Here is a 72089-nt window from a genome sequence, read left to right as displayed (position 1 = left end):
TAGACACTTAGGTTGCCATAGACTAGCGCAGTCCCAGTGGTTCGACTTACCCGACCAATAGCCCTATTTTACAATGATTCGTGCTATTGCGAAGGTTGATGTTTAGTTGATCAACCGATCAAATTACAATAACAAGGGTTCACAAATCTCTATATCAAATATAACAAACTAATATTTTACAAAAAAATGTGGGACTTAAATATAAAAATAGCAAAACGATCTTCTAATCTAATTTAGGCCTGTGGTGGAACATCATCCGCCACTTCTTTCCCATTTCCTGAAAAAAAATGTTAAATAAAAGGGGTGAGCAAAATTGCTCAGTAAGTGGTGCCTAAGACATACCTCTTGTGTCCCCGTGAATCCAAATAAGGAATAGGACAATAGGAATCGGGGTCATACTATGTCGGGAAAGTATAATATTAAATCCAATCTCAGTATACACAATATGGTGCTATGATATGCAATGCATGTCGATGTCGCTCCCCATTTTCAAAATTCAAATCCATCACTTTCAAACTGTTAATATAACCCGCCCTTTGGTGACCCCGCAGCGACACGAGAGAAGGATTGGCTAGTGTTCTTGACCCTTGGTACCCCCGCGGCGTCATTTTGGGCCGAGCTAACTCAACCACGCTAGGACAATCTCCCTAATTCCCTCTAGGCTATATTAACACACCGGCCCTTTTCTCAAAACACTTTAAACAAAACTTCTTCCCAAAATTCCCCTTTTTCATTTTAAAACAATTTTGCCCATTTTCATGCCCAATGTTAGTGCATGGATGCGTCTATGCCATGTCCATGTTCATCATCCCACAACTAGTTCAATTTTAAATAACAAAGCAAGATTCACAAGAATTTCTAAGGAATTACAACATGCTTTCACACAATAAAAATCTAGCATCATAGGCATATGAAAATCACACTTAGGCATGCTCTTCACATAGATCATTTAATACACATAATTACACAATTAACATATATGCACAACAACCAAACAATTTACTAGATTCTATACAAATTAATCATGCTAAACAACAATTCAAGAGGAGTTAACTCACTAAAGCACAAGATTGTATGGATTAAGAACCCTACCTCAAATGTGATGCAAAACCCTTAAAATGGGTCAAGATTTTCGGACTCCCTAGGTTGCTCAAAACTAAAATTGTTGGTACACATGTGTAAAGCTCACCGTGCTCTCCGTTTTGCCGCAAACGGCACTTAAAAACACTAAAAAATGAGGGAGAAATCAAGAGTGGAAGCTTGTGTGAAAAAGAAAAAAAAAAAGGAAAACAGAGAAGGAAAGGAAGCTGCGAGAGAAATGAGAGATGAGAAAAATGGGTCTGCATCCCATTAACCACATGTGCCTTAAAGTTAAGTGGGACCCACAGCTAACAAAAAAAATCTTTTAACATATATATATAAAGTCAAAAACTTTACAGACAATTTCATACCATGTGGTGGAGTGGGCCATTACAAATGGTATTAGAGCCTCACCTAGCCGAAAGTGTGCTGACGGGGACGTCGGGTCTCTTAGGGGGGTGGATTGTGGCGGGTGCGAGTGAGGCATTGGCAGGCTACGGGTGCACGATCCCACATCACCTAGGTGTGGAAAGGGGAAGTGCTATTGTTAGTCACTAATTGACTCTAGAGGGGGGGGGTGAATAGAGTCAATGGCCAATGTTTGTAATTTAAAATTTTATTTCTAACTAAATAGAATGCAATACACAATAGAAATATTCAAGCAATATAAGCACAATTAAAGAGGATAGAGATAGGGAATTGCAAACAGTGACTCGACGATTTAGCGAGGTTCGGAAGCTCCTACTCCTTGGCTCAAGGTCCTCCCTTGAGACTTTCCAAAATCACTAAAGCTCCTCCTTAATGGTGGAGAGCAAACTGTTAATTGAAGCAAGACTTTGCTTCTCTTCCTTGCTTGGAGAACACCTTTCTCCTAAGCTTTGCTTTTGGGTCACACCAACCCTTACAAGATAGTAGAGATGTATAGATGAAGGTTACAAGATGGTTTCTCTCTCTCTTTCTCTAGAAGATATTACAAGAATAACTCTCACACTAGAGCAAGTGGATGAAGTAAATGAAGATCTAGTCTCTGAACTGATATAAGAGAGAAAAAGGAGAAGTAAATGCTCAGATCAGAATTTCAGGCTCTTTGAATGCTCTTGAATGATGTTCTTGAATGTTCTCACTTGTAAGGCACTTTGTTTGTAGACCAACCTTTTATATTTATAGATATTTTGAGTTAAATAGAGCTGTTGAAGGTAGTTGGGAGCATTAAATGAAGTTGTAGCCGTTACAAATTTGAATCTGCAGACCTGCGACCAAACCAGTCGACATGTGGAATAAACCGGTTGACATATGCTGTAAAGCGATCGACGTATGCTGCAAACCGGTCGACGTTTTCTTCATGAATCGGTTGATGTATGCTTTAAACCAGTCGACGTAAAATGAGCTTCACTTTGACATTTGCTACTGCCTAGATACCAGTCGACGTATGCATCAAACCGGTCGACGTATATGAGCTTCAACTTGGATTTTTGCCACTGCCTAGATACCGGTCGACGTGTGTATCAAACCAGTCGACGTATGTAGCTTCAACTTGGAATTTTATGCCCTTTTCTTTTGTAGATGATCAAGAACATATTTTGACCCTTTGAATTTCATTTAGAACACTTTGTATGTACATTTATAGTGAGATGAAGCTTTACTTAGATCCATCCATTACTCTAACACACCTCTTCATAACTACCCTTCTTCTTGAAATCTTTAGATGCTTATGAACATATTGAAGAACATTTGCAGCCTCTTGATGCTTTAGGTGACCATATGATGACTTGAAGTCCCTTCTATCCTTTCTATAACAAGGCATTCATTTCCTTGCATTTAAACTCAATTGAACGATTAGTAAAACACTTCATTATTGTTTTGTTATCATCAAAACTAATGGATTAGGGTATTTGATCAACAATCTCCCCCTTTTTGATAATGACAAATCAAATATGTGATCTTGAAAAAATATAGGGTTGTATAAAGATACTCCCCTTGTCAATTTGCCCATTGAATATATAATTGACATGCTTTGAAGAAATGAAATTTAAGTATTTGTGACAGAATATCTTTTGTAGGAATATGTTCAATTTTGGAGATGTTATCTTCCCTTGTTTTCATGCTTCAAGTAATTTTATACAGCATTGAGACTTAGTAAAGTAAGAGGACAGTCATTTTTATATAATACTTTTCATAAAGATCATAAATGACTAATTGTAACTGGCATGCAACATTTCAAACATTCATCTAAACTAAATGTCCATGACTCAACTAAGATCAATTGTTTAGATTATCATTAAACCATTTTGCAAGTGTCATAGCAAACTATCATAGAGGTCACAGCAAAATATAGTAGATTAGCATTAGCAAAAAGTCACAGCAAAATATCATAGTTTTGTTAAGTCAAAATATCCCACATAATTTCCCAAGTGCAAATCACATTCAAATATCCTAAGTGCAAAAAGTCTAGATTCTAAATTATAGACCTTAGATCACATCTTCTCCCCCTTTGTCACATCAAAAAGAGGGGAAGGACAAACAACTAGTGAGGTGGCTGATCGAGATTGGTGCGTAATTCTTGGAGATCATCCTTCATGCTCCTCAGCTCTTCCCGTAGCATCATTATTTCCTCTTAAGTTTGACGAGAAACAGCCAATTGTTGAAGAATTAGCTCGCGAATAGATAGTTTTGCGGATGAGCCAGCCTGTAAGGTGTCGAGAGAAATTTCAGTGTCCGTATTAGCTTGAGGGATTTCATTGACTGGAGGGTTTTCATTGGCACTCTGTTGCCCCCTAGTTCTTCCTCATCCAATTCTTCAGGTTCGCTTTTGGTTTGTGCACTACCTATAATTTTGGGATCAAACCAATTTCCATCATCATCTCTTTTTAATCTCATTCGAAGAAGTTCTGACTTGTCAAAGCGATGTTGAGATAGCAGCTTCATTTTAGGCTGTCCAGCAAATGATACCCCTTTCGCCCGGAAGATTTTAGTGAGAGGCATTGCGTAATACAGATGGCATTTCTCGTGGTTGATACAATCCATCATATGATGGTATATTAAGTGAGGCACATCAATTTTGCAACCCTTAAGCGCATACTAAGTCAAAAGAGCTTCCATGAAAGAAACATCGGAATAACCACCGGACTTGGGAATGATGGAATGAACAATGACTCGATAGATAAGGCGGGCTTCAATGGTAAGATCACTGGATTTTATGACATCAATTTCCTCAGTAGTTTTGTCGTGATAAATATCACGAACAACGGTGAGAGGATCAAAGTCATCACTCTCATACCAAGAATGTGTTTCATAGTGCCGGAGACCACCCTCGGGAAGATTTAGTACGATTCTTAGATCACTTTTGTGAAGGGAGATTTCAACACCCTGGACATATGACTGAAGGGTGTTTGTCGCATTAATTTTCTTGAGATGGGTGTAGAAAAGGCGAACTAACTTTGGATAAAATGGAATTTCCATTGACACGAAATCAACCAAGCCTACAGCTTCAAAAAGATCATAGGTATTTAGATTGTTTTCCCATAAGCGACTTTCTTTTGAAGAAAAATGGTTTCAAATCTCGCCTTGTATTTGGGAGATTGGAAGAGCATTAGGTTACGAGGAGGAGGTGGAACAGAAGCACTGGCTTCAAGATCATGAGAGGCTTTGGATCTCTTCTCTCGGGTTTAGGAAGAACGGGGTGGGTTTCTCTTATGACACATTGATGTGTATGGTTTGAGTCTAGGATGGCAAAGATAACAGGTTAATAGAGAATATATGGAACCAATATTGATTGGAAGGATTAGCACAACTAAACCCTAATTTGAAGCAATAGGAATCAATCCAGGGAGAACACAAAATTTTTTATGAACATATTTATCATGAATTAAGCAGGAATTGAGGATTTATGATTCGAAATATTAGAGAGAATTTATCTTTGAACCCTAAATTTAGTTTTACCAACAGGAATTGTGAGGGATTCTCTACAAAAGATGAACATATAAATCATGAGACAAGTGAAAAACAAAAAAAATTAACATGGGTATGGTTCAAAAATAACCCGGAAAAAAAAATTGACCTAACACAGGAACCGGTCAATGTAAGCATTCCAGGCGTCGACCGGTTCACTTAATTCGGTTGATGTAAGGTATGGAAACGTCAACCGATTTGAGCAAGTAAGCTGAACCAAGCCTGTTGTCAAGTTTGAACCACTTCATTTTCACAAGCCATTCCTAAGTTCCTTCTAAGTGAACAAAAATGATCTTCTTAAATAGGTTTAGTGAAAATATCCGCTAATTGCTTTTCAGTGCTTATATATGTGAGCACGATATCGCCTTTTGACACATGATCCCTTAGAAAATGATATCTAATTTCAATATGCTTTGTTCTTGAATGTTGAATGGGATTTTTGGAAATACATATGGCACTTGTGTTATCGCACATTATGGGGATATGATCTAGGAAAAGTCCAAAATCTTCAAGTTGTTGCTTAATATAAAGAGTTTGAGCATAACAATTTCCAGCTGCAATATATTCGGATTCGGCTGTTGATAAAGTTACGGAATTTTATTTCTTGCAAGACCAAGACACTAGGGATTGTCCAAGAAAGTGACATGTCCCCTTAAAACATTATTTAATAATCCCATACAACTTAAAAGTACACTAGACGAATAGATGAATGACAGTCTCCCAGCTGCGGATCCTCAACCTTGAGACTGGAACTTTTAATTACCTGAAAAATAAATCGCGGGTTAAACCTTACGAGCAAGTTCTCTCTACCAAACCTCTGAAAACTAATAAACAAATCATTTATACCAAAATCAACCCTAGTAAAGGTTTAACTTTAAAATACGATGCTATAATTATATAAAAGCTGATATATATAATACAACAATCCTATCTGTTAATAGGTTCATTAAATTACCAAAACCATTAATCAATGATTAATTACTAATCATACCTAAACTAATCTGTCAATACATATTTCTTTTAAAAGAAACACATCAATTCCTTAATTCCATCTTAGACAGTAATTTAATCGTTTAAGTAATAAATTACAATTAAAGGAAGACTGCATTAAATCCAAAACCCAATAGTGATTTTTAGTTATTTATATCACACAGTTAATATCTAGGCCTTGACAAATCATTCATGTCAGACCAACATTATTCTATTAATATATATAAAATAATGCACTAACCTGTAAGTACTAGATTATTTTAGTCATCTTCCAACCTATACATATAATAATCACAGATGAAATTTTAATCATCTAATACATAATAATTTAATTATAAAATGGCAATTCAACCATGCCATTAAAAATATATCTATTTATATATTAGCAATTCAACCATGCTTCCTTAAGTATATTTATTTATACTTTTAAATAGCAATTCATCCATGCTTCCCATTTATGAAAACTTATTCATAAATAATAAGCCTATCTATTTAAGCCTTCGGCAATTCATCCATGCCTATAATTCAACCATCAACCAAATTTTAAACTTAACCACACTAAATCATACATAGACATCTTGTGCATTTTATATGCATAACATTTATTTAATAACCAACCTAATATGATTCAATTAACCATATTACTATACCAAATAAGAATAATAATCTTAAATGATATATATACATACACATATATATTATATAATATATATATGTGTAATACCATCCATAACAATTATTGATTATTTAAATCAAAATTATATATATATATATATATATATATATGTATATATATAAATATATATATATATATATGTATACTTCTTTCCGTAATAAATTATTAATTAATTATATTACGCAACTAATTGCTACTAAATATAGTAGTAACACTCCACAGCTACCGTAAAGTCCTAGGAATATCTCTTCTAGTGTTCGCTTTCAACCCTAACGAGTTTAAAATCAATTTTGGGACATCACCGGACCCCACTGGAACTTTTCGAGGCACCACACGCATCCTCACGCGCTCTCACGCACCACCACACTCTCTTACACACATTGCACGCGCTTCCACGCACTCAGGTTCACTGGCAAGCTCGTCCACGCGCCCGCACGTGCCCTCACGCGCCTGTTACACTCTCGGCGCGTGTGTGGCTTGTTCCTATTGGTTACCCTTCTGCGTTCTGGTGCACTTGCTCGCACCAGATCATTTTTAGTTGACTGGACCATATCTATGGTCCAGATGCTAACGCGTACCAGACCTTAATGCACCGCGAAGCACTGAATCAACCGCCCCTCCATCAACTCTTCTCAGCCGCTGGATTAGTTTGCACACAACCTTATAATATGCCGTACACACTGGATTCATCTTCCTTAGATCAAGCAGCATCCATGGTGTTGATTCGCGGCTCACCATACTACCATAGACCGCGACACACTGGATTTTACACCATTGAAGATGCGTCGATTTGAAAATCCAGCCCCAGTATGTTGTTTAAAAACAAATATTTATATATATATATAACAGTATATAATAAAACAATTTCTAAAATAACATTAAAAATATAAATTAATTCCAGAAAATTTCCAGAAAATCCTAGAAAAATCCCAAAAGCTTTATTTATTATTTTGGGCATAATTAAACATATATAATTAAATTAAGATCTATTTAATTTAATTCATCATACCACACAAGGTTAAAGCAAACTATAAAAAATTTCACAAATAAAATTTAATTAACCTAACCTCACATACAATATTTAAATATTCAGAACAATTCATACATATATTCACATGTTTAAATTTTTAATTTTGTAAAGAATAAACATGCTGATCTACACTGATTAATGATTTAATTTAATAAGATAAAATTAAAATTTCGATAATTAAGGTGATAAGCTTATGAGTTCTAAGAGTAGAAGTAGAGAAGAACTCGTCTGTCTATTCCAAATCTGGCCTCCTATTTCTCTGAACCGGCCTCCTCTTCGTTAGCCCCTTTTCTTCTCTCTCTGACTCTCTCTTATTTTTTTCTAATGTGAAAACTTTTCACAATAAAATGTTATGTGTATATTTATACACATAACCCTAATCCTATTACTAGTATGACTGTTAAATAAATAATAATCATAATCCTCTTTAAAATAAAATCATATATATATACACATATATTATTTTATGTATATAAATAAATACATATATATCCTTAAATATATGTACATTCCTCCCTAATACTTATTAATTAATTATACTTATATAATTAATTAATTAGCTTCAAATAATAATAATTATTATATTTAACACAACAAAAATCCTTTAAATAACTTCATAACCATGGGCCTTTAATTAATTACCCATCAAGGCTTCATCCAAGCCCAAGACTATATCCTTAGGTCCAATTTTCCTTAAGCCCAGTCCAATTAATTTAAATAAATAAAATAATTATCCAACCACTTAAAATATTGAAAACTGACTACACGAAGCACATTAACAAACATAAAGTTACAACTAATTCACACTATATCAAGAAAATCAACACACCAATAATCAACATATATAATAACAAAATATAATTTAATTAAAACAAAATAATTTATCTACACACTTATTAAAATAAAACATATCATTTTTTTAAAAAATAAACATAAAAGCAATTAAATCAAACCAACCATTTTAAAATAAAATAATAGTAATTAATTCCAATTAATAAATCCTTTAAAATATCAGGGTATTACAATACCAAAGACCTAAATTATGGTATTGCTCAAGTAACGAAAAATCCGTTTAACAGCACTTAGGTGAGATTCTTTAAGACAAGATTGAAAACGGGCACATAAACAAACACTAAACGTGATGTCTGGTCTACTTGCGGTCAAATACAAAAGACTACCAATCATACCTCGATACTTTTTAATATCTACATTAACCCATTTTTCATCTTTATCAAGTTTCAAGGATGAGCTCATAGGAGAATGGGCATGTTTGACTTCCTCCAAGCCAAATTTCTTTAGCAAATCTTTAACATACTTTGATTGGCAAATGAAGATGCCATCAAATGTTTGTTTAATTTGCAATCCTAGAAAGAAAGTGAGTTCACCCATCATGCTCATTTCAAACTCACTTTGCATGCAAGAAGCAAATTCTTCACATAGCATTTCATTGGATGATCCAAAGATAATATCATCAACATAAATTTGAACAATTAATAGGCTGCAATCAATAGTTTTAGTAAATAGGGTATTGTCAATTTTTCCTCTAGAAAAACCATTTTCAAGTAAGAAACCACTTAGTCTTTCATACCAAGCTCTTGGAGCTTGTTTCAAACCGTACAAAGCTTTTGACAACTTAAAAACGTGGTTTGGACAATCATAACTTTCAAAGCTCGGTGGTTGTTCAACGAACACTTCTTCATCAATGAAGCCATTCAAGAAAGTACTTTTTACATCCATTTGATATAATTTAAAATTCTTATGGGATGCAAAAGCAAGGAGCATTCGTATAGCTTCAAGTCTAGCAACGGGAGCAAATGTTTCCTCATAATCAATTCCTTCTTCTTGATTATAACCTTGAGCGACAAGTCTTGCCTTGTTTCTTATAATTGATCCCGACTCATCCTTTTTGTTTCTAAATACCCACTTTATGCCAATGATGGTCTTGTTTCTAGGTCTTGGAACCAATTACCAAACCTCATTTCTTTCAAATTGATTGAGTTCTTCTTGTATTGCCAATAGCCAAGACTCATCATTTTCAGCTTCACGAATATTTTTCGGTTCAAGCTGTGAGACAAAGGCAACATAATTGCAAATATTGCTCATTTGAGATCTAGTGCTTACTCATTTAGATGGATCACCAATAATTTGATTGATTGGATGATGAGGTACTTGCTTCCAGGTATTAGGAAGTGTATCCTTATGAGAAAGGCTTTCTTTTGAATTGACTCTGGAGAGATCATCTAGAGACGAATCATTTAAGTCAAGATTTTCAAGGTTCTTTTCGATTTCAACCACATCCTCATTTTCATCCAAAAAGAATCTAAGAGGGGATAGTGGTGATTCATCAAATACAACATGTATAGATTTAACAACTACAAGTGTTCTTTTGTTAAATACTCTAAATGCTTTGCTACAAGATGAATACCCTAAGAAAATCCCTTCATCCGATTTAGGTTCAAATTTCCCTAAGGTATCTTTATCATTTAACACAAAGCATTTACACCCAAAAACCTTAAAATAACCAATGTTTGGCTTTCTTTTGTTCCAAAGTTTATAAGGAATATTGTTGAGAAGTTTTCTAATAATGACTCTATTTATGACATAGCATGAGGTACTAACGGCTTCGGCCCATAGAGTTCTAGGAGATTTATGTTCATTTAACATAGTCCTAGCCATTTCTTGGAGAGACCTATTTTTCCTTTCAACAACTCCATTTTGTTAAGGAGATCTAAGAGCCGAAAGATTATGATTGTATCCATTATTATCACAAAAACTTTCAACATCTTGGTTTTCAAACTCTCTTCCTCTATCACTCCTAATGGTTTTAATCTTACACTCTTGTTCGTTCTCAACGCTTTTACAAAATTTAGCAAAATTTGAATGAGCCTCATTTTTTGTGGGAAATGAAAAAGACCCAAGTGAACCTAGAGTAATCATCAACAATTACAAATACATAGAGTTTTCCACCAAGACTAGCAATTCTCTCCGGACCGAATAAGTCCATGTGAATTAATTCAAGTGGTCTTATAGTCGTTATGTCCTTTTTCCTTTTAAAATGATGATTTGATTTGCTTGCTTATTTGGCATGCATTACAAGTTTTATCTTTTGAAAAATCAGTCTTTGGGAGGCCTTTGACTAATTCATTTTTAGATAATCTTGAGATCAAATCCATGCTAGCATGACCTAACCTTCTATGCCATAGCCAACTATTTTTATTTGAAGATACAAAACACTTAACATCTTGATCATGTAATTCACACAAAAGCAAAATATACACATTACCATTTCTAAGAGCATGAAATACTTCGTTATTATCCTTTTTGACGATACATTTATCCGATTTAAACAACACATCATATCCTTTATCACATAATTGACTAATACTAAACAAATTATGTTTTAAGCCTTTAAAAAGTAAAACATCGTCAATAGATAAGGAAGAAGAGATACCAATAGTTCTGATGCCAATGACCTTGCCTTTTGAATTATCACCAAATGTAACGCTTCCTCCTTTGTGAGACTTGATAGAGAGAAATTTTGATAGATCTCCCGTCATATGTCTTGACCAACCATTATTAAGGAACCATTTGTCCTTGGATGAATATGGAGACTTCAAGCAAACCTACAAAAGGAATTTAAGTAATCTTCTTTTGGTACCCACAATTTCTTGGGTCCATGATAGTTAGGAAGAGGCATATATGTCCCTTTAATAACCCAAATTTCTTTTGTCACACATGGCCTAATAGGACAATGATTGATAATCCAAGCACATCCTTAGCATAAACATTTCTTTGCTTTCCAAGTATGAGGCTCAAATTTTCTCTACCTTTTGTGAATTTTGCTAAAGTCTCAATTTGATCTTCAATGATAACTTTTAATGATTCATTTTCAGAAATTAAATCACTTAAGACCAATTCCTTAGCTAATTCTTTTTCCTTTTTCAAGGCATCATTTTCAAGTTGAGATTTTTCAAGGTTTTGAGAGATGATGTACTTTTCTCTTCTAAGACTAGCACATTTTTGAACCATTTTGCCTAATTCATCATGCAATTCTTTAAAAGCATCTAGTAAGCAGTTATGTGCATCAACCAATTCATCACAAGTAGCTTCCAAATTAAATGAGTCGTGATTAGAATTTACCTTATCTTCGTTGGCCAACAAAGATTAACCAATTCATTGAATTCATCGTTACTTTCGGATCCATTTGAATCATCATCCTCCCATGTAGCTCGCTTGGCTTTGCCTTTCTTTTTCCTTTCCTTTTCATTTTTGTAAGCATAGCAATCAAATTCAAAATGCCTTGGTTTTCCACAATGGAAACAAGTAGGTGCTTCTCTTTTTCCTTGCTCACTAGATGAACTATTTCTTTTAAAGTTGTTACTCTTTTGGAATTTCTTCATTTGGAGAATCCTTCTCACGGTTTTGGTAATGAGAGCAACTTCTTCTTCTTGTTCATCCTTAGAAGCCTTATCAATTATGACTTCTTTGGTAGTAACTTGAAGAGCTATTTCCTTCTTTTGAGTTTCTTTTTCTTCATCTCTATCATTCAGTTCTAGCTTATATGCCATCAATGAACCAATGAGTTCATCTATAGGAAGGGTGTTGAGATCTTTAGCCTCTTGGATGGCGGTCTTCTTGGCTTCCCAATTTTTAGGCAAAGACCTAAGAATTTTTCTCACATTCTCGGATGATGTATATGACTTTCCAAGAGCCTTCAAAGGATTCACAATGTTAGTAAAGCGAGAATACATTTCACTAATAGTTTCTTTGTTGTTCATGGTAAAGAGTTCATATTTATGGACAAGCATATTCATTTTGGATTCCTTAACATGACTAGTACCTATATAGGTACCTTTAAGTTTATCCCAAATTTCTTTGGCCGTTTCGCAATCCGAAATTCTATTGAATTCGTTTTTGCTTAAGGCACAATAGAGATTCGTGATAGCTTTGACATTGCATTGTACAAGCCTACGATCATTGAGGGTCCATTCAATATCGGTTGTTGGAACATTTTCACCATTTACTTTTTTGGTTGGAACATGGTCTCCTTGTTCGGTGGCTTTCCAAACATCTATCTATACCTCTTAAAATTGCTCTCATTTTGATTTTCCAATAGTTGTAGTCACTTCCGTCAAACCAAGGAGGTCTATTGTTAGATTGGCCTTCTTGATGAAACATTGTATTGGCCATGATCGTTCTCTAAGATGATTAAATCTTTTGCTAGAGATTAGGCTCTGATACCAATTGTTAGTCACTAATTGACTCTAGAGGGGGGGTGAATAAAGTCAATGGCCAATGTTTGTAATTTAAAATTTTTATTTCTAACTAAATAGAATGCAATACACAATAGAAATATTCGAGCAATATAAGCACAATTAAAGAGGATAGAGATAGGGAATTGCAAATAGTGACTCGGCGATTTAGCGAGGTTCGGAAGCTCCTACTCCTCGGCTCAAGGTCCTCCCTTGAGACTTTCCAAAATCACTAAAGCTCCTCCTTAATGGTGGAGAGCAAACCATCAATTGAAGCAAGACTTTGCTTCTCTTCCATGCTTGGAGAACACCTTTCTCCTAAGCTTTGCTTTTGGGTCACACTAACCCTTTCAAGATAGTAGAGATGTATAGATGAAGGTTACAATATGGTTTCTCTCTCTCTTTCTCTAGAAGATATAACAAGAATAACTTTCACACTAGAGCAAGTGGATGAAGTAAATGAAGCTCTAGTCTCTGAACTGATATGAGAGAGAAAAATGAGAAGTAAATGCTCAGATCAGAATTTCAAGCTCTTTGAATGCTCTTGAATGATGTTCTTGAATGTTGTCACTTGTAAGGCACTTTGTTTGTAAACCAACCTTCTGTATTTGTAGATATTTCGAGTTCAATAGAGCTGTTGAAGGTAGTTAGGAGCATTAAATGAAGTTGTAGCCGTTACAAATTTGAATCTGCAGACCTGCGACCAAACCAGTCGATATGTGGAATAAACTGGTCGACGTATGCTGTAAATCGGTCGACGTTTTCTTCATGAATCGGTTGATGTATGCTTTGAACCAGTCGACGTAAAATGAGCTTCATTTTGACATTTGCTACTGCCTAGATACCGGTCGACGTATGCATCAAACCAGTCGACGTATATGAGCTTTAACTTGGATTTTTGCCACTGCCTAGATACCGATCGACGTGTGTATCAAACCAGTCGATGTATGCAGCTTCAACTTGGAATTTTATGTCCTTTTCTTTTGTAGATGATCAAGAACATATTTTAACCCTTTGAATTTCATTCAAAACACTTTGTATGTACATTTATAGTGAGATGAAGCTTTACTTAGATCCATCCATTACTCTGACACACCTCTCCATAGCTACCCTTCTTCTTGAAATCTTTAGATGCTTATGAACACATTGAAGAACATTTGCAGCCTCTTGATGCTTTAGGTGACCATATGATGACTTGAAGTCCCTTCCATCCTTTCTATAACAAGGCATTCATTTCCTTGCATTTAAACTCAGTTGAACCATTAGTAAAACACTTCATTATTGATTTGTTATCATCAAAACTAATGGATTAGGGTATTTGATCAACAACTATATATGTAGGATTGGTACACTCCAAATGGTAGGAGACCCTTTTCGGGTAAAATCCAAAAACAAAACCATGCGGACTCAGGCCCAAAGTAGACTATTATCATGCCATGTGGTGGAGTGGGCTGATACAATATTTATTTTTCAGAAAATAAACCCACACCTTTTTCACCTAATCATCAGTAAAAGTAACATGGTATAATGAGCCTCCAGGAGATGAAATTGGAGAAGGTCCCCGCATGTCTGTATGAACGAATTCTAAATTTTTTGTATCAAGTGTCCTGCCAGCCTTGGTTAACAACTTAACACGTAGTTCGGGATAGCTAATGTTGAGCTTCCACTTGCAAATTTTTTGTATCACTTTGACTGGAAACTTTCCGAGGGAGAAAAACTAGAAGATCTAAACATGACTGAGGCCTTTGGTGCAGCAGTTTGTAGGGAAAGAGATCTGATTGTGAATCCAATTGCTTATCAGTTATCATCCTTCAACTGGTGAATAAGATATTAAGACAAGAAGGTGGAAAGCATTGGATGGTCACTTTAAATTGGTCAAAGCCATCCATTATTGAATTTCCAGTTTCAGTGTGAGCCTATAATGTTAATTAGTTTTATATATATTAATAGAGTTAAAACTTAAAAGTGTGTTAGAATATATATATATATGTATTTATATATAACATTGTTGAAAGGTAAAATAAGAACAGATGTTATGTGGGCTTCCATAGATTATTGAATAAAAAAGAAGACTTCAATAAACCTCTTAAACAAACAGTTAAACACCATTAGTTAAGAGCCATGGCCATCCTCTTGACAAGTTCTTCTTATTGATCATTGCTTGAAAAGAATCTAAACATTTGTGAATATAAAAATCTCCTCTCAATCCTATGCTTAATAAAGAGAGCTCATGATTCTTGTCTAGTGAGTGGCCTCATTATAGCATGTGGTGCATGAACCAGTTGATCAAGCAGCCCTTAGATTTCACAATTATCTTTGAAATACTCTTACTTTCACTTTTGAGAGATAATTTTGTTTCTTCTTTATTGAAATCAACTGGAGTACAATTATCATGTCATTTTCAAAATGTCCACTAATCAAATATTCAAAGTACTATAAAGCTTATCTTGAAGTTTTTTAAATGATTTGAACCATTCACGTGCAATTTTGTTTGTTAACATTTCCTGTAGTGCTAGTCCCACTCTGGAGCCCAACAATGGAAAACGTTGAGATTAGACTTCTTGTAGTGCCAGTCCCATCCTGTGGAGCCCAACCGCTGAAAATGTTGACATTGGACAACTCCCTTGATCAGCCGGCACTAGCAATGGTCATTTTCTTAAATAAGGTCCAATGGTCCATGCTTTCATAAAGTATTAGTATAATCATACAAAAAGAGTCACCTTCAATCAAGACTTTATAATCTCTCTCTCTGTCCATTGTTTTTTCATCTTAGTCTTGTATAATTGTAGGTCATAACTTTAGGGCTCGTTTGGTGAGAACTATTTTTTCAAACTTTTTTTAATTGAGTTTTCAGAAACTGACAAAAACTTCTTCTGTTTTTTTTTTTCAGTTTCTGAAAACAGAAAAATGTTAAAACCGACCCAAACAAGCCATTAATCTCTCTGTATATGTGTGTATATATATAAAGGACAGGGTTCTCTAAAAAGTATATGCATTTCAATATTTTCTCTGTTTACTATTTTCCCCTGTTTCTCAAACACTCTCCGCACAAAGGGAGACATGGGAACTCAAGCTCCAACTGACTAGAACTATATCTTCAACAATGTAAGTCTATCCCCCACTCTATCTATATATATATATATATATTCTGTATATGCATGCTGCAGAAAATTGATGTGTCGGTACTACATATATGATTTATATGACTATGGTCTGCTTCTTTGAATAAATTTTATGAACCTACTTGCTTTTGGTCATGTCTGAACTACATGTATGATTTATATGATCATTACGCGATGTATATGACCCAGACTTGCTTTTTGGCATGTCTGAACTACATGTATGATTTATATGATCATTATGCTACGTATATGACCCAAGAACATATGTGCACATATATCTGTTAAGTCGTTCCAATCTTCCACAAGTCATCTACATAATCCATTAAAATTTTTGTATGTATGCATACACATGTACATAAATAACAATAGTTCAAATATTTTTTATTTTTTATTTTTACTTTGGATGAGTTGTGAAATTTCAATTCTTTCAAATCTTTATTCCAATTAATTTGTTTATTCAAACAGGAAACTTAAATGTTGGGATTTTATTGGAAATAAAATGCAAGCTTATTCCAAATTGTAAAATTAATTTCACATAATTAAATTCCAAATCAATTAAGACACCCCAGTACTATTTTCTTGCAGATGGTATATTTTACATTTTAGATATGATTTTGGTATCGGAGTGAATTGTTCAAAATGTCAATTTCTGCTCTGTGCTTTATTTAACACATCACATGACTCGATGACATTTTATTCGTGTAGTGGAGTGAATCCAACCATCTATAATTCAGGAAATTAGCAAGAACTTCCATAAAACAAAATTAGTTCATAGTTCATACAGACTATTCTCAAAATACTTCATACTTGTTTAATTTATAACATGTTTCTATTTGTCTTCCTTGATTCAATACTGCATATTTAAATTTGGCAACTAATGGCACCAACTCTAAGCATCTTTGTTCATAAAACAAGGATACAAGCTAGAAAAGAGAACTTAAAATGCACTTTCAATCTTGTAGAATTTTAAGGCACCACAGCATGCATAAATCTGGATAATAAGGCAAGCATACCACTGAGACAAGTGAAATCTCAAACACTGCTCTACATTTGCTGATGGAGCTCCCATTCCTCTCCTTCCCAATTCTCTTCAGTTTCCTGCTCTTTCTATTCATGGTATTCAAAATAGTATCTAAAACCAGGAGCTCTGCTTGAAATCTACCCCCCTGGCCATGGAAGCTACCTTTCAGCGGAAACATGCACCAATTTGTTGGATCTCTACCCCATCACTGCCTAAGAGATTTGGCCATGAAACATGGACCTCTGATGCACCTGCAACTTGGAGAACTTTCTATCGTTGTCATTTCTTCGGCAGACACTGCAAAAGAGGTGTTCAAAACCCATGACATCATCTTTGCTGACAGCCCTTATCTTCTTGCTGCAACCATCATATTTTATGATTCTACAGACATTGCCTTTGCGCCATATTGAGATTATTGGAGACAACTTCATAAAATTTGCATACTGGAGCTTCTAAGTGCAAAACGTGTCCAATCATTCCGATCCATCAGGGAAGAAGAGGTCTCAAATCTCATCAAATCTATTTCCTCTTAAGTTAAATATGATACGATTATAGTAGTTTATGTGGCCCATTTTATTTATATGAGATTTCGCAATGCTTGATGCAAACAATGAAGCCAACCCCTTTAATTAAAGGGTATAAAGATTGCAATGTCTATTAGGAGTGAATCAGTGGTGGGAATTGAATAGTCATGCATGGGAAATTGGGAATGATCGACTCTGAGTAAGTGAACTTAAGTTAGCTTTTATTTTCATTATAGTGATTTCTGCATAGTCCCTTGTACAGTTGAATAAGATCTCATCATCTGGTTTGTTGTTTTGGCTTGTTGATTAATAATATAATGTTCAGGTTAAAAAATATAAATTAATAATTTAATATTTGCTTGTCCAGTTGTGACTGAGTTGGCTACGATCTCATCATATTGTTCGTTGATTTGGGTTGTGGATTAATAATAATATAATATTTGGCTTAGGGAAAGAAAAAAAAGGCCTGTGATGGGTCTGATGGCAATGTGTCGTCAGTTCCCATACCGTTTAAGTGATCCATTTTTATCATTAATCAGAGAAATGGTCAAATTCTCACTCTCTTCTCTCCTGTCTATATCTACGGGACAAGCTTCTCTCTCAGCTTTCACAAACTTTTCCATTTTTTTATTCTACCTTCTTTCTTCTCTGTTTCAGCCTCCTCTGTTTTTGTAAACACTCTATACACTGAAGAGACATTGTAACTCAACCTACAACTAAATCCCCAGCAATTTTAGTCTCTCTCTCTCCCTCTCTCTCTCTCTACATGTCATGTATATTTTTCGCTTTACACATCCTTCGTTTATGTTTACCATTTTCAAAATGCATCTAGGGTATTGCTCGCCTACCCAACCCTCAAGGGCTTGTGCACGCTTCCCATTACTGGCTCGGGCTGGCAATATGATATCAGAGAAGAGGTTATTGGCACTTACTACTATATAGTTATATATAAATGTCTTCTAATTGTGTGGATGTGTTTTGAAAATCGTGACAATACATATGTAATAGAGTAGTGATACTTGGTCCGAACTCTCAAAATGAATTATCCTACCTACAAGCTTTGATTGGTCCATCTTTACCAAATATAAGAAAATAGAGGATCTCAATTTCGTATATTTTGCATACATGATCGACCAATCAAAACTCGTAGGGTCTTGCAATTCACTTTTAAGTAATCTGCTTGAGAATCATTTGCCATATAATAACTCTGTACTTGCATGGATGCATAACATAAATGTGTGTTGTACTACATTTATGATTGTTAGACCATACACTGTTTCTTGGAATAGAAATTCTGAACCAACTTGCTTTTGACATGTCTGAACTACATGTATAATTTATAAGACCATTATGATATGTGTGTGATTCAAAAACATGTCGACGCATAAATCTATATTAGGGTTTCAAATTTGTGATCAACCCTCATCTAGTATATGCTTATGCATACATATAGATGTGTAGAACTAAAATTAATTCAATTCTTCTGATTTTTTTTTTTTCTCCCCAAACCTTGCCCTCGTGCACAGGGTTTGCCCTTCTTTTTTTATTTCGCAAATGTTAATTATTTTAAATTTTTATTCCAAATGATAGTTAATTCAAACAAGAAACTTATGGTTCATTTGGATAAATAATGGATTTGAATTTATAAGAAAAGGTTGGCTATTGAGATAGGAAGCAACTTCAAGGAATAGAGGTTCTTATATGTAAAATATCACTCCTAATGGCCTCTCTGTACACATATCCTCTTTGTTTACCTTCTTGGTTAATGGTTTTTGTGGAGTGCTTCATAACATGCATATTTTTAGATCAACTTAGAACATCTTCATAAAACAAAAGTATCATACAAGCTGGAAAATTAGAACTTAAAAAGCAAAGTGAATCCTGCAGAACTTCAAGGCACCAAAGCATGCATATATCTGGATGAGATACACTCTTACTGCTGAAACAAGTGAACTCTTGACACTGCTCTAAATTTGCTGATGGAGCTTCCATTCCCCTCCTTGCCACTTCTTTTCACTTTCCTGCTCTTTCTGTTCATGCTATCGAAAATAATCTCTAAAACAAAGAGCTCGACTGGAAATCTTCCCCCCGGGCCATGGAAGCTACCTCTCATAGGAAACATGCACCAGTTTGTCGGATCTCAACCCCATCACTGCCTAAGACATTTGGCCATGAAACATGGACCTCTGATGCACCTGCAACTTGGAGAACTTTCTATCATTGTCATTTCTTCGGCAGAAACTGCAAAAGAGGTTATGAAAACCCATGACATCATCTTTGCTAACAGGCCTTATCTTCTTGCTGCAACCATCATATCTTATGGTTCTACAAACATTGCCTTTGCCCCATATGGGGACTATTGGAGACAACTTCGTAAAATATGCATTTTGGAGCTTTTAAGTACAAAACGTGTTCAATCATTCCAATCCATCAGGGAAGAAGAGGTCTCTAATCTCGTCAAATCTATTTCCACACATTTAGGATTGTCGATTAACCTCAGTAAAAAGATTTTCGTGTTGACTAACAGTATTACTGCAAGGGTGGCCTTTGGCAAGAAATGCAAAGATCAAGAAGTATTCTTATCACTTCTCAAGGAAATCACCAAGTTAGGATCAGGCTTTGATGTTGCTGATCTCTACCCTTCAGTTAAATTGCTTCATTTGATCACTGGGCTGAGGCCCAACTTGAGAAGATTCATAGATAAATTGATAGGATACTTGACAACATCATTGACGACCATAAAGCTAAGAAGGTGGCAACAAAGATTGATGAAGTTGAAGCAGATGATGATCTGGTGGATGTTCTGGTAAAAATCCAGGAATGCCATGACCCTAAATTCCCATTAACTATCAACAACATCAAGGCCGTTCTCTCGGTTAGTACAGTTAATTAATTTCTGCTTCAATCATGTTTATATGTTCCAGCTGAACAAAGTTTGAAACATATTCCAATTTATCTTTTTCTTTTTCTTTTTAAACATCCTTCGAGTTCAAGAAAATTAATTAGTCTTCTATAAATGGTTGAACTGTGAAATTTAAAATCAACAGCCAAGTTTTAAACTTTGTGTTCTATATGTAAGTTTGGCCCAATCTAAATCAATGCCCAGTGCAGCATCTATCAAGATAAGCTTATAAAGTTGCAGAGTGCCTAGTAAAAACCACTAGGAGGTTATTGTTATGTGATTCTCTATTCCTTGAATCTGTTTCAATGCTGTTCCAGGACATTTTCATTGCGGGGAGTGAGACTTCATCAACTACTGTAGAATGGGCAATGTCAGAAATGCTGAAAAACCCAAAAGTTATGGAAAAGGCACAAGCGGAGGTAAGGCAGGTTTTTGCTAAAAAAGGAAATTATATCGATGAAGCAGACCTCCATGAATTGAGGTACTTAAAGCTAGTTATCAAAGAAACTCTGAGATTGCATCCTCCTGCCCCTTTATTACTTCCAAGAGAGTGCAAAGAGGGATGTGAAATTAATGGATATGAGATACCTGTCAAAAGCAAAGTTATTATCAATGCATGGGCAATTGGTAGAGATCCTGAACATTGGATTGATGCAGAGAGCTTCGATCCAGAGAGATTCCTTGACAGTTCAATTGATTATAAGGGGACTAATTTCCAATATATACCATTTGGTGCTGGAAGAAGAATATGTCCTGGCATATCATTTGGAGTAGCTAACATTGAGCTTCCACTAGCACAACTATTGTATCACTTTGACTGGAAGCTTGCCGATGGAGCGAAGCTTGGAGATCTAGACATGACGGAGGGCTTTGGCACAACGGTTCGAAGGAAAAGAGATCTGTATTTAATTCCCATTGCTTATCATCCTTCACCTGGTGAGTAAAACCAGAAGGCAGAATGCATTTTATATTCATTTTGAATTGGCAAAAGGCATCCATTATATGATGATATTTTCAATTTCAATTTTAGCCTGTAATGTTGATTAGTTTATCTTATGCATGTAAGCATTTTTTAGAATATACATTGGCTTCCATAGATTACTAGACATCACAAGATCTCTTACGCTTAGTTATACATCAAAGGACAACTGTGTATTGTATTATAATTGAATAGTGTGAGTTGCTCAATGCGGAATGGTCATGGAATATAGTATGGATAAGAAACCTAGAGGGGGTTGAATAGGATAAACTCTCTCTTTTATCAGATTTTGGCTTAATTTAAATTTACCAAAATAAAAGTAAATTAATCACCCACATAGCAATAACTTAAAGTGCAAGTAATGTAAAAAAAAAAATTTAGAGAGATACTGGGATTTCTAGCGAGGAAACCTAGTTAGAGAAATTATCCAACAATCGGAAAAAACCTCAGAGATTTTCACATGGTCTCAAGCGTAAAGATCCACTATGTATGAAGCGAAGTACAACGGATTTCAACTCAGGCTCACACCCTTTCGTTCTAACAAAAACCAATTGTTGACGTCCCTGGCTTTGCAACTACCCCGTTCAACAGCTCTCGACCTTAGGCTTACTCTTGATCTTTGTAGAAGGATCACTGGTAGATCAACCAACACTCCACGAATGACTTGATCCCTTCAAAATGTGATCTTCTCCTCTGTTTTTTTCAAAATCAAAATTTTTTAAGTAGAAAAGCAAATATGTTTGACGACCGGTAGCAATAGAACCTTCAATCATGTAAACACCAATTGAACGATGAACAACAACATAATTCTCTCAAAAATAGAAAAATAATAAACTATGAAATTTTCACATAGAGAAGCTCTCTAGGGTTTTGAAATCTTCAATGTAAAAAGCCATGTAGAATTATGTGTGAATGAGAGTTTATATAGAAGATTAGAGAGTCCTATTAGGGTTAGAAAACCTTCTCAATTTGTTGCTAAAACATCCCTCTAATTCAGACTTTAAAATGTATTAGAAATTGGCAAAACCAAAACTTCAAAGATTGACGATATCTGGTAGATGTTCTTCTAAAGATTCATGAAGGCTGTGACCCTGAATTCCCATTATTCCATTAACTATCAATAACATCAAGGCAATTATCTTGGTTAGTACCTATATTTCTTTTCTTTCTTTACATTAAATTCTACAAATTATTTTAACTTGCAACTGAGCAGAAGTTCGAAACAGCCTTTTCAGAATTTCAGTCTAAACATCATTCAAATTCCGGAAAACTTAATGAATTAATTACTTGTCCATAAATGAGTGAACTGTGAATTTTAAAATCAATACCCAAGTCCATAAATTAATACCTTGTGTTCAATATTTAAGTTTGGTTTTTATCTAAATTTGAGCATGACCAGCACCCAGTATGGCATCTATCGAGATAAGCTTTTATAGTAGTAGAGAGCCTAATAAGAACCACTAGGAGGATCTTATTCTAAATTCTTTATTCATTGACTCGGTTTCAATGCTGTTTCAGGACATTTTCGTTGCCGAAGTGAGACGTCATCATCAACTCTAGAATGGGCAAGGTCAGAAATGCTAAAAAACCCAAAAGTTATGGAAAAGGCACAAGCCGGGTTGAGACTGGTTTAGGAAAAAAGGGAAATGATGTTAATGAAGCAGACCTCCATTAATTGAGGTACTTAAAGTTGGTTATCAAAGAAACTCTCAGACTATACCCTCCTCTCCCTTTATTATTCCTGAGAGAGTGCAGAGAGGGATGTGAAATTCATGGATATGAGATACTTATCAAAAGCAAAGTCATTGTCAATGCATGTGCAATTGGTAGAGATCCTGAACATTGGATTGATCCAGAGAGATTCCTTGACAGTTCAATTGATTACAAGGGGACTCATTTATAATATATACCTTTTGGTGATGGAAGAAGAACATGTCATGGTATATCGTTAGGAATAGCTAACACTGAGCTCCCTCTTGCACAATTGTTGTATCACTTCGAATGGAAGCTTGCCAGTGGAGCAAAGCAAGGAGATCTAGACATGACCAAGGGCTTTGGCTTAACCACTAGAAGGAGAAGAGATCTGTTTGTGATTCCCATTGCTTATCATCCTTCATCTGGTGAGTAAAACCAGAAAGTAGTTAGAATTTGGTGTTCATTTTAAATTGGCCAAAGCCATCCCTTACTGAACTTTCATTTTCAATGTCAGCCTATAATATTGGTATATATTAATACTAGTTGATATTAATGAAGGCACAGCGGAAGCATTTAAAAATTTTAGGATCATATCCACGTGATATTTCATCAAATTAATTAATACTATAAAGGGATCTCATACCTTTGGACGATTGATTAATCGTTAACACTCCGAGAATAACAGTGAATTAGATTGGTTCTACTTTTGCCTTGAACACCAGTAAACCTTCACCTCTATATCCCTGGAATACACATGTTTGTGGAAACTCTATATCTCTTACTCTCGTTATTCTGTATTATGTCAGATAGTGTGTCTACCCGAATAAGAGAGATATATCGTGTATATAATTGGGGCTAGAGATGAGAATCAAAAAGGAATTCTTATCCTAACTCTATTTAGATAGAGATAGAGTTATCCTATAACTCTATCCTATCTAATTAATTACAATAAGCACCACAATAATATTGTAATTGCACTCTAGGATTCAGAAATTACAACAAGGCTCTTTCTGTCACGACCCGACAATTCCAATAAAATCCTCCATTTATTCAAATACATATACATCAAAATACACCCAGGATCATAAAAAAATGCCCTCTTTTTATACAAAAATCAAATTCCTAAAAAATTCAAAAAAAATTCTCCAAATAATAAAATAAATCCTCCACGCCGGCTCTTCATCCTAAGTCCATTTCTAGCCATCCCCGTTCATCTTCGGTACCTTAAACTGGAGTGTGGTGAGACAAAAGTCCCAGTAGAAAAAACCATAACAAGAATCTCATGGAGGTTTAACAAAACAGCTTCACAAAATAAACATATACAGGTGAGTTGTGATACCCCTAAATTTCCGAATGCGGGTTGGCCAGGCCCACGCCCGAATACCCAAGGATATCAAAACAAATTGATAATAAACGAACATAGAGTACAAAAGAATAAAGAAGAATAAATAAAATGTTGACAAGAAACTAAAATGATAATCTAATAATAAATCTCAGAATATATTTCCATTAATTAATAAACTCTTCTGATACAACGGATCCTCCAAAATACAACTCGGGAATCCATACTGTGTGGACCCCTAGAAAATCTAAACTAAACAAATGACAACAATAACTGTCTAAATCAGGAAACTGAATCATAAAGGAACTCCTATGTAGCATCGGAAGAATGAAGTAGACTGATCCCCGCTCAGCACGAATAACCTCTACTCCTGACGAATACCTGAAAAATAATGGTGGGTCAAGCCCACAAACAAGTTCTACTCTACTACAGTCCAAACAGAGATCTGATACACGTATACATCCTAGTTAATCCAACAGTAACTAATAGTCCGTATATATATATATATACACACACTAAAGGAACCTCCCTAGACTATATGGTTGTCTCAACCTGAATAGTAGGTAACATGCAAAACGCACATATAGTAGGCATGAGTACCTATACCTACTAGGGTACACAACTACACTATATCTAGCTACACATCCCTGGCGATATACGCGCCCTAACCACTGATCTTAAGACTCAAGCTCATATCATGGCACCATACTTATATATATATAATTTAGTAACCATCCTATCCAGTATAAATTAATCCTTCATAAGTCATTCAACTTATTCAGCTGACCTAACTTGAATATAAGTAGGACTTAACATTTTAGTTAATCCATTCCCTTATATAATAAATTAATCATTCATAAGTCATTCAACTTGTTCAGCTGACCTGACTTGAATATAAGTAGGACTTAACATTTTAGTTAATCCATTCCCTTACATAAAATAGGTAGGACTTAACTGATAAGTTAATTCGTCCCTAGAATGCCACCATCCCATACCGGTGCATTAAACCACATAATCCAACAACAATTGATGTAACGATTAAGGAAATACATCAAATAATCCAGAAATAACTATAATAATATGATATCAAGTTATCACAAAATAGGAATGACTTATTATTTATTTAAACTTCCTATATCATATGTCCTACACAAACTGAATCTTATACATGATGATATTTTATTATACCGTCGAATAAGCATTCTCTATGTCCAATTCATCCTACACATTTAATTTCAATTGCTACAACATTTTAAAAGATTAAATCCATTCGTTTGTTTAAAACATTCAAATAGCAAACATTATTATGATTGAGTCTATTTAAATTTATTTAAACCCAAACCTAGTTCTTATTTAATGTTCAGGAATCCTAAGCATGTTTCTACGTTCCATCATTCCACAGATATAAAAAAATACATAATGTAAATATATAAAAATTCACACCAGAAATCACATCAAAATCATGCATTTATCAATTTATAACACAAGAACAGATATGAACCAATTTCATAAAACCTATGTTCTAATCTAATTAAACATGCATAATTATTTAATTTTATGTCTTTAATAAATCCTGGAATTTCCTAGGCATGCATAGAAACACGAATCAAAGGGAAAGAGATAGAAGAAGAACTTGCCTTAAACTTTCAGATCGAAAGTTAAACTTCTTCTTCCTTGATCTTCTCTCTACAGGATTTTTTTCCCCCTTCCTTCATTTTCCTCATTCCCTCTCTAACACTCTCTCTCTAGAATATATCACGTGAATATTTCTAACCCCCTTTTATAACCTATATCTATATATTTATAGGCTAAATAAAATAACCTTAACCCTTTTCCCAATCCAAGTCAACTTAAAAAAAAAAAATATTAAAATATTAAAAAGGTAAGTAAAATATGTTACGTATATAATTTATGTATATCTTTATTAAATAAATAAATTATACACATCCCATTATTTATTAATGGATTATCCAATAATACTTAAGTTACCATAATATTATAAAGTAACTTAAAACATAACACGTATCAAATCTATGTATATTTTTATTATTTAAATATAAAACATATACATCAGATTAAATATTACTATCCAAGTTACCATAAAAGTAATTAATAAATTATTTTCCCTTTTATATATATTAAAAAGGTAAGTAAAATATGTTACGTATATAATTTATTTATATATTTATTACATAAATAAATTATACACATTCCATTATTTATTAATGGATTATCCAATAATACTTAAGTTATCATAATATTATAAGGTAACTTAAAATATAACACGTATCAAATCTATGTATATTTTTATTATTTAAATATAAAACATATACATCAGATTAAATATTACTACCCAAGTTACTGTAAAAGTAATTAATAAATTACTTTCCTTTTTTATATATGTATATAATATATATTTATATATATACATACATAACTATCTATGCGTAATAATCCATACACATCCAACCTTCTATCCAAGTAGTCAATGGGACCCAATTGGTTGGCTCATTACTTCTAACCATAACCACAAAAGAAAAATAAAATAAAATAATAAAAGAAAAGAAAACATTTAATTTTCAATTAATCAAAATGCCATTTAAGCACATAATCTAATTAAACAATTAACATATAGACAAATACAAATAATACATAGACACATAATCAAATAATCAAGTAATACCTAATTTAATTAAACACATAAGCAATTAGTCAAATAATCAATTAAATAATTAACAATACAATTAAAACAAATAAATAAATACCAAGACTATCCTTTTAAAATTAGGGTATTACATTCTTCCCCCCTAATAAAAAGAATTCCGTCCTCGAAATTCGCCCTTACTTTCTTCCATTATGCTTGGAAACTGTGACCGAAAAACATCCTCCTATTCCCAAGTAGACGCAACCTCACTATAAAGGCTCCACTTAACTCCAATATACCAAGTGGTATACAGGGTTCCTATATTTTAAGAAACACAATAATCATACGATGCGTAGGTTGTATCAAATAACAACGTAATCCTCCCATGTTGACAAGGGAATGATCTTCATACTTCCAAGTGCCATAGAATATACTCCAAACTCCTATGCACCCAGCGCTAATAATTTGGTAACGCCAATTCAGAGGCAACTGCCTCAATTGCAAAACACAATCTTCTAAAAGTCAATGTAATAAGTAAAATTGACCTTTCTCTAAAAATCGTCTTTCTTCCTACATAGAAAACAAAACGAGTAAATTACTCCTTGATAGAAAAACTTTAGTATACGAGTTCAACTATTTACAACATCCCACTGTCGCCTCCCAACCGCGCGCAGTTCAAAACAAAGGGAAGTATCTCTTTTTGACATATTTTTAAATGAATTCGAGGTCTGATTGTATAACTCTTACTTCCATTTCCAACCAACAAATGAGAGGTATGCATTGTGAAAGATACAAAACCTCCAAAGTTGTCACACTAACCTCTTTGTGCCAACAATATCACAGATAAAATTCCGACAAGTGAAGTAAACACTTCCAACTATCCATGAAAATCTAGGATATACGCCTCAAACATATCCTTTATGGTCTAATTTAATCTCTCGATTAATTCATCCGCCTATAGATATGATGTAGAGCTGCTGCTCCAAAATCTTCATAAAGCTCCTTCGAAATAGCACTTTGCATCCACTAATATGGACATCCACATACTATAACACCACTATCACTGAACTATAGAACTACTATGAAGTTCTAAAATAAACATCACTCAAATTTATGTCCTCAAGCGATCTTTCTCAATCCATCACTCGAATTCCATATGAAAAATTGAAATTCCAAATCAATGTCGATCCTTCCCACTGACCGTCGCTCCTGTTTAATTCAACTTCCATATTTGTTATAGGAAGTGGCAAAAGATTCCTATGATATCCGATGATCAACTTTCCACCTTTGTAGCAGGTTTTACACTTAAGGCAATTATATACATGTCCCTATCCGTACTTGTTCACCAAAACTGACATTTAATGTCGTGATGTACCTTCTAACCATTTGGGTGTACCAAGAAAAATTATAAATTTCCATCTCAGTCGCCCGATCGTCATATCACTATTTACAGAAACTACTAACTCTCCTCGAGTACCTTAAACTCTATCTGAGTAAGGTAACACCGTCTCCAAGGTCAACTCCAATATTTAAAGTTGACCTTCTTAACTACTGTAGTAATAACAAGTGTTATTATTACACATGTTATAAATGCATCTGATAACTCATCAACGGACCGAAAGATTTAAATATCTTATCGGTTGTTAAGAGCATCCACTTCCATAATTGCTTCCACCAGACGGAACTTGATATAAAGTGTGAATTACCACTTCTATCTATCAAAACCGTCTCGTGATCCATTCTATTCGTATGAACTAAAGTCCTACCAGTTCGAAATAGACAGGAACTAAACTGACCTAACTTATCAGTCAACTAATATCCCATCCAGAATCATGACCCTTGTGCAAAGTCAGCAATCCCTCAACTAAATCTGTGGAAAATGCTCTCTCATTTCCACTTCAATATAGGGAATAACTATAAATGATCTAGTGATCTCTGATGGTCCATCTCGACTATCTAATAAAAATTACAATGGGAGACAAAATCACTATGTCCCCCCTCCTGCCTGTCCTCCAAACGTCTGCTTCATACCGTGAAGCATCATATATCCACTAGGATAAATAAAGAACTAAGAGTTGTGAAACTCATTCCTTGCATCCTCCATCCAATTTGTCTGCAGAAAGTACTGTTCCGGTACCACCAGTTTTCGTCTGTACCCATTGTTTAAATTGGAGTATCTTCAAAAGCGAATTCTGCAACTAAATCTATCCACCACTGATCTGTGATAAACTTACCAATATTGAAAATCAATCGGTAATTCCATTTATCAATAGTCAACTATGACTTTAACTCAACAAAAGTCAACAAACTACGACATTTTCATACATACCATGCACCTCATCTTTATATAAGTGTTTGGTCTCACCATCTTGTCTTTGACACACCCTATTTCTTTAAGACAAATTAATGACAATCCAACTTCTTTGTCTAACTTCAAAAGAATATGAAATCTTTCCATCCTCTACATAAGTCATCAATTTCCTTGCAACAGCTAATTGTTGCAAATTGTGACTAAAAAAAAATAAATCCATATTATTTAAGGAAATGAAGAGACTTAGTTTCCTCCTCCACGTGCAACACCGGGAAATTCCTCCTAATGACACACACTCTTGAATAAATTCTTGATTAAGAATTTATTGATGAATATTTATTCAGTCTCCTATCATCACTCGGTGTCATTCCAATAAGTACTTAATCCAGTACTAAATCCTCCTTCTGACTTGGTAACAACTTCTGAAATTTTCAAGAAGATGTTCAGCAAATCTAGCACCTCTGATATATTATCATGACGTTATAGTGATCTTTATTTACCACTACCTCACGCATACCGAAACATTAACAACCACTAATATCATGGCGTTGTAATATGATACGAATCCATATCTAACGTAAAGTATATCAAACTAATTGTTCTAGATTGTTTGACTCGTAGTGATGGTTTAATTATCCCATCCCAAAACACACCATAATGACACATGTCTAGGTCCAATAGATTGGGTAGATTTATGTGTATCTACCAAATCCTACGACCGTATGCTCATAAATTTAGCGTAAATAGCGCTATTACTCCATGTTATTAAAACAATAGTTGGCTGATCACACAACTACAATCACAGCTCCTCTGAAACCAACTCAAAACTAAAATTATAAATAATTATAAAATAAAATCATAAATTAAAATCTAAAAAAAAATCCGGGTTATCACACTTTCATACTAAATAACTATAACTAAGTCCCTCCACTACCGAATATTCATAAGTAGCCCCAAGGAAAATAAATATTGTCCCACCTAAGGCATGCTTACTTCTTATATTCCTTAAGTAACCAATTTAATCCTTATGATCACTGAATTTCTTTTATAAAATAATTTTCAAAATAAATAATTTAGTAAACATTTTACTAAAATACCCTGGCCAGGTTCCAGTGATCAAACTTATTAAATTGCATCAAGGGGATATTCTAACTCTTATAAAGAGTGTGGATTCCATGTTCAGTATTTGTGTTCTCAGAGCTCTAACATTAGCCACCCAAGATACCATGGTATTGACCTTAAAAGATCTCACATGTTGGTAAGTCAAAGTGACCAATACTGAAACTTGAGTCCACTAAACCTCTCAGGATTTAGAGCTTAATGTATTTAGTAGATAAGAATCATACCAAAATAATAATAGTAATTTTTGTGGTGTGATCTTATGGTGATCCAGTTCAGTATACTCCAAGCACACTAACACACTGCCTTAAAGTCAACTACCCTAATGGTCGAGACAAACCATCCTATCTTATAGAGGTAAAGTGTGTTATAGTCTTACAGATAAAAGTGCCCAACTTTTAACACTGACTGTGAACAATGCCAAGGTGCAAGAAACCGGTGAGCCCAAATCTCCTGCGTGTAAATCTCATTTACATACTTAAGTCACCTATAATGCAACTTGAGGACAATAATGTATCTCATACAAATATATGTAAAGCCCAATGCATGAATATCATATTTATAAATAAAATATCGAATTAATATTAATTAATTGGCTTGTAGGGCATATAATCCCAACAATCTCCCACTTGCACTCAAAGCCAATTACCATTACATCTAACACCCATCCCTTCAATATAAGACTCAAACACCCTAGTTGGTAGAGTCTTAGTGAAATGATAAGCTAGGTTATTTGAAAATGCAATCTTAGTGACAACAATATCCCCATACTGAACTATTTCTTTAAAACACCACCATGCTTCCATCACTCTTCTTGTATACACAAAGCCCATTCAGATTCTAATCAAACCGAATGTTTTGTGTCATAATCATTCGTAACCTTTTCATAAGTATAAAGGGATCTTGCTCTTTCGGGATCACCTCGTCAGACTTTCCTAAGAGCATTAACCTATTAGATGGCCTGATAACCCTCCCAGTACGTTAAGGTTCCGATATAATAAGAGATTCTGGACTCGTAGTTTCTGATGTCTTAATTATTTCAGTATCATATAAGGAGTGAGGTATAAGAGTAATTAAATAAAGACTATCCATCAATGTACCAGAATAAATAAACAATTTATTTTTATTTATTAAAACTTCTAAATCAAAAATATTGAAAACCCAGATTTTGAAAAAACTGAAATAGAAATCAAGTATCTTCTACTCTCTGGTACATAAAGACAATCTTTAATAATAAACTCCTATAATTTATTTCAAAATAACTACTCCTACTGATACTGCCGCTACCCTTGCTTGTGAAGCAAGATGAAGATAGATATCTCCCCTTCACTCAATCTTCTAGTTTTCTGAAACCCCTGCAATAAATTGCAAACATGGTTAGTGGCTCCAGAATCTAGAAACCAGGTATCCGTAGATCCAACCACATATCATGTCTTAATAATGAGTGACTGAAGCATACCTTCAGAGTGCTTCTTTGCTAGATACACCCGACAATTCCTTTTCTAATGTCTTTCCTTACCACAATGGAAACAATTTCCTTTGATTTTAGCCTTGCCCTTAGCCTTGACAATTCCACCACTAGTACCAACCTGTTTGGGGACAGTGGAACCTTGCTTCTTTTAATGGTTCTTGCCTTTCGGCTTTCCATGAGAAGAAGAACCCTTTTCCACTGTATGAACACTCCCTTGACCCTTAAAAATACCTTCTGCAGCTTGCAAAGTATTCATTAGTTCTGATAAAGAATAAGCTATACTATTCATAGAATAATTTAGTTTGAACTGATTGAATGACTCTGGCAATGATTGCAGAATTATATCAACCTGGGTCTCACCATCTATGTATAACGACCCGGTCATTTGCCTTCCTTTCCTTTTTCCTGAAATTTTACGAATGAATTTTTTTCGTTTAATTTTCTTTTCTGAGCTCTGTTTCGTGTCGCTTGGTGTCATCTCGAGTGCTCAGAATTGGTTTCTGAGACTCTTTCATGTAAATTGACAACTTCCTTTGAGGACCGAGTCATTTTCGCATTTTTCGTTTTTGGACACTATGCGCTATTTCATCCTTTTCCCTATTCTGTCTTTTCCCCATTTGTCACATTGTTGGCACAACCTCACTTTTCATGCTCGGAGTTGGTTTTTGACTTCACGTGCCTTCATCTTGAGTGGTTTCCTCGAAATACGTATCTTTACTTTTGCAAGAAAGTACTCTGGTTACTCCCGGTATCCATAGGGGCATGGATGCAAAATTCTTTAAAATTATTTTTTTTCCTTGGGGCGTTTTTCATAAATATCTTTTGAAGATATTTTATTTCAGGGGTTTTTAAGAAAAATTTTTAGGAAGATATTTTCATTCTGGGCCATAAGTGCAGTTTTCACTTTTTGGAGGGGCCATTGTGCAATTAATGAAAGTTATTGCAAAATGTCTTGTTTTGAGCCTGGATCCTCGTACGGGATTCATTTTCACATTTCGTTGAGTTGTGTACTCTTTAAATTTCCTCCTGGTCGATGTTTTCCAGTTTTAGGGTTTCTGGCCCTAGTTTATGCCAAACTTGTTTTGGGCTTAACTTTCTGCTCGGGACTCAATTTTTGACGTTGTTTCTTCTGTTGTTCATATTTTATTATTTTGAATCTTTTTCATTCACAAAGTTTTGCCATTTGAGCGCGTTTGCTCAAATTTTACTTTTTCGGACCCGAAGGTGCCCGTTCGGGGCACTTTTTGAGATTTCTTTAAAATGGGGGTGAGATATTTCATTTTTCATCTTCTCCCCTCTTCATGCATGAGCTGGAGCTCCCATGGCAGCCCAAGGGGTGCTGCCATCTTCTCTCTCCTCTTTTGGTTCACTTTTCCTTGATGGAAAGTCTTCGGCCTTAACGTTTGTTATTCCCCTCGCCGTGCTCTACCTTTCCCCCTTATTAGAATTCAGTTTTGACCATTTCTTGAGTTTGGTTTTGAGGTCAAGTTATGATTTTGATGGGGGTTATGTTTACGGCGTTGTCCCCGACAAAACCTAGTAGTTTCGTCGGATTCGGAGCCGTTCCATTTTGATGGCTTTTGAGATTTTTCATCTCAAATTGAGGTAGGGGATGTTCTAGGTTTAAATTCTTATTATATAGCATGCTTGTGATACTTATACTACTTGTATGCATGATTAAATATAAAATCTAGAGATTTTATTATTTAATTTTTTTGTACGGGATCTAATTTTTCCGGTTGCTCATGACTTAGTTTAAATATATAGCATGATTTTATATTGCCCCTTGATATGCTCGTTGTCGTGTATTAAAATTGGTACATTTGAATAAGTATTAAAGATTTTATTTAATATTTATCTTAGGTGAAAGATTAATTCACATGGCCTTAACTAGCTTGAAATCAATATGTGTTAGCATATTAAATTAGGCCTTAGCATGCTCTTCAACATAGTTGAATTTGAAAGTAATTAGAGGTGTTTTGAAAATTAGTAATTATTAATTAATTTGATTAATTAATTTGCCCCGAGTGCACTATTTACTCTATTTTAATTCCGACTTGATATTCTTGATTTCCATGCCATATAGCTTCACATATATTTGATTTAGAATATTCGGTTAGGTTTTGAAACCTTTTATTTAATTAAATTACATGTTTAAGATTTAATCCTCATGGTGATATACAACTTGGAATTGTATTGTGGCATGCTAGAAAATTAAGTTTAGGTTTAGTTGTTCACATATATTAAATTGGGATTAATTGCATGAGAATTGCAACTTTTAATTTATATTTAACTTTAGTGAAAGTTTAATTCGCATGGTCGTAAATTGCATGAAATAAGCTTGTAATGTGATATTACATTAGTCCTTGGCATGTTCTCTAAGATATGTTAAATTGAGAGCATTTGGTTAAGTTTGAAAATCTAGAGATTTTAATTAAAAGAATTAATTAAAATCTATTTTGTGGTCCCATTAGCTTAATTAAGATTTTAACTTGATATTTGTATTGGCTATGATTTGTTTACTAGTATATATTAATTATGGATCATTTGAAGTTGCTTTAGAACCTTGGTAATTAAATTAGCATGATTTAATTAGAGTTCTACTTTATTGTTCCAATAACCTAATTGAGTTTTAGAATGGATATAGGTGATGACCATGCCATGTCCTTTAACATGTATTAAATTGAGGTTATTTGGAATTGAATCGGAATCTAGAGAATTTAATTGTGTTTATCTATTTAAATTCTATCAATTTGCTCCATGATCTAGTTGTGTTTTAGAAGTGGTTTCTATATTCAAATCATGGACTTAGACTTGTTGTATATTCATTTGGTTATGTTTTGAACGTTGGATAATATAGTTGCTATGTTTGTACTCATGAGAATATGTTTTTCTTATTGAATATATTGTTGCCTTGTGTAATGATTTGCACACATCGTATTTAACATTGTTTATGCATAGCGTGTAACGAATCGCACACTGAAGATTCAACATTCATCACATCATATTAGTTGTGGACTTAGAGCATGTATTGTATAGGTTTCCAAATTTGGTTGTGCTCGGTAGATAGTTGATTATCTTGCATATTCCTATTGATATATGCGTTGTTGCACAACTTGTTGATTTTGGAAACTTGGGGATGTCATTGTTTGACTATGGCTAGGACGTGGTTCTAGTACCGGGGATAGTCCCTCTATATGGTCTAGTGCGCACATAGGGAGGTTACCCATGAGCTAGTAACCCTAAAGTAACTATATTGTCGGTCTGATCCGGCGTGACGTCCGAGTATCCACTTTGCTTGATTTCGCATTTCATTTTCAAGTTGATAACTAGATGATATTGTAACTTGTTGTTTCTTATTTGTCGTTCCATTTTAAGTCAGGATGTTAACTTTGAGAAATTGTGCTTTACGCGTTATATTGGAAGTTCCAATGTTGGTTAAATTGCATCGATATTGAAAATAGTGTTTTGACGTTCTAATAAAGCTTAGGATTGATCCTATTGATTCATTTATAACATAGACGTTAGGTAGCATGAACCACTACTGTTATTTTGTGCTTTAGATTCTAAGTTGATGGCTTTAAGAACTTAAACCTTGTTGCATTGTATAACATGCTCTTTTGTTGTTGAATTGCATGGCTAATGTGATTCTTGTTAACTTGTATTCAAATATGCTTTTGTCATGTTGTATGGATTACTCTAGATCTAGTTCAATTGTATTGAAAATGCAATTTATGTTAATCTATGCTCAAACATTCTTCTTGTCGTGTTCTTTGGATTATCCCAACCATGATTCGTTTGATACACGTATGTATATCATGATTCTTGTTGCTTGGACTCTAAGGTAGCTTAGGATGCTCCCCGAGTCGCACTTGGACATAGACGTTAGGTGGCATGAGCCCCTTTAACATGTTTCACCTTAAGGTGATAAATTTGTAAAATGCTAGGTCGATGCATGCTCATCTCCTACGAGTAGCTTTATGTTACTCACCCCTACGATACTGGGGCATATTTCAGGTACGAAGACTAGGTTCGTAAAGCCTAGCATTCCTTGGATGTCGTGTAGCTTTCAAGTTTCCATTTCACGCAAATGTTAGCATGAAATGTCATTTTGTAGACTTATATGTCAAAATATATATATTTGATTCCATATATGTAATGTGTACTTAAGTACACTCCTTTTAATGTATTTGATATTTATGAGATGAGGCCGGAGGCCAATGACATGTGTATTGTATTCTATACAACTTTTTAACTTCATGAAATATTATGAAAACCTTGAAAAATCGCAAGTCATTACTTCACCATGGTTGCATCGGTGTGGGAATTCCATTTTCATTCTTTCATAGGGTCTTATTAATTTTGTATGAAGTGTGGCCAATGGCCAAACGGTCATTTGATCCTATTTTGTATTTTTGGATTCCGAGTTTTTATTCCAAGTTCCATTTTTGCCTTTTTGCCCGTTGGGGGGTCGGATTTTGTATCGGTGGTATATTTAAGTCTTGGACCATTGTAGCACGTCCAAATAGGTAAGTTACGTTTGCGTGCATGGTAGAAAACTCGATTTTGAGGGGGGTTTCTTCTTTGTGTTTTTGCAAAAAAATTCATCTAGGCCTCCAAATTCAGCCTCTGATCTGGATTTTTCTGGAAAATAACCCCATAGCAGCTATTGGGCTGCTGCTGCTAGCCATGGTGCACTCATCGCCCACGCGGTGTGCATGGGCGAGCGCATGGGCGTGCGCATGGGGCTGTCATGGCCCCTCATCGGGCCGCCGTGACGTCAATTCTTCTTTTGGGCTTTTCTCCTTCGTCCGGACTCCGATTCAAGTGAATTTTTTTTTGAACTTGACTAATTTTTCGCTGTCTTTCCAACGGTGTGCTTGGTTGCACCTGGTTCTTCCTGGATAATTACCAGTCTACCCTTTTTGCTTTAAGTGCTCGTTTTTCTTGGTCATGCCGTTTCTCCTTCGTCCGGACTCCGAATCATGCGATTCTTGAGTCCATCTTGATTAATTTTTTGTTATCCTTCCAGCGGTGTGCTCGGTTGCACCCGAATCTACAGTTTTTAAAAATGACCATTTTGCCCTTGGGGGCCTGTTCGGTCTTTTTCTGATCATTCATTCCCGCATTAGTTCTTATTGAGTTCCATGACCTCATGGAAGGTCACTTTGACTTTTTAGAGTCTTTTTTTTTTTTTTTTTTTTTTCTATTTTCGCTTCCGCATTCGGATTCGTTATCGGGTCAACCTTCGGTTCATCACAGGACATACTGGCCTAAAAACCAGGGTCGTCACACTATGTCTGCCCCAAGAACCTCCAGTTCATTGAAATAAGAAATCATTTTTAAAAGGTGTTCACCAACTGGAGTTCCTTCGGGCATACGAGCATTCATAATCTGTTTCATTGCGACTTGCCGTGCTGCTCTACTTTGTTCCCCAAACATTTCCTTAAGGTTCAACAAAATGTCACAAGCAGTGACAAAAGACTGATGCTGATGTTGTAAAACATTTGACATTGAAGCTAAAATATAGCACTTGGCCATTTCATCAGCCTTTTACCACTTCTCGTACATTTCTTTTAGCTCCTAGCTGTCATCAGGGCCAGGTATAGGAGGGCACTCTTGAGTGAGCACAAATTTGTACTCCTATGCAGTAAGAACAATGTGAAGATTTCTCTTCCAGTCAACATAGTTTGACCCGGTTAATTTGTTGTCCTTAAGTATAGGAGCAAGTGGACTGAAAACATTCGACATTTAAAATATAAACATTCATGCATAAATAAAAGTGCATACATTTTGAACAAAAATTAAACTTTAGTTTTCAAATAGTCTCTCAGTGGGCCTCTCTAAACCACTGATGTAATGAAAACATCGGTAATCATAATCCATGTAGGTATTCAATCGTTTCTCTTAGGGGGTAATAAGAACATGCCACTACCTAGAGATCATATCACTACCTTGATTAGACAAAAACAATTTTTACCATATCCCACTATCTAGGCATCTCATGCCAAATGAAATATGGCAACCGATTTATCCTTGGCCTCTAAGTGAAAATACCCCATGAGGTGGAGCGTACTCCCACTTAGTCAAGTGTATACCATTGTCTAGAAGTAATGCAATTGAATGAGGTCCGTCTCCTAATGGTGATCGTCCCTATCCGCCTGCCGCTAGTTCTATCATGCGAGATCTATATCTAGTAACCAGTGAAACAAATACCCTCCGGAGGAGCACCCAAGATTGGTGGCGAGGTATTTGTTCCACCTTACAATAGATCGACAATGGAAGGCTGTGGAATTTAAAATTAAATCCCGCTCCCACTTGATTGTTTTAAAATTAAAGAGTTTTCTTTAAATTTTATGCATCTCATGTATAATAACATCATGTTAAAACATTAATTTTAATCTAAACAATATTGGAATATATATATATTAATCTAAACAATATTGGAATATATATATATATATATATATATATATATATTAGGCCCAATGAGCCTAAACCATTTGGGTCAAACTAGCTCAACTTCTTGAGCTTAATTATGGAATAATCCTACACTTTTTACAAAATTTAATTAAAATAAAATTTTTAATTTTCAGAAAATCATATTTTAAAATTATTTTGGAAAGTGCTAATTTTTCTAAAACCACCCAAATAAATAAATAAATAAATAAATAAATATATATATATATATATATATATATATATATATATATATATTCGTGGATAAAATATACCATTCAAGCAGATAATCATCACATGCATATAAACATAATAAGTAAAAATCATATTGCACCAAAAAGTGCAAATCCCCTCTCGTGGCCGGTTAAATATCATCTCATGATCACCTTGTGCTTCCAAATTCCTCCATTAGAAGCCTTTAACTCTTATCTTGTTTGAATCCTTTCTTGAACTCTTCAAGAATTTCAATCATAAATTTAATAAATATAGTACAAGGCTTTGTCCTATACCCAATTTAGGGTTTACAAAAATTCTAAACAAGATAAAATAAAATAACCTTATTCGGCTAGGGAAAAACCAACCCTTATTGGACCAGCTCTTTAAAATGCCACCTCTATTAATTAATTACATCACATATAATTAAATAATAAATTAAAACTCAACCGAGCCATAAGAGAGATTAAATATTTAATCTGCACCTGCAATCAAATATTTACATGCATCCAAATAATATGTGTATACTCTATGTAAATTTATTTCCTTAATAGATTGCATAAGGAAAAAATAAATAAATAAATAAACACACAGTATACACATTATTTATTTGTAACCAACCAATGAAAAACTCACTGTTTTAAATTAATAATTACTTTATTTAAAATATGAATATCAAATATAATCACGTTACCTTTAACTACCTTTATTGAAACATTATATATAAATTTATATTTATATATAAAAGGAAAGCAAGTGTAATCACATTACCTTTGACTATCTTTTTGAAACATTATATATAAATCTATATATATATAAGGAAAGCAAATGGTAATCCAGACAATATGTACGATACCCGTCATATGGGATAATTCTATACATAGGTAATTTTGAATTAAACAATAGTAATGTGTTACTATAATCATTATTTAATAATAGTCTCAAATAAAGTATGAGTTTCCAATTAAACCTCAAACTAATAATCATCTCTGGACACTTCTAACTATGGTTAAAAAAAAAAATTTATTTTGGTAATCTTTTGATTACCTATTGTTCACGACACCCATCACATGGGTGTGTCCTAATCACCAGAGAAACCAAAAGTGGCCACCAACATCATGTCAATTATTTATGTATTTTTAATATGTGAAAACTTATTTTTTTACAAGAAACTCAAGCACTGAGAGTTTCAAATTGGTCATTAAATAGTAATACTTAAAGGACAAATAAAAATATAGATTTAAATGAAACAAGAGAACAGCCTTTGACCAATCTTTCAATACCAATGACTGTTTTGGCAAACTCTCTGAACCCCATCTAATTTTTTTATTTTATTTTATTTTATTCACTGCTACCATATTTCCATCTAAAAGTGTAACAGTAGATATAAAAATAAAAATAAAAATCCGATGGGTAAAGATCCTATGCCAACCATTTTGTTCAAACTTATAGAATACTAAATATATAATATTATATTCATTAAAGTCATCAACACAAAAAGAATACTAAATATATAAGATCATAATAACAAGTACAGCCGCACACAAATATAGATGCTCATGTGATTTTAATCACCCATTCTCATGGGTGTTATCCACTGAGCCACATGGGGGATAGTAATCACCCACTCCCAAGGGCGTTGACCAGTGTGTCACGTAGGAAATTGTCAATGATAAATATAACAGTTATATATATATTAATTTGATGTAAACCCATCTCATGGGCGAACAGGACGTGATCACAAGCTGTCACTAATGTGCGGCAGCGGCCCATACAAATATAACAGTTATATATACAATATATATATATTATATATATATATAATATATATATATATTGTTACCCGATCACCATCTCATGGTTAGCCGATCGAAAAAATAATAATAAATAAATAAATACATATTCATGAAACAAAGAAATACAATTCATGAATATAATATCTATAAATACATAGATAATAATCATGTATTCAAATCATCACTATGATTTGATGAAAAGTACGTGGGTTGCTCTGATACCAATTGAAGGCACAGCGGAAGCATTTAAAAATTTTAGGATCATATCCATGTGATATTTCATCAAATTAATTAATACTATAAAGGGATCTCATACCTTTGGATGATTGATTAATCGTCAACACTCCGAGAATAACAGTGAATTAGATTGAACACCAGTAAACCTTCACCTCTATATCCTCGGAATACACAGGTTTGTGAAAACCCTATATCTCTTACTCTCGTTATTTTGTATTATGTCAGATAGTGTGTCTACCCGAATAAGAAAGATATATCGTGTATATAGTTGGGGCTAGAGATGAGGATCAAAAAGAAATTCTTATCCTAGCTCCATTTAGATAGAAATAGAGTTATCTCATAACTCTATCATATCTAATTAGATAGAGATAGAGTTATCCCATAATTTTATCCTATCTAATTAATTACAATAAACAGCACAATAATATTGTAATTGTACTCTAGGATTTAGAAATTACAACAAAGCCCTTTCATACTAAATAACTATAACTAAGTCCCTCCACTACCGAATATCCATAAGTAGCCCCAAGGAAAATAAATACTGTCCCACCTAAGGCATGCTTACTTCTTATATTCCTTGAGTAACCAATTTAATCCTTATGATCACTGAATTTCTTTTATAAAATAATTTTCAAAATAAATAATTTAGTAAACATTTTACTAAAATGCCCTGACCAGGTTCCAGTGATCAAACTTATTAAATTGCATCAAGGGGATATTCTAACTCTTATAAAGAGTGTGGATTCCATGTTGAGCATTTGTGTTCCCAGAGCTCCAACATTAGCCACCCAAGATACCATGGTATTGACCTTAAAAGATCTCACATGTTGGTAAGTCAAAGTGACCAATACTGAAACTTGAGTCCACTAAACCTCTCAGGATTTAGAGCTTAATGTATTTAGTAGATAAGAATCACACCAAAATAATAACAGTAATTTTTGTGGTGTGATCTTATGGTGATCCAGTTCAGTGTACTTCAAGCACACTAACACACTACCTTAGAGTCAACTACCCTAATGGTCGAGACAAACCATCCTATCTTATAGAGATAAAGTGTGTTATAGTCTTACAGATAAAAGTGCCCAACTTTTATCACTGACTGTGAACAATGCCAAGGTGCAAGAAACCGGTGAGCCCAAATCTCCTGCGTGTAAATCTCATTTACACACTTAAGTCACCTATAATGCAACTTGAGGACAATAATGCATCTCATGCAAATATATGTAAAGCCCAATGCTTGAATATCATATTTATAAATAAAATATCGAATTAATATTAATTAATTGGCTTGTAAGGCATATAATCCCAACAATTAAGCTGTGAGCATTTGGTGTTTATGGAAAGGTTTTCATTTTTTTATTTTTTTATTTTTATTTTTTTGGGCTAGGAAGCAAGTTCCAAGGAAAAGAGGTTCATGATGGCCTCTTTGAGTGCACATCCTCTGTTTCACTTTCTTGGTTATTTTCTTTTTCTTTCTCAACATCCCTTCATGGCATGTCATGTCATGTCCTTAGAAGAATACCAAGGTCTTTATGGAGATGAAAATGTTTCAATTCATAATCTCAGACACCATAAAACAAGGCAAGAGATAGGTGCAAAGTCAATACATAGTATTGTATTTTACAGGGGGTATTTCTAAGGCAGCTAAACCAGACAAACAAGTTACACTAAATTTTGCTAAATACACGGAGCAAGGCAAGTTTTGGATTGAATCAAATTATTTTTATTCCATGAGCTATTAGGTTTTAGATTTTGATGCCAATAGAGTCAACTTATTAAGGTTAAAGCTCTGCATGTTATTTTAGTTAAATTGCACTATTATCCATCAAAATAAGGATAATGATTCTTACGTGTAATAGTTTGACCACTAGGCTCATCTATTTAGACAAAAACCCGATATAAAACTCTTTTTAATATTTATGTTAATCCTTAATTGACACATTACGTCCATTATGTAGTCCGGGTAAGAAAGTTGTCAAGTATATTATTTTTCAATATTATTAAAGGCATAACAGGATATGGTGTCTTTGAGCAGGGACTGTGATGTTTTCGATTTTCATTATTTTTTTTTATTTTTCTAGTATTTTGTAGGTGCAAGAGTATTTTCGTCTTTTGTCGTTTTGCGTGCCGGACATTGTGGAGTATGCCGGTTATGTCATAGAGTTGTTTGGGACATTTCATTGAGTCTAGGACTCTTGAAACGCAAGGGTGATCATTGTGGCATTTTTCAGTTTTTCAGACCGGACGATTCTGTGTGGGACCCGCTTCCGGAATTTTTACATACGGTAATTTTTATCGGGTCCATTAGCATTCCAAGCATTCTATTTAATGTATTTTATGTGATTGAAAATTATTATGTGTGTATGTGTATATATGTGTACGTGTGGTGTAAATTAAAGTAAAAGAAAAAGGAAAAAGAAAAAGAAAATGATGGGCCCACTCTTCATTTATTTTTAATAGTCAAGAGACCATCTCTAGTCCCATTTCTCTCCTGCTGCTCTCTCTTTTTCCTCTCAAACTTATTTTTCTTTTTCTTTTTCTTTTTCAATCAAACTTTGGAGTTTGATTTCTCCTCCAATCCTCAGAATTTTTTAGTGCCGTTTGCGGCAAATTGAAGATCACGACGAGATCTATAAGTTGATTGGAGCAATTTCGTGTTTGGTGCACTCTAGGAGATTCAAGATCTAAGGCACAAATTGGGGTTTTGCATAAAATAGAGGTAGGGGTCTCTAATAGTCAAATTATTGTTCCCTTGTGAGTTTTTTCTATTTTAATTGTTGTCAAGTATGATTAAATTGAATTGATTGTTTCTTAGATGATTTAATTGAGTATATGAATTAGGGGTGCAACTTGGATTGGGTAACCCGAACCCAACCCGATCCCAGCCCAATTTTTCACGGGCTTGGGCAATTACTTTTACAATTAGGGCTGGATTTGGGTTGAAAAATCTTAACCTGAATTTAATTAAGGTTGAGTTTGGGTTGAAGTGCTAACAACTCGAGCCAACCCGAACCCGAATTCTAATATGATTTTCATTCTTATTTTTAGTTTTAAATACATTATATATAATATTTAAACTATGATTACTTTTTTTTTTCTTTCCAACTTCTTTTGTTAAATCTTAACTTATTGTATATTAACATTTAGGAAAATTAATTTTCTAAAAATTTGTTTTCAATTTATTAAAAATCTACAAAAAGTCTTTAAACTATTTCTTTTTTAAAAGTAATTTAATCTAAAACTAATTCAAGATCATATTAAATTTTCGGTATAAGGATTAGTCATATGAGTAACCCGAATTAACTCGAAATTTTTATCTGAAATCTAAACCCGTGTTATAAGCCCGAATTTAAAAGTAGAATGATGGGTTGGGCTTGGGTTGACTAGTTAAGATTAAAGATAGAGTTAGGGTTGGACTTGGGTTTAGTATTTTATATGGTGGGTTGGGCTCAAGTTATACCTCAAACCCGCCCGAGTTGCAGCCCTAATATGAACCATGTAATTATGTGTATTTGTTGATTTACTTGAAAAGTATGCTTAATGTGTTAATTTTCTATGCCTATGATGCTTAATAATTTGACAGAAAATTTATATGGAAGCATATTAATTGTGTGATAATAATTCTCTCCATTTCCATAGTATTAAAAAGACATGTGATATGCATACAAGCATTGGGCATAAAAATAATAATAATAATAATAATAATAATAATAATAAGGGAAGTCTTTTGAAATGAAATTAAAAAGGGGATTTTGGGGAAATATTTGAGAAAATGGTTTTGAGAAAACCAGGTCGCCGCGGAGTCACCAAAGGCCGGTGTGTTAATATAGTCTAGAGGGAACTAGGGAAATTGCCCTAGCGCGGTTGAGCTATCTGGGCCAAAATGACGCCACGAGGGTACCAAGGGTCAGAGACAGTAGCCAATCATTTTCTCGTGTCGTTGCGGAGTCACCAAAGACTGGTTATATTAACAGTTTGTGAAGTGATGGATGTTTTCTGAAATGGGGAGTGACATGCATGACATTGCATTCATGGCACGGCATTATTTTGTTTTGGACTTGAAAGTATATATTGTATTTTTTTTCCGGCTTTGTATGACCCCGTTCTCTATTGTCCTATTCATTGTTTGGATTCACGGGGCTACAAGAGGTGGGTTTTAGGCACTATCTACAGAGTAATTTGCACACTCCATTACATTTAACATTTTTCAGGACACGAATGGCAAGTGGCGGACAACGCTCCTCCACAGGGTTCGATGGGTTAGTAAACCATTTTAACATACTGTGTAGCTATAATCTTATTTTATTATTTATTTATTTATTATTACTCATATTTTTTATAAACCCGGAATGACACGTATAATATGTATTGACGTAGGAAAGAATGGTATTATCCCTAGTTGACCTCGGGTTCGGTTAAGGACGTACGGGTTCGGGTCGTTACAGGGACGGATTCAAAAAGTTGTGGGAAGAGGAGTAAAAGTGAATTTAGTGTAATTTTTTTTGTAATTTTAAGGGGGGGGGGGGGGGGAGGGGAATTTCAATGGGGGCACATCCAGTAGTGGGCCCTACGGTTCCTTATACTTTTTTTTTTTTTTTTTTTTTTTCAGAGAATAAAGCAACTGACATTAAAGTAAATAATATGTACAGAGTTGGGCCGTTTGGCCTATACACAGATAAACCCGCAAGGGTCAAGACAAGCCCAATTAGGCAACTAAGGGCACAAACCCAGCCAAAAAAGAAAACCCAAAATGAGAATCAATAACTGTCATTATCAATAACCGTTGATTGAGCTCATCTGAACCTAATTCCGGTGTCCAAATTAAGGTCTGCAAATTGCTCGCAGATTGTTAGTCTGGAGGTCGTGGAGGTGGCCTATAATAGGAAGGAGGGAGATTCCAATCGATAATGATCCTCCTTGAAGCAGCGCAGTCTTTAAGGAATCCAAGTCGCAAAATTGATGTGATACAAGAGTTGATCTTGCTGAGCACCATTCGCTGTGAACAATTCTGCTTCTTGAAAATTCTGTTGTTGCGTTCTTCCCAGGTGTGGTAGACGATTGAGGAGAGGCAAATCTTTCGAACCATGTTAGGTGGCTAGTGAGTGTGACCAAACTCTTCCAATTAGTGATTGGAGTCAAAAAATGGCATTTGTCCTTGATATACCTCCATATTGGTGAAATGAAGGAGCAGCCAAAGAAGAGATGGTCATGTGATTCCGGAGAGTTAGAGCACAGTGCACAAATATTTTAATGCTTGGCTATAGCTTTGCTGTCAAGAGTGGGTAGTCTAGATTGTACAGCCAACCACAAGTTGAATTTCATGCATGGGATAATTGGGAATTTCCATACCAGGTTATACCAAGGAACATTACTGAATTGACCTGCTAAGTGTGTAGCAGTTTGATTGAAGTTATAGAGTCTAGTGTTTGAAGCAGTCCATACCTTCTTGTCATTAGAATCAGGACATGGTGGCTGGATGTGCAATAATTCTAGATTTGAGCAGTGATAGTCTGTGGGAAAGTCCAAGAGGAGCTTTCAATGAAAGAATCAAGCTTAATATTGTCATTGAGGCCAACAGCAGTGAGCAATGTTGGTGAAAACCTGGTGCATAGAGGACGACCTAGAGCCCAATTGTCCCACCAAAATGAGGTACCAACTCTATTCCAATCTTGTGCTTGATTAGTAACCTTGCAGGGTGCCTTAGCTGCAATATTTTCCTCCAGCTCCATGTACAGGGGTATGGAATTTTCAGTGACCAAATGCTTCTGGATTTAATAAGGTGTGTGTGACACCATTTGATCCAGATTCTATCCATATCACCACATTGTAGATCCCAAATAAATCTCATAATTCCTGCCTTATTTGCTAGTTCCAAATTAGGGATGCCCAAACCACTAGCTTGTTTTAGTCTGCAGAGGTAGTAGATTTCATCTCAGCTCCAGACTATAGGAATGTCCTGAAAATTCTGTTAAGCTCATCAATAATAGCTTTTGGAAGTATGAAGATGCTGCTCCAATAAATTTGGGTGGAAACCAACACTGCCCTAATCAGTTGTAGTCTTCCAGCATAGGAGAGAGACCTTGAAGACCAGTGTGTGATTCTATTTGTGATTTTGTTGATGAGTTAGCTGTAATGGGAGGCTTTTAGGCCTGTAGTAATTAGTGGCACTCTAAGATATTTCACTGGTAAATCAGCTGTACCAATACCAAGCAATAAAGTGATAGCTTATTGGGTGTGATCCTCTACTCCTGAAAGGAAAATTGAACTTTTGCTGAAGTTTATCTCAAGTCCAGACATAGTGTAAAAATGGTCAACTGTACATTTAAGAACTGAAACTAATGAGATGTCTCCATGGCAAAACAAGAACAAATCATCTGCATAAGAGAGACGAGTGATCTTTGGATCCTTGCACCTCCAGTGGTATTTGAAATTATACACTCTACCCACATAATTCTTAATGATGGAAGATAGAACATCCATGGCTATGACAAAGAGGAAAGGTGAGAGGGGGTCTCCTTGTCTCAGCCCTCTTTTACCTTTGAAATAGCCTTGAAACTCCCCATTAAGTGCGGCTATAAAGAATGGGGATATCATGCATGCTTATATGAGGAAAATGAATTTTTGAGGAAAATTGTGCAAAATGAGGCAATTTAGGATGAAATCCTATTTGATGGAATCAAATGCTTTTTTGAGGTTGATCTTGATGGCACATCTAGCTGGCTTGGAATTCTTGTGATAGCCCCTAAGAAGCTCATGTGTGAGTAGGATTGGGTCTGTAATCTTTCTGCCATGGATAAAGGCTGTCTGTGATTGATCAATGATCTGTGGCAAAGTTCCTTGCAGCTTTTTTGCTAGTAATTTTGCCATGCATTTATAGATAGTTTTAACACAAGAAATTGACCTGTAATCATGTAGGGATGAGGGGTTTTGGCACTTAGGGACCAGGCAAATGTAAGTGTGGTTTGCTTCAGCCAAGAGCTTCCCGTTCCTGAAGAACTCTAAAATAGCCAGGATAACAGACCTTCCAACTATGTCCCAAGCTTTGTGATAGAAGAAGGCATTGTAGCCATCAGGACCTGGTGCTTTGTCTGTGCTTAGCTTCAGCATACAATTCTGTATCTCTAGATGTGATGGTGATTCATCAAGGAGGTAGTGAATGTTTGAAGGCAGCTGCATTGTGATGAATGGAGCAAGGTCATTGATTTGGTGAGTGCATGAGGGTGGTGATCCCAGCAGTTTCGGGAAGTGTGCTACCACCTCAAGCTTGATGTCCTCCTTGTCATGTATTGTGCTGCCTGAATCAGTAGACAGAGAGAGAATTTTCTTCCTGTTAGTTCTTGAGCATACAGATTTGTGGAAAAAATTGGAGTTACAGTCCCCTAATTTTAACCAAGTCATTCTGGATTTCTGTCTCAAAGTGTCCTCTTGGATATTAGCGAATCTCAGCAATTCAGTAGTGAGTACTTTCTCCAACTGTCTAAGATTTTGATCAGCTGGGGTATTATCCAAATCCATTTGGCAGGCATCAAGTTCAAACTTTACAGCTTACAGTTTGGCATCCACATCTGAAAATTCCTTCTTGCAGCTAGCTCTTAGCACCTTCTTCAGCAATTTTAACTTTTGGACCACCTGAAACATAGATGTACCCCTGATGTATGTTATCCAGACTTCATGAACTGTAGAGTGGAATTTTGGATGAGAGGACCATGTATTAAAGAATCTGAATGGAACACATCTTCTTGGAGTGTTAAGATCTAATGTAATAAGAATTGGGCTGTGATCTGAGATGCCAGGGGGAAGAAAAGTGCACTCTGATGAGGGGAAGTTTTTTGTCCACCCAAGGTTGACCAAAGCTCTTTCAAGCTTCTTGGCAATGCAAGCATCTCCCAGGATTTTTTTGCTCCAAAAATACAATATCCCACTGAACTTGAGGTCATCTAATTCAGTTTCTTGTAAGCATTCAGTGAAATCAGTCATAGCATTGCTCCATCTCATAGATCCTCCATGAGTTTCCCCAATGTTTGGAATAACATTTAAGTCACCCATAAGCAGCCATGGAGAATGTGAAAATAGGTGAGCATGGTAGCTTATATCATCCCACAATAATTGCCTATCAGTAGCAATGTTAGTAGCATATACAAAGGAAGTAAAGAAATTAACATTCTGCCCTAAAATTGAAATTGAGCAGTGGATAGCTTGTGAAGATGTACTGATGACTGAGAGATACATGATGTTGGGGTTCCATAATACCCAAATTCTTCCCAAGTCAGAGAACCTATAATTGTGAACCAAGCTTCAAGAAGGAGCCACATAATTGTGAATAGAAGCAATGTTTGTGGGAGACACTTTGGTCTCCACAATTGAGACTATGTCAATTTTCTTGTCAGAGATTAGTCTCTTGATCTCTGCTTGTTTAGGGGGTTGGTTTAACCCCCTAATGTTCCATGTTAAAAGAGTGATCATTTAAAAGGAGGGGTGAAAGAACCTCCAAGATGTCTGTGAGACATCAAATCTATTGCATTGCATGAGCTCACTTCCTCCTTACAGCTTTCTTCAATCTTCTCAATGACATGCTTCCTTGTGATCCAGGTTGGTAAGAGCTTTTTGGCTCAGATAGTGAGGAATGATCAATGGGGACAGTTGAGTTTGCTCTTGGATTATGAGTTGCAGATGATGTTAATGCTGGAGTAGCCATCTCTTCAGGGGTGGAGGTTAAAGCTGTTGGTATGATGTGCAGTTTTTTGTTATATTTGTAGTGCTGAGGTGAGTTATTGGTGATCTTCTTCCTTAAGGGGGTGGTGATGGGGGGCAATATATTTCTGGCATGGTTGATGGAATAGTTGTGGAGTTGCTTGCAGGATCTGGGGAGCTATATTGTGAGAAGTTTATTTTTTTGCTGCATAAGGGGGAGGCTGGTGTGTGAGGTTTGGCAGGGTGTGAGGGGTTATTAAATGGTGTGTAAGTTGTGTTTTGGATTGGGGGTGAGGGTGAGGGAGTGCGATATGGAGGTAGATAGCTAGTGGTTGCAATGTTGTTATGATTTAATTGGGGCTGGGGGTCTGCTAAAGGTTGGAAATGGTTAGTGGTTGAGGTGGTATGAATTTTTGGGGTGGTTTGTTTGTGATTATTTCTAGTAACTGCTGTGAGCTTGTTTTTCTTCTTTCGAATGGTTACCCATTCACTGGTTGGTTGTATGGCAGGGCTGTGTTCCAAAGTTGGGGGGTTGTGAACTTCTTTCTGTGGAGGTTGTATGATGTTCAGAGGACAAGAATTTTCTATGTGAGTGAGTTGATAGCATTTGCAGTAGAATTTTGGAATCCACTAGTACTCAACTCTAATATCAACCAGGTTGCCATCCATTTTGAGTTGAACTTCATCGGGTCGAGGCTTCCTGAGGTCAATATTAATACACAATCTAGTAAATTTGAGCTTAGTTCTCTCCTCTGTTGCTTAATCAGCATATAATGGTTTACCCACTGAACTTGCAATGTAGCTTAGTCCATTTACAGTCTAGTATTTAAGAGGGATGTTATAGAATTTGGTCCAGGTTGGGATGCATCCAATGCTTGTTGGCTGTGATTGTGTACTGTGGCTCCATCTCATTAGAGAGATTGGATGTCTAGCAATTGACCACGGTCCAAGGGAGAGGACTTTTTCAGCTTGGGATGGTGAGCTAAATCTGAAGAGGAATATGTTATTGTCTCCTAAAATTGTGTGAGTGAGGCCTTGAGATGTCCACAACTTGGCAGCAGCAACTTGGATCACCTTGAAGGGAAGCCTTTTGTGGAGAGATTTCCCAATTAGATGTAAAGAACCCCAAAATTTCATACCTTCATCAGCAACTTCTTGAGGAGGATCAATGATAGTGGGTGAATCTATGGAGGGGGATATATAGCGGAAGACCATCTTGTTGCTGCTATGATTTACTACATTAGTCCATGTTTTTTTAGTATGAGAAATTGGTGGAGATGGTAAAGGTGTAGGAGGTAGGTTGTCCGAATTGTGCACTGTTAAATTGTTTTGGATTTTTGTGGTAGGTTGTTGTTGATTGGATGTATGTGGTAATATGGTGGTTGGGTTAGGTTGGATATCTGTGGTAGCTTCTGGGAGGTGTTTAGTAGGTTGGAAGTTTGTGGTAGGTTGTGGAAAGTGGTCAGTAGTATTTCTATCTTTGACTATAAGCATACTATTTTTGAATTTGGCCTACAAAGATGATGTAACTAAAGCATTACTGGCTAGATTCAAATTTAAATTTGAGTTCAAACCTGGTCCCACCAAGGTTGTGCCTTCTGTGCCACTAGAAGAAGAAGTGGTGGTTGTGGTGGTGGTTGTAGGTGGCTGTTGTAGGTGGCTGACCTGTAGCTTAACCTTGTCCAGTTCATCTTGTAGCTCGGCAATGATCTTCTTTTGGTTGTTGTACATTTCCAAAGCTTTCCCCAAGTTTTCATCCTTCCACTCAAGTTATTCTTGTAATCTATCAATTTGGTAAGCTAGAAATGATATTTGAAGGTGAATATAAAATATAAATTTAAAATGCAAGAGAAAATCCTGAGGACTCCAAGAGACAATATCATCATTGTTGAACTCCAAGGTATTTAAACATCCTTAATCTCTAGCCTAAAAGGCATAAAAAAATTATTTTTACACCAGTATTGAAGATTTGACAGATTTTTTTAAAGAGAGAGATAATTTTGAGAGCACACACATACATGTGAGTGTTTTAGGGTGATCCTCTCCATCTGATTAAAGGATTTTAAGAAAGAATATCTGTCACGACCCTAAAATGATACCAATTCTAAAAATAAAAAAAAAATTCGGCATAACCTGTGATACCCCCAGATTTTCGAATACGGGATGGCCAGGCCCACGCCCGAATACCCGAGGATATCAAAACAAATTGATAATAAACGAATACAGAGTACAAAAGAATAAAGAAGAATAAATAAAATGCTGACAAGAAACTAAAATGATAATCTAATAATAAACCTCAGAATATATTTGCATTAATTAATAAACTCTTCTGATACAACTGATCCTCCAAAATACAACTCGGGAATCCATACTGTGTGGACCCCTAGAAAATTCAAACTAAACAAATGACAACAATAACTGTCTAAATCAGGAAACTGAATCATAAAGGAACTCCTATGTAGCATCGGAAGAATGAAGTAGACTGATCCCTACTCAGCACGAACAACCTCTACTCCTGACGAACACCTAAAAAATAATGGTGGGTCAGGCCCACAAACAAGTTCTACTCTATTACAGTCCAAGTAGAGATCCGATACACGTATACATCCTAGTCAAACAAACAGTAACTAGTAGTCCGTATATATATATATATATACACATTAAAGGAACCTCACTAGACTATAGGATTGTCTCAACTTGAATAGTAGGTAACATGCAAAACGCACATATAGTGGGCATGAGTACCTATACCTACCAGGGTACACAATTACACTATATCTAGCTACACATCCCTGGCGATATACGCGCCCTAACCACTGATCCTGAGACTCAAGCTCATATCATGGCACCATACTTATATATATATAATTTAGTAACCATCCTATCCAGTATAAATTAATCCTCCATACGTCATTCAACTTGTTCAGCTGACCTGACTTGAATATAAGTAGGACTCAACATTTTAGTTAATCCATTCCCTTATATAATAAATTAATCCTCCATAAGTCATTCAACTTGTTCAGCTGACCTGACTTGAATATAAGTAGGATTTAACATTTTAGTTAATCCATTCTCTTATATAAAATAGGTAGGACTTAACTAATAAGTTAATCCGTCCTTAGAATGCAATCGTCCCATACCGGTGCATTAAACCACATAATCTAACAATTGATGTAACGATTAAAGAAATATATCAAACAATCTAGAAATAACTATGATAATATGATATCAAGTTATCCCAAAATAGGAATGACTTAATATTTATTTAAGCTTCCTATATCATATGTCCTACACAAACTGAATCTTATACATGATGATATTTTATTATACCGTCAAATAAGCATTCTCCATATCTAATTCATCCTACACATTTAATCTCAGTTGCTAAAACATTTTAAAAGATTAAATCCATTCGTTTATTTAAAAAATTCAAATAGCAACCATCATTATGATTGAGTCTATTTAAATTTATTTAAACCCAAACCTAGTTCCTATTTAATGTTCAGGAATCTTAGGTATGTCTACGTTCCATCATTCCACAGATATGAAAAATACATAATTTAAACATATAAAAATTCACACCGGAAATCAAATCAAAATCATGCATTTATCAATTCATAACACAAGAACAGATATGAAGCAATTTCATAAAACCTATGTTCTAATCTAATTAAACATGCATAATTATTTAATTTTATGTGTTTAATAAATCCTGAAATTTCCTAGGCATGTACAGAAACACGAATCAAAGGGAAAGAGATAGAAGAAGAACTTGCCTTAAACTTTCGGATCGAAAGTTAAACTTCTTCTTCCTTGATCTTCTCTCTACAGGGTTTTTCTCCTCCTTCCTTCCTTTTCCTCCTTCCTTCTTTAACTCTCTCTCTAGAATATATCACGTGAATATTTCTAACCCCCTTTTACAACTTATAGCTATATATTTATAGGCTAAATAAAATAACCCTAACCCTTTTCCCAATCCAAGTCAACTTAAAAAAAATATATATTAAAATATTAAAAAGGTAAGTAAAATATGTTACGTATATAATTTATGTATATCTTTATTAAATAAATAAATTATACACATCCCATTATTTATTAATGGATTATCCAATAGTACTTAAGTTACCATAATATTATAAAGTAACTTAAAACATAACACGTATCAAATCTATGTATATTTTTATTATTTAAATATAAAACATATACATCAGATTAAATATTACTATCCAAGTTACCATAAAAGTAATTAATAAATTACTTTTCCTTTTATATATGTATATAATATATATCTATATATATACATGCACAACTATCCATGGGTAATAATCTATACACATCCAACCTCCTATCCAAGTAGTCTGTGGGACCCAATTAGTTGGCCCATTACTACTAACCATAACCATAAAAGAAAAATAAAATAAAATTATAAAAGAAAGAAAACATTTAATTTGCGATTAATCAAAATACAATTTAAACACATAATCTAATTAAACAATTAACACATAGAAAAATACAAATAATACATAGATACATAATCAAATAATCAAGTAATACCTAATTCAATTAAACACATAAGCAATTAGTCAAATAATTAATTAAATAATTAACAATACAATTAAAACAAATAAATAAATACAGAGACTATCCTTTTAAAATTAGGAGTATTACATGACCTCTACTAAAAAGAGTCCTACCACACCCTATTGAAATGCAAACAAAAATGTAATGACCTCACTTGGCCATAAACTAATCTATCATGTCCCATCGGACAATGCAAACAATATACCAATTCCCAAAATAACTATATACATATATTCGAGTTCCTTCCCTCCAATTCCTTCAATAAAAAAAATAATTAATAATATGAAAGTGTCAGTCCACTATTTAGTCCCATACTCCTTTACAAGGAATATAATCTAATTACATCATTTACAGTCCATGAAATACATCTGAAATCAAAAGTCCATAATTTACAACATTACACAAATTATGCTAAGGTTTTACAGAATAGTCAAAATTTATATTTACAAAATATTAAAGTTGTAAAACAAAAATAGCAAAATCTAAATTCCAATCCATCTAAACTTATGGTAGATGGTCGTACGCCACCTCCTTTTTGTGTCCTAAAAAATATTAATAATAAGGGGTGAGCAAAATTGCTCAGTAGGTGGTGCCTAAGACACACCTTTTATGACCCCGTGAATCCAAACAATGAATAGAAATAAAGGATGAGGGTCATGCTATACTGGGAAAGAACATAATATAAATTTCAATTTTCAAATAAACAATGTCGTGCCATGATATGCGATGCCATGTATGTCGTTCTCCACTTTAAAAATCCAAATCCATCACTTTTCAAACTGTTAATATAATCCGTCCGTTGGTGACTCTGCAGCAACACGAGAGAAGGATTGGCTATTGTCATTGACCCTTGGTACTTCCTCGGCGTCATTTGGGGCTCAGATAGCTCAACCACGCTAGGGTGTTTTCCCTAATTCCCTCTAGGTTACATTAACGCACCGGCCCTTTGGTAACTCCGCGGCAACCAGATTTTCTCAAAACCATTTAATTAATATTTCTTCCCAAAAATCATCCCCCCCCCCCCCCCCCCCCCCCCCCCTTCTTCCAAATAATTTCCCTCATTCATACCCAATGAAATGCATACATGTCTCATACTTTCAATGCTATGATAATAAGGGATTTTCATACAACACAATTAAGCATGCTTTACAATAATTCGAAAAAAATTACACATGCTTCCATATATCATTTCTACCAATTTTTTAACACAATAAACATAGAAATCAACGCTTAGGTATGCTTTTCATACAAATTAACTAATACATAAAATCAAGAACTTTGTACACCACAATTAAATCATTTAGGGATAATCAACACCAATTAAACATGCTAACAACAATTAACAAGAGATTAACTCACATAGGCACAAGAAAACATGAATTAGAGACCCCTACTTCAAGGAGGATGAAAAACTCTCCAAAATGGGTCTCAAAACCAGAAGTCCTAGACTGCATTAAAATTGAAATTGCTTATATGGATGTGAAGATCTCGCCGTACCCTTCGAATTGCCGCAAACGGCTTTCAAAAATTCCAAGGAGGAATCAATGTTTAAAGTTTGAAGTAAAAAGAAAAAGAAAAAGGAAGTGAGAGAGTGAGAGAAAGGAACTAGCAGGAGAGAGAATGTGAAGAAGAGAAATGTGAGATTAATGTGATCTCTTGACCACTTAAAGTGGTAGTGGGCCCCACTTCAAAATAATTTTTTTTCTTTTTTTTTTTCCTTTTATTTCCATTTTACACCACACATACATATATACACATTTAATTCACAATCACTTTAAACATAATAAATAAAATAAATATGATGCAAATGGACCCAACTAAAATCTCGGTGTGCAACAATTCCGGTAGCGGGTCCTACACGGGACCATTCGGCCCGAAAAGCGAAAAAAATGTAAAAATGACAACCTTGCATTTCAAAGAGTTCTGAACCCAATAAAATGCTCCAATCAATTCTCAAACACAATCGGCATACTCCCCAGTGTCCAGTACGTAAAACAGCAAAAAACGAAAATGCCATTGTAACGATAAAATTTTTGAAAAATGGAAAAATTGTGAAAAATGAAAACATCACAATATCAATTTATTCAGTTCGATCAATGCAGTGAATAGATTGTTTCATGAAACAATCGTGTTCTTCTAGCACCCATGCAAGAACTGAGGAGTCAACCTGAAGTCTACAGCAACTGAATGAAGAGTCCCATGAATTAGTCTGAGATGTTCAACAATTAATTCTTGATAGAGTGTAGGGTGTGAGTATGAGCTTGTTTAATTTTGTTTGGACATAATATATTGGTTTTGCCTAAGATAGCTAGTCTCGGTGATTTTTTTGGTCTTGAGTGTGTTGTTTCCTTACTTACTTTATTGTTTTTTTTGTTATTGTTGGATATTTAATTGTTAATTATTGTGATAATAATCAATTGCAAAAATCAAAGAAAAAGACTTATTCACCCCTCTAAGTCAATGGCTCATTCTGTTACACTAAATTAACTAACCACTCCCACACACTAACCAGTAACTGTGTATCTTTTCTTGTTTATTTTGTGATTGATGCATGTTGATGTTTAATTATTAATCATCGTAGTCTTGGTAGATAATAATCAATCCCAAAAATCAAGCAAGAAAACTTATTCACCCCTCTACCTCAATGGTTCATCCCGTTTTACTAAATTAACTGCCACTTCCACGTATTAACCATGTGTTTTATATTATTTTATTAGGTGATAGAAATTATTGTACATGTCGGATCTAGATAAGAAAAAACATAAATATATGAAGATGAATATACAATACTATCTAACAATTTAAATATTTAAATGAGATGAGAAAGGGTCGGCCCGTCCCTTGTTGGTGAGCAAGTATTCAGTATATCCGGTGCACCAAAGCACCGGGTTCATCATAATTGTTCGTGTTACACACGTGCACATATATATAATATACATGAGCACGGACGGTTACGATGTAGTGCACCACATTATATATATCATCCCTGATCACGGTGTGAGTGAGAGTCATGACCAACTAGTGATGTCACCATCTATTAATTGTAATAATTACGCGCCCGGACACATCTTATATATTATTCTTGATCTTGGTGTGAGTGTGGTCATGACCTACCAATGTTGTCACCATCTATTGATCATTGTAATTAGTCAAATAAATATTTCCTAATAATATAACCACTTAACATTTTCGTGATTGGATTGAGAAATTCAATGTATAATTTTAGCACTTTCTTGTAATGCCACTTTGATCAAACTTATCAAAGTTTGTATTTGAGCGAATATAGGCTACCGTACATACTTATATTTGCTCTCTATCATCCCAGGGTCCATTCATTTGTCTTCCCATTTTTTCGCTCCCAAGAAAGACCTTTTGACGACTCCTCTTCTAGAACTCTATTCTCAATCTCACAATATTTATTTTACTATATATACTTCCACATATACAAAATCCAAACCCCAAACCCCTAATATCACGTTACTATCTCATTCCGGAATGCAGTAGGAGAATTCTGACATACCCTTCCCTGGTCCCTGGCATAGGGCCAGAGTGATCGCCACAAACAATGGACATTCTTGAAGCATCAAAGAAGGGTATGTCGGTTTTCTTCTCTCATTCATATTCAACCATGTTTGGAGGCACGGATTTCCTCCTCAAACCCATTTTCGTACATGGGTTTTCTGGTTTTTTCCAGTTAATTTTGTTGCTTGGTCTATTCATTTCATGGGTCTGCAAGAAAATCAGTAAGGGTCCCAAGCAGGGTATTAAGAGCACCAGGTTTTTGTATTACAAACCTACTCTGTTTTGTTCTGCGGTGGTGTCACTTTTTAATGTTGTTCTGTGTGCATTGAACTACTTTTATTGGTATAGAAATGGTTGGACTGAGGAAGAGATTGTGACTCTTTTGGATTTAGGACTCAGAGCTCTTGCATGGATATCAGTTTCTGTTTACTTGCATACCCAATTCTCAGGTGAATCTAAATTCCCATTATTATTAAGAATTTGGTGGGGTTTTTACTTGTCAATCTCTTGTTATTCCCTTGTAATAGACTACTTTGATTACAAAAATCACCAGTCTTTACCAATTCAGTTTTTTGTGTCTGATGTGGTTTCCGCTCTTACCGGCTTGTTCTTCTGTTATGTTGGAATTTTTTGTAAGAATGAGAGTGAAGAAGATACAATTCTTCAAAAACCTCTTTTGAATGGTGAAACTAGTTTGACTAAGGGTGCCACTTCTGAAGCTGCAAGCCCTTATTCAAATGCCAGTATTTTTGGTATCCTTAGTTTCAATTGGTTAAATCCTTTAATTGCAACTGGTTATAGGAAAACAATAGACCTTGAGGATGTGCCTGATATTGACAGTAGTGATTCTGCCTACGAGTCCTTTCTAAATTTCAGAAATAAGCTAGAGTCTGGTAATGGTAGTAGTACCGTAACAACAAGCAAGCTGCTGAAGACATTATTTATCTCAACATGGAGGCAAATTATATTAACAGCTTTCTATGCAATTATATTCACATTGGCTAATTATGTTGGCCCGTACCTTATTGAAACCTTAGTTCAATACCTTAATGGACAACAACATTTTAAGCATGAAGGCTATGCATTGGTTTCTGCATTCTTCTCTGCAAAGATTGTCCAGTCCTTGGCACAGAGACAATGGTCCTTTACGTTGCAGCGGGCAGGAATGAGGACCAGGGGGGCACTGATTACCATGATCTACAATAAGGGAATGACTCTTTCATGCCAATCGAAGCAGTGCCACACTAGCGGGGAGATAATTAATTTCATGACTGTCGATGCTGAGAGGGTGGGTGACTTCTGTGCGTTCGTGCATGATCCATGGTTGATTTTATTGCAAATTGTTTTGGCATTACATATTTTATATAAAAGCCTTGGGGTTGCTTCAATTGCTGCATTTGCTGCCACGGTAGTTATGGTATTGTTAAATGCTCCATTGGGGAAATTGGAGGAGAAACTTCAAGATAAGTTAATGGAAACAAAAGATAGAAGGATGAAAGCAACCTCTGAAGTCATAAAGAACATGAAAATTCTCAAGCTACAGGGGTGGGAGATGAAGTTTTTGTCTAAAATTGTTGAGCTCAGAAATAGGGAGGAAAGATGGTTGAGAATATTTGTGTACATTTCATCCGTGATGACTTTTATGTTTTGGGCTGCCCCTACATTTGTGTCTGTGGCCACATTTGGTACTTGTGTGCTTGTGGGTATCCCACTTGAATCAGGGAAGATTCTTGCTGCACTCTCTGTATTTAGAATACTTCAACAGCCTATGTCATCCCTTCCTGACACGATCTCGTTGTTAGTTCAGACTAAGGTTTCCCTTGATCGTATTGCCTCATTCCTTAGCCAAGAGGACCTACAACCTGATGTTGTAGAGAAGCTCCCAAGAGGTAGCTCTGACACAGCAATTGAGATAGTTGACGGGAATTTCTCCTGGGATGTATCTTCCCCCAATCCAACTCTTAAATCTATAAATTTTGAAGTGTCTCAAGGCATGAAAGTTGCTGTTTGTGGTACTGTTGGCTCAGGAAAGTCGAGCTTGCTGTCCTGTATGTTGGGAGAAGTACCTAAAATATCAGGAAGCCTTAAGCTCAGTGGGACAAAGGCCTATGTCGCTCAATCCCCCTGGATACAAAGTGGAAAGATAGAAGATAATATACTGTTTGGAAAGGAAATGGATAGAGAAAGGTATGAGAAGGTTCTTGAAGCATGTTCCTTGAAAAAGGACCTTGAAATTTTTGCCTTTGGTGATCAGACAGTTATAGGCGAAAGGGGAGTCAACATGAGTGGTGGTCAGAAGCAGAGAATACAGATTGCACGAGCTCTATACCAAGATGCTGATATTTATCTATTTGACGATCCTTTTAGTGCTGTGGATGCTCATACAGGAACCCATCTCTTTAAGGTGATTGTTCTTCCAACTCTCTACTCCTAATCATTTCTCTGTTTGAGCGATATATTTTCACATCTTTACTGGGATAAAAGCGTGGTTATATGTCACTATTATTGCCATATGCATATTGTTTACTCCATTATTTTTGGCCCAATGAAAAGGCGACATGTGGTGAGTTTCAATGAACTTGCCACATTGGATTAATTCTTTGAAGTTTCCAAAAGAGGGAGCATAATTTAGAATTGTTAAAGTTTGATTGGGTGTTATTTACTAATAGGAAGGAAGTATATGGTGAGTTCCAATGGAACTTACGACGTTGAATCGCAATTCTTATGAATTGTCACGGGAAGCTATATACCATTATAAGTGGGCCAGTTTTCCTGTATGGATTTTGTTTCTGTTCTTGATAAAAGGGAAGAGGCAAGTCCAATTAGGACTTGCCATCTTTAAAAAAGCAAGGGCCCACACCCTCTTACATCAAATGAATTCTACTATACATGGCGAGTTCCACTGAGCTTACCATAGTCCTGACCATGGCATAATAATTCTGTTAAAGAGTTATTATTATGGTTTTAATAAAATAGAGATTTATTAAAGATGAAAGACCAAAATTGGTCCAACCAAAGAAGGAGAACGTGGGGCTGATTTTTTCCTTGTTTTTAGGGGACTTCAATGGTTATTTGGCCAAGTCAAAGTAATATTGCGAAAAAGGAAGGAAGCATCTTAACCCACGATGTGGTAACCACTGTAAAGGAGGAGTCTATGGCGCCAAAAGTCCTAAATCCAAATAAGATAAGGCTGAAAGGAAGTGGGTTATAACCATAATCCACAATGTAAAATTAATAGGAGCTAACCGCAACATCATGAAGTTAATGTGGAAAGGTCGACCTAAAACAAAGGAGGCGTGGTCTAAGGAAGGGAAGGATGTGGGGTGATTTTGTATCCATAAATATATATAAATATATTTATGTCAGTTATAACCCATGATGAAGAAGACGATAAAATTCAGGAGGCCACGGTGTTATAGATTCGGAAAAGTTCAGTTAAATGTGGAAACATGGGTCTGTGATAATTCTTACCTACATGAGTTAGAGGAGAAGAAGGATTCTATGGAAGGAAGAGATTGTAATAATGCATGGAGGGCAAGTCTAGTTAAATCGTGTCTGGAGGGATAGATATTTACGGCAGGGAGAAGAAGAACATGAGACGTGGGGCACGTGTAAACCTGTGGAGAAACCAAGTGGAAAATATTTTGCAAGAACTACCCATAAACTGAGATCGTGGAGAGCATGGTTGAAGTCTACAATAGAGAAGGGAGAATATCGAAGGAAGAAGTTACAACTGCCAAGAGATCATGGGACACTTGGCAACCCAGAATCTGGCCACGTGGAAATCGTTGGAGTTGCCACATCAAGCTGCTGCATGCATGGAAAACTCTATAAATAGAGTACTTAGAGCTAGTTTACAGACCCTGTTCAAATCACACAGTCCAACATTACTTCAATTTTTTTACATTCATGTATCTTTACATTTATGTAATGCACTTTCAATATGTTTAATTCAAGTCTTACACTTATTATTCTTACTTTCCAGCACTTTACTTTGAAGTCCTACACTTTCAATACAGTTTTCCTTTCCACTAGCCATAGTTCAGTCCAAAAGTCCCTTTTCAAGGCAAAAAGAATTTTTGAAGGTGGTAATTCTAGTCCTTCATTCAATCGCCTGATCCCTACAATCTCCTACTAGATAGTTGTTCGAATATCTACTTTGGAATGACAGCAGTTCCTGGCACGCCCGACATCCACTCCTACTTTCCATTCACCTGAAAAGTGGAACCTCGGTTTTTAGGAGCCAAACGCGTATGTTTGAATTCTTGTTGCACTTATAGAAGGAAAAAAACAATACCTTTTCTTCTTTAGTATTGTATTGTCATTGTTTGTTTGTTTATCTTTGTTGTTGTTTTCTTAAAAAAATATATGTCTTGGTTAAATTAACAAGTGGCATTCTCTAATCTTTGTATGGCAGGAATGTTTACTAGGGCTTCCGGATTCAAAAACAGTTATTTACGTTACTCATCAAGTAGAGTTCTTACCTGCTGCAGATCTCATCCTGGTGAGCTATTCACATTTCATCCATGCTCTTTTTATTAATGGACGATACTCATGAAATCTTATTACCATCATCAGGTCATGAAAAACGGCATGATCACACAAGCTGGAAAATACAATGAAATTCTCAATTCGGGAAGCAATTTTATGGAACTTGTAGGTGCACATGAGGAAGCTTTATCCGCAATTGATTCGGTTGAGTCAAACTCTGAAAAATTAACTATCAACGCAAAAGGTAAATGTAGTGCTAAAAAGGTTATTGACATAGATGATAGTCAAAATGGTAAAGCAGATGATGACAAGGATCCAAAAGGACAGCTTGTTCAAGAAGAAGAAAGAGAGAAAGGTAGAGTTGGTTTTCCAGTCTACTGGAAATATATCACAACTGCATATGGAGGTGCTCTTGTGCCCATTATGGTGTTGGCGCAAATTCTCTTTCAGGTACTTCAAATTGGAAGCAATTATTGGATGGCATGGGCAACTCCCGTAACAAAGGATGAGATGCCTCCAGTTGGACTGTCTACTATCATGATTGTTTATGTAGCTTTGTCTATGGCATGTTCCTTGTGTATCCTTTTAAGGGCCGTGCTTCTTGTAACGGCTGGGTATAAAACAGCCACACTACTTTTCAAAAAAATGCATTTGTGCATTTTTCGTGCACCCATGTCTTTTTTCGATGCTACCCCAAGTGGACGAATCCTTAATAGAGTGAGTTGATACTTGCTGCAACTACTATTATTGTTATTTACTATCACTTATGCTACTGCTGCTTCTACTACTATTGCAATTATTACAATTTCTAATCCATCATGTTGTGTGGTCTACAATTTGTTAAGGTCTTGAGCTTTTGAATTAAAACACCTTCCAAAAGAAGTCTTGCAAGTTTACTTATTCGAACTGTTTTCTGTGACAGGCATCTACAGACCAAAGTTCAATGGATTTGGCCATGCCAGTTTATATGTCAGCAGTTGTATTCTCAATGATAAATCTCCTCGGAATTATTGCAGTAATGTCACAGGTTGCTTGGCAGGTCTTCGTCATTTTCATTCCTATCATTGCTGCATGCATCTGCTTACAGGTACCTTTTTCATATTTAATTCTAATTAGTTGCCAAAATATTGTGTTTTATGTCAATGAAGCAGTCTGTAAATACCTTACATTTTGCTAGTAATTGCAATGGTTGATGTTATGATTCTTTTCAAAACAACTAAATAAAATTGATTCTTGTAAATAAATTTTTTTTTCAAACAATGAAGTACAAGCTACAACAGAGGCATCCCTCTAGAAAAGAAGATAAAAACCTTAAAAGGCCAAAACCAACACCACACAAAGGTCAAAAAGCACAACACCACAGCAAAACCACAACAGCAAAGAAAAGAAAAATACAAAGAAAGCTCAAATCAACTGCAGGTTTGCTAAATCTGACAACTCCCACCAAACCAAACGACACACTTCTGCTGCTGTCCTAGTTTGGCCTTTATGATGTCTACAGTTTCTCTCATTCCAGATTTGATGAACTACTGTAGCAAAAATTCTGCCAAGAGCCTTAGAGAACTTATGCTGCAAAAACTAATCTCCCAACTGCATCAAAGAATTACACTGAGGTATGTTCGAATAGAGAAAAGAATCAAACCAATCCCAACAGTCTTAGCAAATTGGCAAGTGACAAACAACTTTGGCAGCCGCTTTAAAGAGTTGAATATCACCATTCTACACCAACTTATCTGTGGAAGTGGAAAAGATCCCTGTGACTAGAGTGAACATAAGGGGTGAGAGGGGACATCCTTGTCTCAATCCTCTTTGAGGTTGGAAGAAACCACAAGGAGAACCATCAACAAGAATGGAAAACCAGGCAGAAGATAAACATTCCATAACCTGGCTTATTGTTACAAGGAGAGACTTGTCCCACATCGGATCCGGATAGGAAGTGACATGGGTATAAATGGGTGGGTATGCAGCACTACCCAACAGTTCTGAGTTTTTGGGTAAATGGGCGAGCGCCCACCTGTTACAGTTGGTATCAGAGCCAAACCCAGTCTTTGATTCGGTGCCACGCCGAGCGCCCGGCCCAGAAGGCGTCCGGGTGAGTCCACCCGGGTAGGCAGGGTGGCTCAACCGCAACGAGGGCGTTGCGAGTTTGGGTGGGGGGAGAATATAACAAGGGTCATTTTGTCCCACATCGGAATCGGATGGGAAAGAGATTGAGTATAAATGGGTGGGTATGCAGTCTTACCTAACAGTTCGAGCTTTTGGGTAAATGGGCAAGCGCCCACCCGTTACACTTATCCACTTCTCCCAAAGGGCCAAAACCCATAGAGACAATAACATTCTTCAGAAAAGTCCACCTGACATAGTCATAGGCTTTTCTAAGATCTACTTTCAAAGCCATCAATGGATTAGACTTCTTATTTGAAAAACCTCTAAGGAGCTCATGAGCCAAAATGATATTGTTTTAAATCTTCCTCCCTTTGATGAAAGCAGCCTATCTGGATGAGTTAGATGTCACGGGTCCAATTTAATCAATATTCTAATCACACCTATTGTTGGAACAACAAGATTCAATGAAAGACAATAAAGCAATCACACACAAACACAAGATAAAACATGGTTTGGCCAAATCCAGCTTATTATTGACAGAGGTAAGTGGGATTATGAAACGTAGAGGAGGTCGATGTGGGATATTGACAAACCTTTGAGGAAGTTCAGTTTCCAAAATCTCAAGTTTCATGATGCAAAGCCTCTGAATTCATGTCTATTATCGTCCCATACAGTTCATTTGGACATGAGATCGTATTCTTTTTTTATTTCTTAACATTATTCATATATGCTCTTTCCTTGTAATAAATGCACACACGAGGAAGCATAAAAGTCCAAGGATGTGTTGTTTTTGTGATTTCGTTCAACCTAACTACCAATTTGATAGAATGTATCATTTTAATGCAAACTATACATAGACACATGACTTATGCATGTATATGCTAAATGAGAGGAGTTCTTGATGTTACTGATTGCAGCAATACTACCTCCCTTCGGCACGAGAACTTTCACGATTAATTGGAGTATCCAAAGCTCCTGTTATACAGCATTTTGCTGAAACAATATCAGGAACGACTACTATTAGAAGCTTTGATCAGGAATCGAGATTCATGGACACAAATATGAAATTGATAGATTGGTATTCTCGGCCAAGGTTTTACAGTGCTGGTGCAACCGACTGGCTATGCTTGCGTTTGGATTTTTTGTCTTCTATTACGTTTGCCTGCTCTTTAATTTTCTTGATCTCTATTCCACAAGGAACGATTGATCCAAGTAAGTGGTTCTCTTTTGTCATCTTTATCTTACTCTCATTTTATGGAAACTGGAGTGAAAGCAGTGCAGATTTACTCTTTCTTCTTTAATTTGAAGGTCTTGCGGGCTTAGCAGTGACGTATGGGCTCAATCTGAACGTTCAGCAAGTTATTGTCATGTGGTTCATTAGCAATTTGGAGACTAGAGTAATATCCGTTGAAAGAATGCTTCAATATACTTCTATCCCAAGTGAACCTCCTCTCACGATAGAAGAAAATAGGCCAGACAATCACTGGCCATCACGGGGAGAGGTTGATATTCGCGATCTGCAGGTAATTCCAATTTCCGTTCTACTTCTTTTAATGCCAATTGAGTGCTAATGTACTGGTTGTGTATATGAATTTAATGGAGTTGAGCATGAATGTAGATCCGATATGCCCCACACATGCCACTTGTGTTGCGAGGACTTACATGCATTTTCCCTGGAGGATTGAAAACTGGAATCGTGGGAAGAACAGGCAGTGGTAAATCAACTCTCATACAGTCACTCTTCCGCCTTGTTGAACCAGCTGCAGGTCAAATTTTGATAGATGGTATTAACATCTCCTCAATTGGACTGCACGATTTACGATCTAGATTGAGCATCATTCCTCAGGAACCAACCATGTTTGAGGGGACAATACGGAACAACTTAGATCCGCTTGAAGAGTACACGGACAAACAGATTTGGGAGGTGGGTTTGGCTTATTTGATGTTTATGCTGGTTGGTACAAAGATGGGAAGTTATCCCGCCCAGCGTGTTGACTTAATATTATGTACATGTTGTTGGGACTGATGAATTTACATGTACGTCATTACTTCAGGTTCTTGATAAGTGCCAGCTTGGAGATGAAGTTAGGAAGAAGGAAGACAAGCTTGATTCATCAGGTTTCTTCATCTGCCATTCTAACCTAAAAGTTATATGGAAACTTCTTAACCGTGGATAAACACAAAGTTCTTAGTTCTTAATGTTCATATGATTGTTGCAGTTGTTGAGAATGGAGAGAACTGGAGTATGGGCCAAAGGCAACTGGTCTGTCTTGGCCGTGTGCTTCTCAAGAAAAGCAAGATCTTGGTGCTTGATGAAGCTACAGCATCAGTTGATACAGCAACTGATGGTTTAATTCAACAGACCATTAAGCAACATTTTTCCAACTCGACTGTTTTAACCATTGCACATCGGATTACTTCTGTAATTGATAGTGACATGGTGCTAGTTTTAGATCATGGTTAGTAAGAGACCGTTAATCTATCTTGATAGTGATATGTAAATATACTTGGTTCTTACCGTTCTTTTCCCCTTTGGTGCAGGACTTATTGAGGAATATGATTCTCCAACAAGGTTGCTGGAAAACAAGTCGTCTTCATTTGCAAAGCTTGTAGCAGAGTACAGTGTGAGGTCGACTTCTAATTTTGAGAGGTGAACAAGCATTTGAATGCCAGACCTTCACTAGGCACCATTCACCTTTATCTTGCATGATGATGATGATGATGATGAAAAAGCTGGTGGTGTTACATTTTTCTCTTTTGGATGGAAATTCTTTTCTTATTTAGATTGTTGTGTTATTTTTGAAGTATAGGGATACGGAAAAATCAAAGTCATAGGTTTATTATTTTCTATGCAAGATCTACTACAAGGAAGGAACACTATATCTTACAACAAAACACAATGAATATTATTTTCAAAAAGAAAGAAAGAAAAACCAATGTGTATTGTCTTAAATTTTGAGTCAACGGAATTGTACTTTGCAATAAATTTTCTTAGTTTGTACTATGAACAAATCAAAAATATTTAGGTAAGAATGACCAAACTGGGTATAAAATTTAGGCAAGAAAGACCAACTGAGTAAGTTTGATCTTCCCAATTAGCAATTCTAGTTGTAGCCTTGAAAGCATCTTCAGTGAAGAAATGACTTATATGGTTGACTACGGGGGAATTTTTAATGATATAACGCTGTGTTTGGTTGCATGAAATTGGAGTTTTGAAATTAGAATTGGTGAAATTGGAGAAAAATATTTCACAAAATTAAATCAATTTTTTTTTCCAATTCCACCTATTCTAATTTTAAGACTCCAATTCCACGTAGCCGAACATAGCCTAAGGGTACTGGATCATTGACTCCAGTATGAGAAGAGAGATGAATAACAGGTGTTGTGCGTGCAATTTTGATTTAGTCGATTCAGTGAGGCATTGTTGGAAGGAGCAACTGGTTCGTGAAGTCTTTGACAAGATATAGCAGAGCCATTTTATCGATTCCACTGTGAAGATACAAAAGAATTTGGGGATTAAATCATTGGGCGTGGGAATGCTAGAGGTTGAATGATCAAGCGTACATTCGGACAGAAATCTGAGCGTCCCGAAGTATTTGGAAATGTGGAATACAGGGAAAAATCTACCATTTTCTTTGGGCTTGTAGCACATCTGCCATTTTCTTTGGGCTTATAGCACAGGTAGCTTGGCGGGTATGAATAATTTTCATCGATGGATGAGTGGTGTGCAGCGTTGATGCCACTTTTCCGGGGCCATGTGATAAAGCAGCAAGTGAAGCTTTGATTGTGTGTAATAATGCTGGTCACATTTTGCGAGTAGCGACATGCCCATTTGTGATACCCCCGAATTTCCACATGTAGGTTGGCCAGGCCCACACCCAAAAATACGGGAATATCAAAACAATTTAGTATTTAAACAAATACAGAATACAAGAAGAATAAAAAGAATAAATAAATCGTAGAATTAAATTCTATTAATAAAATAAAACCTCCTTTACAAAAATAATTTTCATGAATTTAAAATTCTAAAATACAACTCGAAAATCCTATAAGTCAAGGACTCCTAAACCATAAACTATTAATTTACCAGACATCTAACAATACTAAAAAGTTAACAAGATGAGTAAATGAATGACAGTCTCCCAGCTGCAGATCCTCAACCTCGAGACTAGAACTTCTGATAACCTGAAAAATAAATCGTGAATTAGACCCACGAGCAAGTTCCTTCTACCAAGCCTCTGAAAACCAATAAATAAAACATCTCTAACCAAAATCATCCTAATTAAAATTTTAACCTTTAATATAAGATGATACATATATAATATATATAAATATATAAAGAATATGTTCGTTAATATAATCCTTGAAATCCAAGACCATAAACAATAATAAGACTACCTCCATATTTAAATTAACCATCAAGTACATTTCCCTTTTAAAAGAAAACTCATTTAAACCTAAATTTCATATTTAAACAGTTATTTAACCATTTAAACAATAAATAATAATACAAGAAATATTTTACTTCAATCCAAATCCCGATATCCACCAATGTTGATTTTATTTATAAATATCACATAACAAAGATTTATATTTTGGCAACTTATCCATGCCTTCACTAATATTATTTTATCAATACTATAAAATAATATATTATACTTTAAACATTAGTTTATTATAATATAAGAATATTTATCACCTCCAACTTATAAACACAATATCCATAGATGTATATCTAATCATCTAACTTATCTAGCAATACATTTATATTTTGGCAAATCATCCATGCCTCCACAAATATTTATTTATGTTTTGGTAAATCAACTATGCCTTCAGAAGTATATTTATTTATACAATAGCAACTCAACCATGCCTCTACAAATAATACATTTATACTTCGGCAAATCAACCATGCCTATTAACTGACAATCTGTTTATGTCTTGGCAACTCATCTATGCCTCCAAACGTATGTTTTTATCCATACTATTAGTTAGCAATTCATCCATACTTCCTATGTATGTATTTTATTCATATAATTAATAAGACAATTTATTTATGTCTTTAGTAACTTATTCATGCCTCCAATTTAACCATGTACCAAGCTTTACAATTAACTTTGAAATAAATCACACATAGGCACTCCATGCAAGTTAGAAGCATATAATTAATTTAAATAAATAACCTATTATGATTTCATTAACACCACCATCACATATATAAACATGATAAATATCAATGAACAACGTATTAGTTGAATAGGTTATATTTATTTATTTATATGGGGCAGTATAACACGTAGGCGTATATACACATAGGTTACACAATTTAGTAATGTCCAAATAACACGTGATACGTTAAATATAAATATTAAGAATTATTTGATCAACACCCAACCAATACAAATTATCCCAATTGGTTAAAACAATTATGGGATAAGATATACATATACAAAATTCGTACTATCTTCCAACCCAGTTTTGACAAGGTAAACATCCGTTTCACGAAATTTTCGTGAAATACAAAATTGTAGATAATCGAATTTCCATTCAAACAAACAAGATTTGATTCTTATTGGCACTCGAGCAAAGAGATATAGACAGAATACTAAAACGGGGAATTGAAGAAAGTTTCCTAGTTGAAGAAGGATTCTTTCTTTTCTACTAATCAATTTCTTCACATGCATTTATCCTATATCTAGGTGATTAACATGCCAATTTAATCTATAGATTTTGATACCCAAGGTGATAAACTTATGGGTTCTAAGAGGAGAGTTAGAAAAGAACTTGCCTGAAAGTTTCGAAACGAAATCGACGTTTCAACCTTGGTTGTCTCTTTCAAATCCGACGTCCTCTTTCTCTGATCCAGCCTTTTCTTTGTTAGCCTTCGCTTCTTCTTTTTCTCTGCTTCTTTTTTTTTTTTTTTTTTTTTTTTTTTTTTTTTTTTTTTTTTTCTAACGTGGAAAACCTTTTAATAATATAACCTTATGTGTATATTTATACACATTAATACCCTAATCCTATTCCTAGTATGACTACCCAAATAAAAATACTAATAATAATCTTAAATAAAATATATACACATATATTATATTATATATGTATATATAATTATTTATTATATATATATTCCTCACCTAATAAAAATAAATAACATATATTGCCAAATCAAATCCTCCTTCATGTAGGACTCCAATTATATTAATATACATGACACATATAAATATATATATATATATATTATGTAATATATATTTATAAATCCTTTTTAACTATACTTACCATATATATGCGTAAAGTCCTATACATATATACTTACTATAAATATATAATTCTCTATATAATTATATATATATAATCCATTTAATATGCATAATATATATATATATATATATATATATATATATATATATATATATACTCATGCATAAATCTATGGGCCTATAAACCATCCCAAATCCTTTAAGGCTTCCTTCTCCAGCCCAAGACCCAAATCATTTGGTCCAAATAATCCAAACCCAATTCATTAAATTTAAACAAATAATTAAATAAATAAACACTTAATATTAAAATAACTAAATAAATGTACCAAATAATCAAATAAGAATTAACAACCAACTCATATCATACAAATAAAAATCAACATGCCAACAAATCAATCAACAATCAAACACATCATCATACCAATAAATCAAATAAACAAGTAAACAAATAATTAATTTAAAATAAATAAATCCATTAAATTCATCTAAAGGCAATTAATTTAATTAAATAATTTTTTAAAATATAGGGATATTACATTCTTCCCCCCTAACAAAAAGAATTCCGTCCTCGGAATTCACGAATCCATAACATAAAAACTTTGATTATTTATTCCACTTTCCATTTTTCCTTTGTCCGTATGGAAAATAACCCATCCACACTAACCCATAATTAGCAAACATATCTCATAATTTATTAAGAATATGCTAAGCTAATTCATACTTGTTGCATTTCTTTACAACCTAATCTCACCAATTTATATGCGTTGGTAATTATCCCCATTGCTGTATTTTCTTGCAGCAAAATACATAAAAACTCCTTTTTTTTTTACACATGGCGCAAAATACATATTTATATCTTTGCCAACTATAGGTTATTGCCTAGAAATAAAACATAAATATTTACATAGTGAAGTAATAACCTCCTTTCCTTTCCAATCAACATTACTCCCTCTATAGGAGACAATTTGGGTAAATACTTACTTTTAAACTTTCAAACTCTAATATGCGAGTTTACTGTTAATACAATTATCCGGCCTACTCCGGTAGTGCACACAAAATCTCAAACAAAAGTAATCCCTTTGATTGTATCCTTTAATATATATAGGACCCAACAATCAATACTATCCCTCCAATTACATAATCACCATACAAATCCTTAAATTGTGCTATACTATTGGTATAGATAAACACTAAAAATATTAATTTCTATTCTCAATTGTCCATATTATTTAGAACTCCTTTTTTGCCGCATGTAAATGTTATAACGAATAAACTACTTTGTCAACTTACCAGTGATGACCCCAAATGGAAATAAACTTCCAACACCACTTTGGTACTCTCAAGTGTACCCCATTCCTCTGAAATCAATCTTATAAAATTGATTCATATAATTTTTTTTCTTAGATTAGCAAGAAATTATTCAACCTTGAATCATAACCCTTAAACATAAATAAAGGCAACTTATGTTTGCCTACCCGAATACCAAGAGCTTGACCCTTATCCATCTTCTACCCTTATAGTAAAATATCTTACAAGACTTTATAAAGCCAATCATGCTATAACACCAATGCTCTTATGGGTACGAAAAATATATATCTAATCCAATGGTTCGTTCTAATAAGAACTT

At 34.9% G+C, this 72089-nt stretch overlaps 3 protein-coding genes and 1 pseudogene across 3 annotated transcripts; 2 read left to right on the top strand and 2 right to left on the bottom strand.

Annotated features, from left to right (window-relative positions):
* Positions 1-15873: 15873 nt before the first annotated feature.
* LOC132312249 (desmethyl-deoxy-podophyllotoxin synthase-like) lies at positions 15874-23772 on the top strand (annotated as a pseudogene).
* A 23264-nt stretch (positions 23773-47036) lies between these two features.
* On the bottom strand, positions 47037-47405 carry LOC132314396 (uncharacterized mitochondrial protein AtMg01250-like). Its single transcript, XM_059813268.1, has one exon. The coding sequence runs from the start codon at positions 47403-47405 to the stop codon at positions 47037-47039; it is 369 nt and encodes a 122-aa protein (XP_059669251.1).
* Positions 47406-48356: 951 nt separating this feature from the next.
* Positions 48357-49040, bottom strand: LOC132314395 (uncharacterized). The gene has a single exon (XM_059813267.1). It carries the CDS (start codon positions 49038-49040, stop codon positions 48357-48359), a length of 684 nt encoding a protein of 227 aa, XP_059669250.1.
* A 139-nt stretch (positions 49041-49179) lies between these two features.
* Positions 49180-66978, top strand: LOC132314948 (ABC transporter C family member 3-like). The gene is made up of 11 exons (XM_059813714.1): positions 49180-49222; positions 57722-60009; positions 62023-62109; positions 62184-62813; positions 63019-63183; positions 65120-65414; positions 65511-65725; positions 65821-66126; positions 66257-66320; positions 66422-66661; positions 66744-66978. The coding sequence occupies exons 1-11, from the start codon at positions 49180-49182 to the stop codon at positions 66854-66856; spliced, it is 4446 nt and encodes a 1481-aa protein (XP_059669697.1). The 3' UTR covers positions 66857-66978.
* Positions 66979-72089: the final 5111 nt, after the last annotated feature.

This window comes from Cornus florida, unplaced genomic scaffold, assembly GCF_030987335.1.
Source record: "Cornus florida cultivar Cherokee Brave unplaced genomic scaffold, ASM3098733v1 CherokeeBrave_3.0.0_Hap2_Chr06, whole genome shotgun sequence".
Taxonomy (NCBI): domain Eukaryota; kingdom Viridiplantae; phylum Streptophyta; class Magnoliopsida; order Cornales; family Cornaceae; genus Cornus; species Cornus florida.
Note: the sequence above shows the minus strand (reverse complement) of the source record. Positions and strands in the feature narration are given on the sequence as shown.

What these genes read in the sequence shown, in the direction of transcription:
- LOC132314396 (XM_059813268.1), bottom strand. Translation starts at nt 47,405, where the DNA reads ATGATATCCCCATTCTTTATAGCCGCACTTAATGGGGAGTTTCAAGGC.
- LOC132314395 (XM_059813267.1), bottom strand. Translation starts at nt 49,040, where the DNA reads ATGTATCTCTCAGTCATCAGTACATCTTCACAAGCTATCCACTGCTCA.
- LOC132314948 (XM_059813714.1), top strand. Translation starts at nt 49,180, where the DNA reads ATGTCAATTTTCTTGTCAGAGATTAGTCTCTTGATCTCTGCTT. An exon ending in TTGATATTCGCGATCTGCAG is followed by an intron (nt 65,726 to 65,820) that starts GTAATTCCAATT and finishes GCATGAATGTAG; the next exon opens with ATCCGATATGCCCCACACAT. An exon ending in AGACAAGCTTGATTCATCAG is followed by an intron (nt 66,321 to 66,421) that starts GTTTCTTCATCT and finishes TGATTGTTGCAG; the next exon opens with TTGTTGAGAATGGAGAGAAC.